At 34.2% G+C, this 70099-nt stretch overlaps 9 protein-coding genes across 9 annotated transcripts; 6 read left to right on the top strand and 3 right to left on the bottom strand.

Moving 5' to 3' along the window:
- The first annotated feature begins 9463 nt into the window (after positions 1 to 9463).
- Positions 9464 to 13609, top strand: LOC130973329 (uncharacterized). Its single transcript, XM_057897807.1, has 6 exons — positions 9464 to 9985; positions 10316 to 10352; positions 11018 to 11254; positions 11345 to 11392; positions 12575 to 13017; positions 13115 to 13609. The coding sequence occupies exons 1-6, from the start codon at positions 9684 to 9686 to the stop codon at positions 13185 to 13187; spliced, it is 1140 nt and encodes a 379-aa protein (XP_057753790.1). The 5' UTR covers positions 9464 to 9683; the 3' UTR covers positions 13188 to 13609.
- A 10573-nt stretch (positions 13610 to 24182) lies between these two features.
- LOC130973808 (DNA-directed RNA polymerase 2B, chloroplastic/mitochondrial-like) lies at positions 24183 to 33325 on the top strand. Its single transcript, XM_057898474.1, has 19 exons — positions 24183 to 25354; positions 25806 to 26024; positions 26121 to 26254; positions 26352 to 26418; positions 27493 to 27551; positions 27928 to 28045; positions 28197 to 28310; positions 28413 to 28544; positions 28632 to 29048; positions 29489 to 29539; positions 29661 to 29731; positions 30516 to 30600; positions 30804 to 30956; positions 31047 to 31121; positions 31241 to 31330; positions 31552 to 31599; positions 31876 to 31990; positions 32078 to 32181; positions 32567 to 33325. The coding sequence occupies exons 1-19, from the start codon at positions 24455 to 24457 to the stop codon at positions 32675 to 32677; spliced, it is 3063 nt and encodes a 1020-aa protein (XP_057754457.1). The 5' UTR covers positions 24183 to 24454; the 3' UTR covers positions 32678 to 33325.
- Positions 33309 to 38953, bottom strand: LOC130973809 (uncharacterized). Its single transcript, XM_057898475.1, has 12 exons — positions 38501 to 38953; positions 38171 to 38256; positions 37465 to 37544; positions 37311 to 37366; positions 36745 to 36793; positions 36383 to 36529; positions 36134 to 36229; positions 35864 to 35977; positions 35560 to 35690; positions 35062 to 35306; positions 34011 to 34844; positions 33309 to 33922 (listed from the first exon to the last, which is right to left on the bottom strand). The coding sequence occupies exons 1-12, from the start codon at positions 38893 to 38895 to the stop codon at positions 33873 to 33875; spliced, it is 2283 nt and encodes a 760-aa protein (XP_057754458.1). The 5' UTR covers positions 38896 to 38953; the 3' UTR covers positions 33309 to 33872.
- A 2246-nt stretch (positions 38954 to 41199) lies between these two features.
- LOC130974339 (pentatricopeptide repeat-containing protein GUN1, chloroplastic) lies at positions 41200 to 44883 on the top strand. Its single transcript, XM_057899182.1, has 4 exons — positions 41200 to 43553; positions 43647 to 43863; positions 44003 to 44187; positions 44287 to 44883. The coding sequence occupies exons 1-4, from the start codon at positions 41506 to 41508 to the stop codon at positions 44543 to 44545; spliced, it is 2709 nt and encodes a 902-aa protein (XP_057755165.1). The 5' UTR covers positions 41200 to 41505; the 3' UTR covers positions 44546 to 44883.
- A 238-nt stretch (positions 44884 to 45121) lies between these two features.
- LOC130973544 (pentatricopeptide repeat-containing protein At3g29290-like) lies at positions 45122 to 48884 on the bottom strand. The gene is made up of 5 exons (XM_057898127.1): positions 48832 to 48884; positions 46827 to 48486; positions 46377 to 46625; positions 45993 to 46197; positions 45122 to 45521 (listed from the first exon to the last, which is right to left on the bottom strand). Exons 2-3 carry the CDS (start codon positions 48453 to 48455, stop codon positions 46464 to 46466), a joined length of 1791 nt encoding a protein of 596 aa, XP_057754110.1. The 5' UTR covers positions 48456 to 48486; positions 48832 to 48884; the 3' UTR covers positions 45122 to 45521; positions 45993 to 46197; positions 46377 to 46463.
- Positions 48885 to 49522: 638 nt separating this feature from the next.
- On the top strand, positions 49523 to 51193 carry LOC130975870 (putative UPF0481 protein At3g02645). The gene has a single exon (XM_057900591.1). The coding sequence runs from the start codon at positions 49523 to 49525 to the stop codon at positions 51191 to 51193; it is 1671 nt and encodes a 556-aa protein (XP_057756574.1).
- A 1613-nt stretch (positions 51194 to 52806) lies between these two features.
- On the top strand, positions 52807 to 56281 carry LOC130976605 (ATP sulfurylase 2-like). Its single transcript, XM_057901513.1, has 5 exons — positions 52807 to 53447; positions 53738 to 54143; positions 54424 to 54684; positions 54785 to 54871; positions 55941 to 56281. Exons 1-5 carry the CDS (start codon positions 52894 to 52896, stop codon positions 56076 to 56078), a joined length of 1446 nt encoding a protein of 481 aa, XP_057757496.1. The 5' UTR covers positions 52807 to 52893; the 3' UTR covers positions 56079 to 56281.
- Positions 56282 to 59301: 3020 nt separating this feature from the next.
- Positions 59302 to 63211, top strand: LOC130977127 (WPP domain-interacting tail-anchored protein 1). The gene is made up of 5 exons (XM_057902148.1): positions 59302 to 59449; positions 59617 to 60131; positions 60539 to 61602; positions 62246 to 62350; positions 62852 to 63211. The coding sequence occupies exons 2-5, from the start codon at positions 59663 to 59665 to the stop codon at positions 63050 to 63052; spliced, it is 1839 nt and encodes a 612-aa protein (XP_057758131.1). The 5' UTR covers positions 59302 to 59449; positions 59617 to 59662; the 3' UTR covers positions 63053 to 63211.
- Positions 63212 to 63573: 362 nt separating this feature from the next.
- Positions 63574 to 64784, bottom strand: LOC130975871 (F-box protein At5g49610-like). The gene is made up of 2 exons (XM_057900592.1): positions 63902 to 64784; positions 63574 to 63657 (listed from the first exon to the last, which is right to left on the bottom strand). Exons 1-2 carry the CDS (start codon positions 64634 to 64636, stop codon positions 63574 to 63576), a joined length of 819 nt encoding a protein of 272 aa, XP_057756575.1. The 5' UTR covers positions 64637 to 64784.
- Positions 64785 to 70099: the final 5315 nt, after the last annotated feature.

The raw sequence follows: 70099 nt of genomic DNA on the forward strand, positions 1-70099 counted from the left end.
CTTGGTAAATCTCCTCTTCTTGCGCTTCAGCAAAAATGATACAATCATCCGCGAATAATAGGTGAGTTAAGACCGGTGCAGTTGGGGCTAATTTAATTCCTGAAATGAGGTTATTAGTCAACGCCTTTTCCATCAGTATGGTAAAGCTTTCCGCTGCTAGGATAAATAGATAGGGCGATAAAGGATCTCCTTGTCTGAGTCCCCTTTGAGGGTGGATCTTAGCTGTCAATTTTCCATTGATTTTGAATCTATAAGTGGCACTCTTAACGCAACTCATCATCAGTCTCACCCATTCTCTGCTGAAGCCAAACTTTTCCAAAACCCTTTGCAAGAAATTCCATTCCAGTCTGTCATAAGCCTTGTTCATGTCCAATTTGATGGCTATGTCATTGCTTCCATTATTTCCTTTTCTGTTCAATTTGTGGAAAACTTCCTGCACAACTACTATATTATCTTGTATTAGTCTGCCTTTTATAAATGCGCTCTGCACTGGAGATATGATGACATCAAGAATTCTCCTTAACCTTCCAACCAAAACCTTAGTTACAACCTTATATATGAAATTACAGCAGCTTATGGGTCTTAGATGGTTCAAGCTTTCCGGTTGCTTAACTTTGGGAATCAAAACCACAATTGTTTCTCCTATGTCCTCTGGTAACCTGCCTTTTTCAAAGATTTCCCTCACGACTCCACACACTTCCTTACCCAAAATGTCCCAATGTTTTTGGAAAAAAAGTCCGTTTAACCCGTCTGGTCCCGGGGCCTTTAATCTTCCCATGCTAAAAACTGCGTTCTTGATCTCCTCATCTTTTATCTCTCCCATCAGTTCATCGTTCATCTCATTTGTAACCCTTGTAGGAATTTCTCTTATGCAATCTTCTATGTTCCTATCCCCTTCTGAAGTGAACAATTTGGTGAAGTGTGTTTCTACTAGGCTCATTATGTCTCTGTCTCCCTGAATCCAATGTCCAGCCTCATTTTTTAATTTGTCTATTCTATTCCTCATTCTTCTTTGTATGGTTGTTGCATGAAAGAAAGCCGTGTTTTTGTCTCCCCATTTTAGCCATTTCAACCTTGATCTTTGCCCCCAATATTTCTCTTCTTGTTTCCAAAGCTCAGTTATCTGGTTCTTCAATTCCTTTTCTTTTTTCTGATCTCTGTCTGTCATATTACCCTCCTGCAGTTGATGTAGCTCTTCTTTCTTTTTTTCTAACTCTTTATCTGCTCTTTTGAACTTTCTCCTGCTCCACTCTATCAATTCCCTTATGCATTTGCTCCTGTTTCTGTTAAACTGACTCCACCAGTTTCTGTTTTCTACTTGATGCTCCCAACTTCTTCTAATTACCTCTTCACACTCCTCATGCTCAGCCCAAAAGGCCTCAAACTTGAATTCTTTTTTTATCCAATCTCTCGGTTGTGTTTCCAAAATAAGGGCGCAGTGGTCCGAACTTATGGCCGGAGCGGCTTTTAGAGTAGCATTCTGATGTATATTCAACCATTTCCAATTCACTAACACCCTATCTAGCCTTTCCCTAGTGACAAAGTTATTTCTTGGGTTACTATACCAAGTGTACCTACTCCCTTTAAGATCAATATCCATTAAAAGATTCTCATCTACAAACCTTTTAAAAGTATTCAAATAAATTCTTGGTTGTGGATGGAGACCTACCTTTTCATCTTGATTTAGAATATCATTAAAGTCCCCCAAAAACGCTTGAGGTTCTTCCCTGCTCCCATTATTAACCGTTAACTCCTGCCATAGTCTTCTTCGCTTCTTGAAAACTGGATTTCCATACACAAATACTCCCTGCCAATTCATGCCATTATTGATGTTAATACTAGCTTTAATATAGTTATCACACCACTCATAAACATTGATATTAGTATTAGACTTCCATAACAAACATAGCCCACCGGACAAGCCCCGGGGTTCTACGCAAAATAACTTATCAAAATTCAGCCTTCTTCTTATCCTATTCATTCTTTCTTGATTGGCTCTAGTTTCCATTAAAAACACTATATGCGGCTTTACTTTTTTACACAGATTAAGTAACTCAGAGACTGTCGGGGCAGCCGCTATTCCCCGACAGTTCCAGCTAATGATACTCATGGCTGAGGTTGGGGCATGCTTAGGCCCGCCTCCTCAGCCATTTGTGTTCCTATAATCTGGTCAGAACCATGTTTGACTAATTGATACTCCCCTGTAGCCTTGGTGTTGAAGTTGTTTTTTGTCTTCTTGGGTTCTCTGTCTTCTTGATCCTCCTGCTCCTCCCTATAAGTTAGCATTGGAATCTTCTCATTTTCTCGTTTCCTCTTCAAATTCAGCTTGAGCTTCAACTTTTTTGCTAGTGCTGTTTCCCAATCTGTCTGTGCTTCCTCTCCTTTCTCTTCATCTTCATCACTTGCTAGCTCAACATAATAGATGTTCTCCCCTGGCTTGACTTGTTGATCCACTTCTTTTTGTTTTGCATTCTGTGTTTCCTCAGCTGGACTTCTTAATGCATTCTTCTCTGCTTCCTCTCTGTTGGTTTCACACGCTTGTTTGGTCCACTTTCCTGCTAGCATAAGCCTTTTTAATTCTTGGCCAATGGTTTCTTTTTCTTTGTTTCCCTGGCCCATATGCCATTCTCCTATCTTATAGCTGTTCACTTCTTCCCCTTCAGTTGTATTCAGCCCAATTCCATCACCTTTCCTTGCTTGCTGGTATAAGGCCCTTGTTTTAGGCCCAATTTCCCCTGTATATTCATTTGCATCTGTTTCCTTGGCTTCTTTCCTCCTTTCTTCCTTCTGGGCCTTTTGGATGTTGGCCCATTCATTCTTCCTCTCCCTTATTTCTTTAATTAGGTTGTTTATTTTATAGGCAGCACCTAGGTCTGGTTGCATATCTCCCTCCTCCTGCAAATCAGGGATTCTAGGAGCTTCTTCTACCTGCTCTTCTGCGTCTGCCATTTCTTCCTCTCTCCTCATTTGATTTTCCCATACGCTTTCCTCCCGGATTTTCTGCTGTGAGACTCTCTGTGTCATAAACCTACTCTCCTCAGAGCTTCTTTCTTCGCTACTCTCTCTCTCAGGGTTCCTTTGCTCACGCGCCTTTTCTTCCCCATTCTGCCTCCATCCTCCTTGTTCTGAGGTGCTTCCTCCCATGATTGGACCTGTTCGACTCTGGCTTACTCCCAGTCCCGGAGCATATTTCTTCTTGGTTGGATCCCAGCATGCCATGGTTGTCGGATTCTTGCATGTTTTCTTCTCATGCCCAAGTATGCCGCAGTTGAAGCAATAGCTGTCCGACAGTCTCTCATACTTGAAGTAAACCCACAACGGTGGCATGTTATCTCTTTCTAACCAGAATCCTGTAGGTAAAGCCTTAGTAATGTCAATGCTCACCCTGATTCTCAGATAAGCTCTCCTCAAGACTCCATCTGTCTTCGGTTCTTCCACTTCTGCTAAAACTCCTAACATCTCTCCGATGAGAATACCTGTTTCTTTCTCCATGAAGTTATGTGGAATGCCATGCACCTGAACCCAGAATTCCATGTAATCATGGTCAACTTCAAAAACTGACTCGCCCTCCCTCCATAGCCTAAGATTTACCATATTTCCTTTGACATTCCATGGTCCATTCTGCATGATTTGCAGTCCTTTCTTCCTGTCTTTGAAGCTGATTAACATCTTCTTCCATCCAATGTCTATAACTGCCACTCCTTGAGGGTTTCCCCACATTCCCAGCAAGGCATTCTTGTATGTGTTGAACTTTATCTCCTTGTCACTTATTACCTTGCCCACTACATTTAAGCAATCTTTTTTATATCCCAGCTCTCCAGGCTTATTAAGCTTTATGACTTTACCTTCGATGTTGTTCATGTTGCAAGAAAAATAAGGATTTGAATTTTGTGTGTTTCAGGTTTGGGTGATTATGATGGTTCAAGAGGAGAAAGTGTTATGTGAGAAGGAGAATCTGGTGGTGGATTCAAAGTTAAAGTTAACTCCCTTTATTTGGAGAAGAACCCGAAGTTCTCAGAAGTCTCTCCTGTTGATTTGGGTTGACTTAGCTAGTGAAGGCCCATTACTCTATACATATATGTATTACTTGTTAATTTGGACAAGACGCAATACCAACAAAATATGTTAATTTGGACAAGACGAAAAAAAAATAAAGAGAACTGTTAATTCGGGAAGTGTAGTAGTTGAATGGTAACTAATTAGTAATTATCGAATTAATGAGTATGCTGAAAAGATTACACGCCCATCAAAAAAGACTTGTACATGCATATATACACAGTTTTGACAAAGTACGTGTTTCTGTTCTTTCAAAAATTTAATTTACTGATTAGAAATTAATTAGAACCTTCAACCGCAAATTAAATTAACAATGGCATCTATCTTTATCTAATAATAAGTGTAGTTTTATAAACTACATTCCAAATATACCTAGTTTAATTTAACATGTTTCATGCGTGATACGACCTCGTCGTTTCTTTATGAAAATTCGTTTTAATGCAATTGGCTCAACCCAATTCAATTCTAATAACTTCTGTACATATAATGAGACTAAATAAGTTATTCACAGAATTTAGGTGTTTTAAATCAACATAAATTTTTGTGGGTGAGGCTTTAATTAAAAGCACTACTGCAGTATATTCCGGTAATAAGGGTCATATTCTGGTGGGACTCTTAATAATCAAGGCACATGTTATGATAAAAAATTTTGTCTATACCCATGTTTAATGTTTTTTTTAAATATTATATACACATTAAAAATTAGTCACCAAATTAGTTATCATATAATTTTATATAAATACATATTTTATTTAATTATTTTGAGTACAAATTTTATATTAATTTATATATATATATATATATATATTTATACAGATGATTAAATTTTAGTGTATACTGTATATAATTTGATTTTTTTTAATGTATTTATGAAATTTAAATTGATTTAATTTCAAAATTAAATTATATGTTTATAATGGATAAAAAATAGGAATTGAATTGTAAATTTCATAAATTAACATTATAACTAATAAACTCAAACTTTTTTTTTATAGAATTTAGTGTGTTAAAAATATATAAAATTAGTTTTACCTCTAAATATTAATATAAAATAGAAGGATTCAAAGAGGTGGTAGAGGTCCGACAATGGTCGACAGAAGTCAGGAGGTGGTTGACAGTGATCTGGTGGCGATCAGAGGTAGTCTAATAGCAATGGTGGTCCAACAGTGATTACTGATGATAATAAAATATTGTGTACTAATCATTAATAAAAGCTAAAAATGTAATTAAAATCAAATATTTATGTATTAATTTTAAATTAAACTAATTTCTGTTTTACTTAGTTAATTCAAAATATAATAATGACACAACAGTAGGTAAGAAGGATATAGCAAAATAGTTGTGAACATTATATTATTAAATCTCTCTATATAATCTCAAAAAAGATTAAATAAGATCCGAGATTATGAAAATTGGTTTGAACCGACCTGTTTGAACCGATCAAATTGTTAACCGAAACAAAAAACGAATTGGTTAAATGTCAAAATTAGAAAAATTAGAAATCATTTTTAGACCGTTGAATCGGTTAGAAACTGGTCGGCCGAATCGAACCACAATTCGACTGGTTTTTTGAAAATTTATCTAGACGACGTTGTTTGGTTTGTGTTCAGACTCAGATTGGAACCCACAAACCCTAAGTTCCTAATGCGCAACAGCCAAAGCCATTTTTCAGTCTTTACTCTCGTCACTTAGCCTTAGCCACTCTCCTTGTCCTTCTCCGTCCAGCCACTGCCTTGCTATCGCTGTCGTCGCAACTTTGAAGCCGTTGTCACAACCTCAAAGCCACCGTCGCAACTTCCTTCCCCTCCATTGCGCAGCCATCATTCGAACTTTGAAGCCACTATACTGAACTTCGTCGCAACCTCCTATCTTCGTCGTGCAGCCACTGTCCCGCCGGCACTAGCTCCCTGAACTTCGTCGCAACCTCTTCCGCGGCTGTTATGAGATTCTGCTGCCTTTATATCATCGCCTTGCTTCTGTCGCAGTGTTCCCTCTTCGTCGCTTATTCAAGCTTGCTTCAAGTCCTCGTTTCTGCTCCAGCCTGCTGTTATCGTCACGCTTCGACCTCTGTTTTGGTTGAGCTTTCGCTGCTGTTCAACCTTTCATCTGAGCTTCCTCTCCCTCATTTGAAATCCTATATCTCTATTTTGTTCATTGTTTTTTTTATAACTAATTTCTTGCTTATATCTGTTTTGAGTTTTCTTAGGTTTCTTGAATCAATATAATTTAGTTTGTTCATTCATGATTAATGATTTAATTGCATACTAATTTTTATTACTGATGATGAGTAATGAATATTATTGAACATTATTGAGTTGTTCTTGTTATGAGTAATGATTTTCTTAAGTTTTTCTGTTATCAGTAATTTAAATTATTTTATTTTAAAACAATTATGGAACTATTCTTGTTGTTAAGATGTATTTTTTATTTAGTTGTTCAGTATTGTGTTTATTGTTGTTGCTGATTATTACTATTTGTTCTTGATGGTTTTGATTGTTGATGTTTGTTCACTGGTGTGTTTGTTCTTATTGTTTTTTATTGTTGATTTTTTTTATAGTGCTGTTTGTTTGTTGTGTTGCTATTTTTTATATTGTTTTTGTATTCTTATGTTGTGTGTAGCTTAATTTTTTGTATTCTTTATATTGTACTTTGATTATTTAATTGAAGAATTGTTCCTAACAAAATTAAAAGAGATGTTTAAGAGTAACGAAAAAATTACTATTTAAGAATGTGTGATCCAACCAAGTAGTTGAAGGTTTTTTACTATGGCTTTTGTCTTTTGATTTTGATGATTAATAACAAATTTTAATATTTGCCTTTAATATTTGAATATTTAACATTTGGATATTTATTTAGTTTGTTCTTGGATAAGATTATAATAATTTGAGTGATGTAATACTTTTAATTTGGATAATATATTTTAAAGTTTGTGTTAGAATATAATTCTATTTTAGTATATTTATTTATATTTTATTTATTATTTTATTATAAAATAATTATTTTAGTTAAACTATTATTAGACCGATTAGACCTATAAACTAATAAACAGTAACTAAAGTAATTTACTGATCGGTTTAATTTTCAGAACCTTAATAAAATTACAAAATATACATATATATATATTTTAGAAACTAACTAAAATTGTAAAAAAGTCAAACACCAAGTTAAATTATAGTTACATTCTAAAGCATGAATTACCCGTTTAGTAAACGGGACAACAAACTCAATATGAGAAATAAGAATAGAGTGTACTAAGCTGGAAAATTGGACCATATTTTGAAGCAATTCTGGCAGGTAATTAGGCAGCCATGTATGTAATTGTAACCATTGCAGTGTAGTGGGGGCAAAGTATATCATTAAAGCAATTTATTGGGGATGTTCAAAGTTTAAACTCATCAGATGGACCACAATAATTGATTAGGCTGGCCTAAAATAATTGCTTTTGTTGAGAAAAGATTAAGTAATGTGGTATCAACTATCCAGAGTGTTTTTTTTTTTTTTAAATGTAAAGTTTGGATCCCAAAAAGGTCCTACAAAAGTACTGGTTAACAATATTAAATTAGGGTTCAGTAAATTTCAAAGTGGGAAGCTTCGTTTTCTTTGTTTTATGCATTTTTTTAACTTTAGTGTTTTATAATTCGAAAAATTTAAAATTAATTCATTACGAATCTAAATTTTAATTAAAAATTTATTGTTATTATTTATTGAATTGTTATATATATCAAATAAAATTTAAATTTTTAATATTTATTTAAATAGACAAATGAATTAATAATAACTCGTGCAGTCTAATCCAAGTTGCATTTTGTTTGATGCATTTGGAGGAGATAATAACTATGCAGATTTCACGTGACAAATAAAATAATTGGGAAGCATGTTCACTTAATTGTGTGTCATGTCGGCTTAGAAGGGAATTGCTAACAAAACTGTACAAAGAAATAATATGAGAAATATTAGTATAATAGTATATGTGTATATTAAATACTGAAATATAAGTGTTCTAGATATACTTATTTATACAGGGAAATATTAAAGCAAATATTTTTAATGAAAAATAGAAAATTGGTTCAATAGAATTTAAAAAGTTTATATATATTTTGGTAATTACCATTGGTTTATTTTATAAAATACTATCATAACAAATTAAAATATTTATGTAGCAAAATATATCACATCAACCTCTATAACTCTTTTAAGTGGTTTCATTATCAAGTATGGCTAACCCTAAACCTAAACTGAGTAAGCAAAACTTTCTTCTTGCTGAAACTTTTGATTAGAAAAAAATAGTTTGGTTAGAAAAGTGATTTTTTTAACAAATGATCAATTAATTAAATAGTAGATCAACAACAATTAAAAATTTAGCCGGAGTAAGTGTTTGTTTGGGCGCCATGATAAAAAAAAAATTTAATAAAAAAGATCTTTTTTTATTTTTTTAGTGTGTTTGAAAAATTTTTAATAGTAAAAATAAAAGTATTAGAAAAATAAAATAAAATATTTTTTACGTAATAAACAAAAAAAAGTATTTTTATATTGTTATATCCAAACATAATTGATAAATAAAAGGATCTTTTTATATGAAAAATTCAAACATAAAATTACTTTTACTTTTTCATAAGATCTTTTAGAAAAAGATAATTCGAAAAAAATCTTTTTTTAAAAACTCATTCAAACAAACTCTAAAAGTAAGATAAAAAATAGAAAATTATTGATTTTTTTCAAAAAAAATCCTCATAAAAACAATATTAGCATTTAATGAATAAATATTTATTAGATTGAGCTAAATATTTTCATAAAAACATTATTTAATAAAAGTATAAAAGAGAAAAACCTCAGACTAAAATGTTATTTTTTTCAATATATTAAATGTGTAAACAATATTTATTTTGCATTTTTATTAAATTTTTCATTTATAACACCCTTAACAAAAAAAATTTAATTTTAATATATTAATAATGTAAAATATTTTATATAATTATATAATTATATTTATTTTTTTAAATAAATATTTATATAATTAATATAAAAAATAATTATTTTAATTGTCATGATATTATATATTAAATTTTTACTATAAAAACACAAAATAATTAATCTTTTCAAAAAAAATACAAACTTTCATTTATTTGTATCAATTTACCTTTTTTTTATCAAAAATAAAAAAATTCGAATCTACGATTTTTTAGAGGTGAATATAAAAAACTATACCATTTGATTGGTATAGGGATCAAATTATGAATAGAATGATGGATGTTGATGAAATTGACTAATCCACAACATTGAAATTTGAGATCAGCAAAAGAAAAAGGTCCAAAACAACCCCTATAGGGACACGTGTCAACCAATAAGCAAGGTAAGTATCTTCCAAAAACTCTCACTTGAGAGCCATGATCACCACCACTCTCTCTCTCTCTCTCTCACACACGTGCTGCCTCCTTTTCCACGCCGCTCCTAACTCTCTTCACAGTTGGCCCCAACACACACTCACACCAAACCTCAGATATCCAAATTTCAAATACTATCAAATTCCCAAATTCGCCAAACCCTAACAAATCTAACATAACATAACATCACATCACAATCATCACGCACCAAAGCGCTTCACTGTAATTAGCTACCTACTTTCGTAAATGGGGGCGGTCACGTCATCGATGGCGGCCAAGTTCGCGTTCTTTCCGCCGAATCCGCCGTCGTATGAGGTGGTGGTGGAGGAGTCGACGGGCAAGGCGACGATGAGCGGGGTGTCGGCCAGGGAAAACGTCGATGTTTTGAAGCTCATGACGCGGAGAGGGAACAGCATCGTCGCCGTTTACATAAGGAACCCTTCCGCCGCACTTACGCTCCTTTACTCTCACGGCAACGCCGCCGATCTCGGCCAGATGTACGACCTCTTTTGCGAGCTCAGCCTCCACCTCCGGGTTAACCTCTTGGGGTATGTGTATGCTCTTCTCTTCTCTTCCTCCACGTGCCCTTCACGTGATCCTCCAATTATTATGCATCGTGAATTCGTGATGTGATGGGAATTTGAATTATTGTTGTTGTTATTGTTGTGGTTGTTTATGAAATTGTTTTGGATTTTTGTTTGATTTTTTAAAAAAAGTTTCATTTTTATGTTTCTGCTTGCCATGTGAAGTTGTTTGATGTAGTGTGCTTATTTGATGTGATGTGATGCGAATTGAATGCTTGTTGCTTGAATTGGAATTATTATTATTATTATGGCCAATTCATGATTTGTTTTTTCTTTTCCTTTTTGTGGTTGTAGTTATGATTATTCTGGATATGGCCAGTCATCTGGGAAGGTATGCTGTTATTGTTGCTGTCGTTGTTGTTGATGTTGTTGTTATTATAATATTAATAATATTATTATTATTTATGTTGTTGTTTTTTTGTTGGATTAGCTCCTTGTTTATATCTTAGCTGGATGTATTTTTTCTATTTTTGGGATTGACTTGGTTTTAATTAACCATTCTATTTAATGACGTGAGGTTATTGTGTATTTGGAAATTTTGACCCTTGAGGCTCGAAGTACTTCCTCTTAGTTGACTGGAATTTCAAATATGTTAGCTAAATTGGATGGAGAAATTATTTACTTTTATTTTACGTTACCCTCTTTTTTTTAGTTTACTTTTCTTAAAGGAAGAAATAATGGGAAAATTACAGAGTGATTCCTCCCCCCCCCCCCCCCCAACCCCCCCGGCTCTTTTTTTTCATAAGCATCCTCTATTTAGAAACCAAAATTATTAAATTATAGAAGAAAGAAAAAGAGGATTCCTTCTTACAATCCTAACTTGATGGATTATTGGACATTATGTATATATATATATATTTCCGAAGTTGAAAGTAATAACAATGGAAAAAAGAAACAGGTGGATTAATCAGTGATCATTATGTGTAGTATAATAGCTTGATATTTGTTTTATGTGAATGGGAGAGTCAGTTCAACAATGTGCTATTTTCTGGACAGCCCAGTGAGCAGAACACTTATGCAGATATAGAAGCTGCTTATAAGTGCCTGATTGAGAACTATGGAGCAAAAGAGGAAGATATTATCCTGTATGGGCAATCTGTTGGTAGCGGACCTACCACCGATTTGGCTACCCGTCTACCAAACCTTAGGGCTGTTATTCTCCACAGTCCAATATTATCTGGCCTTCGAGTCATGTATCCTGTGAAGCGGACATACTGGTTTGACATTTATAAGGTTTTATCTCTATCAATGCTGAATTGATTATTCACAATGTTCAATCAAGTTTGCAACTTAGTTTTAATGATGTTTGGATGTTTGGTGCAGAACATTGACAAAATTCCCTTGGTAAATTGTCCAGTTTTGGTCATTCATGTGAGTATACTTGTTTTCCTAATTAAAAATTTAGTTGTGTTGTTGTGTTGCATTGTTATATTGTACACATGAACTTACTATTATGTAGTAATTTTTCAAATGGTAATATTGATCTTTACGTTTAACCTTCTTTTGGTGACTCATGCTTTATGAGAATCTTTCCTTCTGCTATCTAAGTTGTAGGCCCTCCCCTTTTCGACTAACAAACTTTATGAGATTCTTTTCTTTTGCAATATGAGTTGTGGGCCCTCTCTGATTAAAACTAATATAAATTGTGTAACTTTTTTGTACATACTTTCATCTTTTTTGATAATCAATTGCTTGAACCAAATCCAGCTGTATGGCTTTGTTCGTTAATATATTCCTGGTAGCCATGCTGATTACAAAGTTCATTTACCATGTTGTGGATGTCCATTACTCCATTTGAGCTTTGTATTAATATTTCTCAATCATTATTAATGTAGTTACGGCAGTTGTGCTATATTTCTTTGATAGGACTTGAAAGTGGAACACTATTATAATTTAAGAAATCTAAGTTATTTCTGCTGCTGAATAGTGCTCATATCAATGTGTTATCTGTATCAGTCCATCGGTTTAGTACTTAGTACAAAATACTAATGACTGATACTTGTAACATAAATGGAAAATGACAAAATCACTGCAGTATTGCATAATCAATCTCCAGGGGAAAATCTGCTTTCATCGCTTTCCTCCGTTCCTAATCCTCACCTAAAACCTTCTTATTTTTCCTTCCTAATTCTCCTTCTTATCTCATCACCAACAGAATCAGATTCCTGCTTGCCTGCCATATTCTTTGTTTCAAAATATACTACCCTAATTGATTCCTACCCTATTAATGTCCCATCAACATGGTAATATGCTTAGTTGAGGTTCTATTACACATTGGCACGTAGATGCACATTTTGGAATGTACTTGTAGCCAACCTGGGCAAGTTTGGTACCAGTAAAACATGTTTTTCCTTCCATTCCTTATTAATAAGTCATGAAAATTTTCTTAATGTATCTGAAGTGAAAATGACTTTGTCAATATAGAATTAATGTAGTAATGAATTAGAACACTCGTGTCATTGGTCAGCTGTTTTTAAATGTCTCTACTATTTGGATAACGCTATCAGTGTTTCAAGAATGTATATATATTAAGATGTACTGTTTATCTTTCAGGGAACTGCTGATGATGTAGTGGATTGCTCCCATGGGAAGCAACTTTGGGAACATTGTAAACAAAAATATGAACCCTTGTGGGTTAAGGGAGGAAACCATTGTGACCTGGAACTTTACCCTCAATACATAAAGCATCTCAAGAAATTCATTGCAGCTATTGAGAAGTCATCGCGACAAAACTCTGGATTGGGATCTATATCGGATCAACTAGATAAACCTCGGACCAGCACAGATTTTAGGGAGAAACCTAGATCCAGCATGGATCAAAGAGAGAATTCTAGACGCAGTGTTGACTTCAAAGAAAAGCCTAGGGCAAGCACAGACCATAAAGAGAGGTCAAGAACTGCAGATAAGAGAGATAAATCAAGAAAGAGTGTAGACCGTCCTGATAGGCCGTGTAATGGAGCCGAGTTGCCTGAGAAAGCTAGGAATAGCATTGACCGGTGAGTTTTGAATTATGTTTATATTCAATGTTGCGAAGTCATTTTCTTTGCCGTTATTCTGTTTTTGACACTGTTTTCTCTGAGTTATGGTTTGCAGTTTCGGAGAGATGGTGAGATCAGTTGGATTGTGCAATATTGATTGTTTCAGGCCCACGGCAACTCATGCATAAAAGATGGTGATAAAGCTTACACATTGAGGTTGTAATTTTCTCATTAATTATTTTATTGGTTGAAGGGTATGTATTGGTGATGGGAAAATGTTCCATAATGTCCAATTTATTTTTCTAATGAAATAGATCAGAAAAGAAAAGGAAAAAAAAAAAGGTAACTTAGCCAAGTAGATATTGTGCCACTAAGTCTTCCTTCTAGTTCATAATCTAACACCTCTGTTTTTGGCTTTCTACCATGGACCTAAACGTAGGGAATTGTATTCTTTGGTGTTGATGAATGATGAAGCTATATAGAACAACGCTTCCCTCGTACAAAAGTGTAATTTTTTTAAATAATATTTGCTTGTTCGGCTTTTGCATATAATCAGAGTTATATCAACATTTTTCCTCATGTAAAACACATTGAAATCTGAAAACAACGCTTCACGCAATCATTTTCTGTGTATCCAAAAGTATTGTTTAATATAGTAGTATTTTCTATGAGCTTGTTAGCTGATAGGTGTCAATATAACTTATAGCTAATTGTATAGCAATTTATCAATTGTGACTCTGTTCATTTTCTGTCTTTTTTTTCGGTTATATGTTCATTTTTTGTTTAAACGATGCTAACAAGATAACCTTGAACAAAATATATTAACGTGCAAAGTGCAAAGGCTAATCTTAATGTTGTATTCACCCAACATTAATTCTTGTACATTTTATGAAAAATAAAACAAAATAAAATGGCTTGCAATTGTTTGTGATCTAAAATTTAATGTATAGTTTTTATCTGAAAAAAGGAATAAAGAGGGAATTTAAGGTGAAGATTTACATGTAATTGTTTTTATGTGAAGTTAATAGTTGAGAATTGTTAAACAATTTAATATATTTAACTAAATTATCATCTAACGGTCTTTAACTATTAACTTCAAATGAAGAAAACAATAGATGAGAACAAATATAATACTAAATATTACTTGTTTTTACTTGATAACCATTGTTTTGGGGATAAATTACTCGAGAACATTTAAGTATTTAACAATGATGGTATATATGATTCCAAGATTAACATTTAACATTTCTCAATTAACAATTATAACTCAGAAAATATATAATTCTAGTAGGGAGCTTATAGGGGTGCACATGGCTCGACCCGACCCGAAGACCCGACCCGAAATATTTTAGAGGCTAATTTGGTGTGATTTCATTGGGTTTAGGGCCGGGTAAGGGTCTCAAAAATAGACTCAATCATTATTTCGGGTCGGGTCCGGGTCATAGCTCGGGTCATCCGAAGTCGGCCTAGTGGCCCGGTCATCATACACAATTAATATTTTGTGTTAATAGTAATGGATAACGACTATTCTTATGTGGAATTTAAGTATTGTAAACCTTAATATTTTGTGTTATTAGTCATTATAAGATTATAAGTTAATGTTTTATGTTTAGAATGCATAAGACTTTAGACTAATACATAATATTGTGTTATTTGTATTGATTTAAATATTTGGTGTTATTAGACAATATTAGTATTGATTGTGGTTATGCTTTAATTTTGAAGAAGGGTTAATTCTTGTTATAGTTTTCTAAGTGAATTTTACCATGTCAAATAATGGTTGGAGTCTTGGAAATTTAGATATTTTTACATGCTAGCTTATAAGAAGGTATTAACGTAATGTAATGTTAACGGCTCGGTTTTCACCCGGTATAATTGTGGCCCGAAAGTGTGTTTGTTTCATTAGGTTTAGGGTCGGGTTCGAGTCTAATAAGTAGACCTGGTATATATTTCGAGTCGAGTCTGGATCACATCAAACCCGACTTCACCTGATCCATGTGCACCTTAGGGGCCTATGCCCTCATGCACCATAACTTTGGTCCTTCTATGGTTGGACCTTGTTTGAATTTCATTCAATAATATTCAATACAAATACACAATATTGTGTATTCTCATGGATTATGATTGAACACAGTATTTCATATAAAATGAGTACAAATACCTTTTTTATTTCTCTACAGGGATCCCATAAACTTTCTAGTTAATTGAGAATTGGACCAAAAAACAAATGCATAAGGAGCATATATGAACCAACCTATAACATATATAATGAAGTTATTGCCTTGGAAAACCATGCAAAGGAAGAGAGTGCTTCGATCAACAATTTATAGAAAGCAATATATAAAAGTACGTCTTAACAAATTGTTGTTTCTTCTTTTTTTTTTTTCGGTAAGTTACACCCTTACACACACATGACACATACTCTATTACTCTCCTTCCCTTCTCCATGAGTTCCATATATCAACTTTCTAATTATGGCTAGTATTTAAATTCGGTGCACCTTTTAGCAACGCAAACATAGTTGCCACTTGCCACTAAACTAAACCTTGCCGTGCACAAATTGTTGTTTCTATATTAGTATTATCATGAGTTAAATCTCAATTTGGCTCCTGAAATTTGGCCTGATGCTCAGAATGACCCCCACAATTTTGTTGGCCCCAATTAAAACCCCCAAATTTACAATTGTGGCTCCAGCTTGCCCCTGTGATCATCTCCGTCACCGGAATGCTGATCTAGCGCAATTGCATGACATGTTGGACACTAATTAAACGACGGCGCATTAGTTTCGCACGCAAAACCTTTGGAAACCACGTAGTGTAAGGGTTTTCTTGATGTTTGGCAACTTATGATTGTCATAGTGGAAAGAAAGAAAGTTTTAACCCACAAAAAACTGAAACGGTGTGGTTTTCAAAGGACTTCGGCACAAAACCAATGCGCCGTCGTTTAAGTAGTGTCCACCGTGTCATGCAATTGCATCAAATTAGCATTTTGGTGACGGAGATGATGGCAGGGACAAGTTGGAGCCACAATTGCAAATTTGGGGTTCTAATTGGGGCCAACGAAATTGTGAGGGTCATTCTGAGTATCGGGCTAAATTTCAGGGATCAAATTGAAATTTAACTCGTATTATCATTGATAAAGAGGCAAAACGAACAAGAAGAAGTTGGAGTATTAATGATAATGTGTGTGTCTTTTTTATGTTTTTGGGGTCTAGTAACTGTCAATGATAATGATTAGAAAAAACTAAAACTCCTCTTAAAAGTCAGCTTACCACTTTATGCCCAATGATTGTTTTTGCACTGGTTTGGGCTACTTGCTTGATCCAATCGATTCTTTTGCTCAAAGTGACTCGCACAAAAATACAATTTATAAACTAAACTTAATTATTAAAATCATTTTTTAATCCAATTTTTTTAATCAAAATCAGCTATCAATTGGTTTGGTAGTTAGTTTACTAGTTCGTTTAAATAAATGTCGAAAATTTAAATTCTACTTTGTGCATGTAGCAAGCCATTAGCCAACAGCAAACACTTAAATAGAGTTCGTCCTTTGGCTCTCAGACTGAGAGATACCCTAAAAAGGAGTAAAACCCCTCTCCGGTCCCTAACCATTTCTCCTTGACCATTAAAAAATAACAAGGTGATCCTTATCCATTCTCTTTGTGTGATCGAAAGGACCCTGTAATAGTTCTTCCGTAAAATGTAACCGAGAAATTCTACGTGTAACGATAACTCTCTGACGTGGATTCAAACGATTTGATGAGACAACTAGGTCCTTGTACAATCATAAAAAATGTTGCAGTTTTGATGCACGATGGAATCAGATTCTAACATACATTCCTCATTCTCTCCCTGACATATCACACACTTTCACTCTTTGCCCTCATCTCACACATAGAATTATCGTAAACCCTAGAGATTGTCAGACTTTTTGCCAGAAACGACGACAAAGGAGAGCTGACGATGACGAGGTAACTACGCAGTAACGTGGCGTTTGCTGATGGAGGTGGTGACGTATTGTTGACAGAGCCGCACTTCCGTTCTTGGAGGTTAGTTTCTTCAACCGTTTGTAAACTACATCATTGTGGTCCTTCATTTGTTTATTTAAAGCAAGTATTCTTTCCATGGACCACTATAAAGTATGATATATGTATTGTTTTACATTTGTGAAGAACAGTCACTTTCACCAGGGCTGGATTATTACTTCAAGTAAAGCTTTTTTATCTGTTTTGGGTATATTAATGTCTGTTAATTATAATTTATTTGTGGCTTACTGAGTAAAGTTTATATATTGCAAATGTCTGTTGAGATTATACCAGTATTTCACCATGAGGGGTAGTTTGAAAGAGACAAAAATGGAATGCTCTACTACCTTGATGGTAAGGTGGAGAGATTCCCCAAGTTGGACATTGACTTTGTTAATTTTAAGGATTTAGAGGAGATGTTCAAAGGTTTTCGATATATATAGTACAAGACTATGTATTGGCAAGACCCCACTGCCCCTTACCTAGAGGCTGACCTCCACATTTTGAAAGGTGACAAAGAAATTAACCAGATGTGTGATAACAAGATGGCAAATTTGAAAACTGATGAGTTGCATGTATATTTTGATCATCCTGTGAACTAGCCAATTGTGAATGAAGCAGGAGATGTTCCTGTAGAGTTGAGTGATTCCTCCACTGATGATGGCTATGAGAGCGCTGAAGATGAGGTTTGTAAGCCTCCCCTACTTGGTTATGAGACACTAAGCAACAGTAGTAGTGAGGAGTTAAGGTCAAGGAACAGGCCCAGGAATAAGAGTAAGAAGGACACACCCAAAAATAAGACAATGACACCTAAAAAGATGAGAGCAACACCTAAGAAGAATACTATGACACCTATGAAGGTAAGAGTTAATGATGATGATGGCCTATCTCTTAAACCAAGAAGACAAAAAATAAGAGATATGGGGGAGGATAAAAAGGCATATCTTGGATAGGGATGAGGCCGTGAATGGGCCAAGGCAAGGGCAACATGCTGGAGACAAGGGTCCAAATTGTAATGACACTATGGGTGAAGATGAAAGCCTAAATGAAGTGCATAGAGTAGGGGGCTAATGATGAACCCATTGTGGAGGAGGTAGATTTTGATATTGACAAGCCATATCAGTATGAGTCAGAAGAATTAAACTCTCTAATTTCTTCTGATGATGAAGGCAGAAAGCCTAAATTTTATGAATTTGATGATGACACTAGTTATGTAAGGTGAATTTCGAAGTTGGAAAAATGTTTGACACTATGGCACAATTCAAGCAAGCATTAAAGGACATATTTGTTTTTTAAGGAAAAGAGTTAGAGTATATAAAAAATGAAAAGCATAGAGTGAGAACAAAGTGTGCGGAAGAGGGCTGTCCTTGGCTAATCCTAACTTCCTGGAACAGTCGAGAACTGTGTTTTCAAGTCAAAACATATGTTAAGGAGCACACTTGTGGTAGAAATCTTACAAACAACATGGCAAGTAGATCATGGGTTACAAACAAGCTAGTGAAGAGGTTGGTCACATAGTCACAACTATTACCTAAGGATGCTTTAAAGCACATGAAAGAGAACTATAATGTCCATATCCACTATAAAATGATCAGCAAAGCTTTAAAGGCAGCTAGAGAGGAGGTTGTAGAAAATGAAAAAGAGTAATTTGAGAAGGTTAGAGATTACTTGTGTGAGCTTCATAGGAGTAATCCAAGGTCAACAACTATAGTGGATGTCATCCCCCAACCTGAATCACTACCTGTGTTTGACAAGCTATACATATCATTGGATGCATGCAAGCGTGGATTCAAGGCAGGATGTCGTCCTTTAATTGGACTAGATGGCTATCACTTAAAGAGTTATTTTGGTAACCACCTCCTTTTAGTCGTGGCTTAAGATGCTAACAACCACTTCTTCGTAATTGCTTATGTTGTGGTTGACAGTAAATGTACTGAAACGTGAAGGTGGTTTCTAACTCTCCTGCAGGAGGACCTAGGCTCATGCACTGAATTTGGCTGGAATTTAATTTGTGATCAACAGAAGGCATGTTAATTATTTATGTGATAGTTACTTTTGTTGACACTGAATTTTATTTTATGTGTTGTTTTATTTGATACCTAATCTAAATTATTAATCCAATGATTGTGTGCCTATTGTGTGGAAGGTATTGGAGGTTTCTCTTCAAGAAGTTATGCCACGGGCGCACTATAAGACCCGTGTTTTTGAAAAAATTTTGTTAAGCAATGAAAAGACAAACTATCCAAGCAGGCACGGACCTACATGGAACCATTGGGGGGCACTTGCCCCCACTCTCATTTTATTTTTTTTAAACAAAAAAAATATACATATATAATATGTCCCATTTTAAATTTTAAATAACTCCACTACGAATAAACTAAGTCCAATTATTTAAAATCTTAAATCCATTTTATCTTTTTATTATTTTGATTATTAGTTAACCTAATTAAATTTAGTCTTCTCCCAGTCTCAAATCTCAACCGTCACTCATTTATTCTCTTAAACATTCTTCTTAATTTCATATTTTCAACCTTCTTTTTCTATTCTTTATCTAGTGGTCATCTTGTCTTCATCAAAAGATAAAATTTAAATTCTCTATTTTGTTTTATAGAGCTCTCTATGATTTTATATTTTTTTTAATTTTATTGTTTCTCTTTTTCATATTTCTGATTGCAAATTTTAATTCAAACAATTATAATTTAGGTATTGATCTATTTTTTTATTCTCTTCGTGAATTTATATATTTTATTTTATTTTTGATTTAGTAATCCTTATTATTTATTTGTTTATCTTTCATTCTATTCTATTATGTGTAATTATGTTGCATATAAATTTCTAAAGTAAATTGATCAATTTACTAATTTAGAATATATATTTGTTATTTTTAGAAATAATAATGAAAAAATATTTCAAAAAAAAAGCTACCACTAGAATCTGAAGTTATTTTATTAGTCTCTTCTAATAAAAAGAAGTTTTTATAATTCAATGTAAAAAGCCTTGTAGCTGATCCTGTATAACGACCCAAAATTTTAAATTATGATCTAAATGATAGAGATGAAGGTAGATGAGCTTATTTGCAAAAAGATCCTTGTCAACCAAGAGAACATAATTTTTTATAAACATATTTTGGGACTTTTTTCCATAAATTTAATGCTGATTGGTTTGATGAATTTGACAATTGGTTGGAATATAGTATTTCAAAAGATGTTGTTTTTTGTCTCTATTGTTATCTTATGAAATCTGATGGTGCGAGTAATGATGTTTTTGTAAAAGAGCTCTTTTTAAATTTAAATTAATATATTTTTTGATAACAATGTGTATTATTTTTGCCCCCTCAACATAAATTTTCTGGGTCCGTCACTGTATCCAAGGGTTTAGTGTGGCAATGTGCAAGGAATACAACAACTCCAGAGTTTCTTGCGAATATAGACAAGTTGAAATCGGTGAACCAGTGAGCTTGGGAGTATCTATCCAAATTTCGTGAATCTGCATGGACTAAAAGCCAATTCTCTCACTATCCGAAGGTTGATAACATCACTAACAATATGTGTGAGGTTTGGAATGCTAAGATTGTGGAGTATATGAGCAAGCTGATTTTGACAATGTGTGAGAATTTGAGGTGTTATATAATAAGAAAAATGGCTGGGTATAAGAAGAGGTTAAGTAATTATCATGAAAAATTGGCTCCTGTGCAACAACAAAGATTGGATGAATTCATTAAGCCCGAAAGTACTAAGTGGACAGCTGAGTGGACTGGAGCCGATGAAAGAGTTATCTTTGAGGTTCAAAGACGTCAAAGCAAGCTTGGAGTGAATCTAAAGCAAAGACATGCACTTGTAATTTATGGCAGTTTATTGGTAATTCTCTAGTAATAGTAATTTGTAGTTTCTATTATGTACACTTGTAATAAGATAATTTGTTGCAGGCATGCCTTGTAAACATGCAATTGCTGCAATCTCAAGGCTGCGGAAGCTTAACTTGAAACCTGAAGATTTTGTGCATGAATGGCTTACCATGGATGCCATGCGTACCACTTATGGTATAACAATTCAACATGTAAATAGTGAAGAATTTTGGGAGACATCAGATGCTCTTAGACCAGTGACATTTGCCATTAACAGACCCCCTAATCGTCCTAGGAAGAGAAAAACTGTTGATCCTGTGTCTGAGAGCCAACTAACAGGGAACAATGTGAAGAAGGCCTTCGAAGTGACATGTAGCAAGTACGGATAAAAAGATCACTATTATAAGACATGTAAAGGAACTCCAAGGAATCCCAATTGGCAACCAAAGAAGAAAAAGGCAAGACAATCAAAGGTACAATAATTAGGCTAGTATTAGGATTTACAATGATTTAAATGTCTTATAATGTGACTATTGAAGAGATTTATATGTCTTGCAAATGGTTTAATGAGGAGTTTATGTATCTTAGATATGGTTTAATGAGGGTTTATATGTCTCCTAAATGTCTTATTATTGTTTACAGGGTGATAACCCAGCTAATATTGCACCTAAATCTGGTGCTGCTCCGTCTGCAGTTCTAAATTCTGTGGTTAGTTCATGGCTAATTTATGTTATTAAATTATGATGTGAATTAAAATAGGATACCTAACATTGTGCAAAAATTATAGGCCAAAGTAAGGAACCATAAAAAGAAATTACCAAGAAATGTTACTCCAATGATGCTTCAGCAAACAGGAGAAAAATTTTCAGTATCCTAATCTATTCCTACGAATGAGATAATAGTAATAAAAAACATAATATTGTGACTAAGTTTTTACTGTTATGTTCAAATTCTAATTCACATTATTTTTCGTCAAAAAAATAGGCTCACAATATCAATGGACAAAGTAGTGAAAATGGCAATGGATCATAGACACCAAACACAGCCATACCTAACCTAACTGTCCCAGGCCCAACCACCACTATAAGCAACCATGTCTTGAAAAATATAATCAACGATCCATAGATTTCTGCTCCATTTGGGAAGAAGTGGCCAATTCGTAAGCCATCGACACCTCAAGTTTTTGGCCAGTTACTTCCACCCAATGTGCCCACAAACCAAGCCCCATTAACCCAACCAAGGATGGCTACAAGATCAATTAAGTCTATTGAAATTTCTTTCGAGACATAGGCGGTAACTAATGCTGGCACAATAGTTAGGATGTTCCAATTCATCTCAACACTAGGACTCGAATAAGAAATTAAGGGACCAAACTTCGGAGCACCACCAAACTTTAAGGAATTTGAAACTAATGCACCACCTTTCAAAACTCCACGAAAAAAATGAAGACTAGATAGTTATGGCTAATATTTAGGATAGTATTTTGTAACTCTGAAAGCAAACTATGCATAATATTAGTTAAGTATTTTGGATAGTATTAGTTAAGCATTTCGGAATTCTAATACTTGAATACTTTAGATTATCTGTTTTGTTTAGTTACTAGGGGATAGTATGTAATGGCATATAGGTGTTACTTTTGTGAGATGTTATTATACATCGTAAGTAGTTTGCAACTTTATATATATATATATATATATATATATATATATATATATATATATATATATATATATATATATTATAATATTTGTGTTTTAGGCTAAAGATTTTCATTGCTTATTGAATGTGGTTTATTCTTGATTTAATGAAATTGTATGAAAACATATTTCAAATAACAAAATACTGAGATTGTCACTTCAACTCATAACAATGAAAAATACTAAAAGATCATAAATCACATTCTCACTTGCAATGTAACTCACAATAAATTTTTCATCATCAAAATTCAACATTTTTTACATCTCAGTCACCATCCTTAATGTGCATCTAGCTTATAACATTAATATCTAACATAAGTTACAATTTGTTACATCCTATTAGGTTGAAGTGCAGTAAAAAAAAAAAAAAAAATCCAAGAGCAACGACAATGAAAAATGTCAAGATGATACATCCATTTTGTCTTCTGTAACTTTGTCCTTGAACTCCATCATATAGCTTAATCTCCATTTCTTTAATTTTATCCTCAAACTGCTTTAATCTACCATGAACTTTCATCTTCTGCATTTCCACCACTGTATGGTCAAACTCAGTTATGAGCTCATCCAGTCACTAAAAATATTTGCAATGTGTTAAAGGAGTCTACAATTATAAACAATTATTTTTTAATTAACCTAATTACAGAAAAGATTGTAAGATGGAGTGAATAGTAATGTACCTTGAAATAACTGCAACCAAAGAACAACCTATTTGAGTTATTTAATGTGGTCGATTCAAAAAGAATCGCATAAGCTCCACAGTTGCAGGTTGGATCTATGAACTTCTTATTCGTCATGCCAACATTGCCAGTGTTGTTGCTTAAAGAGCTCAACAACCTCTCTTTCCATGAACTACAGATTGAACCTGATGAATGCTCTTCCATGTTCATCACTAACGGTAGGATTTGGTATCTAGGGTTCACATTAACATTTGGGTTGCTCTTATTAAGAACTAGAATCAAAACTGCAGCATTTTTTATGACTGTGTACATAATTTTTGTCTTATCTACCATAGTCAGTCCACGTTTCATTGTAGCTAGTACACGTAGACTCTTTCAGTTACTTTTTACTCGAAAACTGATAAGAGGGTCCTTTCGGTCATACGAAGAGAATGAATAAGGATTACCTTGTTATTTTTCAATGGCAAGGGACGCTAGGTCCTTTTCATAAATGGTTAAGGATCGGGAATGGATTATACTAAAAAAAAATACCAATATATTTGTATATAATAGCATGTATTATTTAATTTATTTTTAATATATATATATATATATATATATATATTTTTTTTCATATTATTAGTTAATTTTTCTAGTTGATTTTAGGGGATACCTACTATCATTATAAAACTAATATATAGTTTAGTCGTAAATAATTATGTATAAATAAACTTTGTAGCTTAAAAATATTAAGTACAATTCTCTTATTTTAAAATGGTTTCAAAAGTTAATTCACACTATAAAATGTATAAATTAATATATAAATTACTTATAAGCATTTTTTAAAATTTTTTTTGAAGTATTTAAAGAATTTGAATTTTGAAGGGATGAATTTTTAAGTAAAATAATCTCCTAAAATAAAAACTCCGTGTGATTCTAAAACCCCAAAGCCACAAAGGGTTTTTCCCAAGCACTAAAGAAAAAAAAAATCAACGTCTTCCTCAAAATCTTCCGAACAGGACGAACTCAGAAACAAATAACGAAGAATCAAGCTTTTAACCTTTGAAGGCGGCGGCACTTTATATTCTCTCTATCATTTGATATCTCCTATGAATTTCGAACCTCCTTTATACTTGTTCCTTCGAACTTCACCTGTTTCATCAACCCCGTATTTTTCTCTTCACTTCAATTCCCATTCCCCTTCGCTTCTTCTATTCTTCTTCCCAGCAATTTGATGTGCAGCACCACCACAACTTCCCTCAACAAGGGTCTCGATTTTAAATACCCTTTTGAAAAACACGTTGTTTTCCAGCCTGCCCATTTGAGCATTTCGTCGAACATGTGGCGGAACGTCGCCAAGCACGCACTTTCCGCTACTTTCAGGGGGTTCCACCTTCGCTTCCACCCTCCCAATAGCCCTGTGAATTCAATCTTCCAAAAAAGGATGGGAATTTTGAGTTTTGCAAGGAAACCAAATGATGTTGGATATGGCAAGTTGTATAAAGGGTATGCTAGTGTTGCTGAGGCGGTTTCTTCTTCCACTGATGTGGAAGATGATGCTCCAGTTCCATTTGGTGTCAAAGAATATGGTAGTGTTGCCGAGACAGTATCTTCAACTTATGTTGAGGAAGATGCCAGTGTGGTGGATGAAATTCGAGAATTGTTGGAGGAGATGAAGAAGGAAGAGCAGAGACAGGTTGCTTCTTTTAGGTGGAAGGGTGATAATTCGAATAGGAGGGGCAGTATGACACAGTCCAAGTTACAGGAGTTGAGGAGGAGGCAGGTTAAGATTGAGACCGAAGTGTGGGAGGAGGCGGCAAAGGAGTATAGAGAGCTCTTGTTGGATATGTGTGAGCAGAAGCTTGCACCCAATTTGCCGTACATGAAGTCTCTGTTTCTTGGTTGGTTTGAGCCGTTGCGTGATGCCATTACCAAGGAGCAGGAATTGTGCAGGCAGGGGAAGAACAAGTCAGCTTTCGCTCCTTACTTTGGTCAGTTGCCGGCCGATAAGATGGCTGTTATCACAATGCATAAGTTGATGGGGTTATTGATGACTGGGAGTGAACGTGGAACCCTTGGCACTGCCAGGGTTGTGCAGGTTGTCTGCAGCATAGGTGATGCCATTGAACAAGAGGTAGGCGTATTGCCTTTCTCTTGCTAGTTGCATTGTCCTTTTATTTTGAACTGATTGCACAGATATCATGACCTATATAGTTTGAACTGTTTATTCATAATATTATGATTTCCTTTTAAAATGTTTGATAGTGTTGCTGTATGTTAGTTCAAAGATAGAAACTCAGGCCTTTTGTAACACCCTTAGAAACCTATGGTAGTGTGGAGGAGGTGCAAAAGGGGATTGATTTAGTATTTTTTGGGGTTGGGGTTGTTGAAGCACTTCTACCTTTGTCAGGTAACTGCTGGCTTTTTTATCTAATTGGAGAAGGATGTGGGGTTTGTAAGTAGTATAGAGTTTGGATGGTGTCTGAACGATTAACTTCCTTAGGCCTCTACTTCTATTTCTGAACAACTGTCTTCCTATGGCCTTTGAGTGTAACCTTATTCACTGCTTACTAATTCTGGTTCAGGTTAAAATACACAAGTTTTTGGAGAAAACCCAGAAGAAAAAAGGTCGTAAAGGGAAGAAAAATGAAGCAGATGATCAGTCTGCTGTTGACCACAAAGAAGGGGAAAAGCTGCGGAAAAAAGTCCTTGATTTGATGAAAAAGCAGAAGCTTATCGCAGTGAAGGGGATAGTGAAGAGCCAGGATGATGCAAAGCCATGGGGACCAATCATTAAGTCAAAGGTTTGAATAGCCTCACCTACATTCTCTAAATGTTCATTTTGCTCTTTTTTTCCCTTCTGTTTTTCACAAGGTGGTATCCACCCATCCACTTCACAGGTAGGAAGCCGTTTAGTTGAGCTTTTGGTGCAGACAGCCTATATACAACCACCATCAGATCAATTAGTGGATTGTCCACCTGATATCCGACCTGCATTTGTCCATTCATTTAAAACAATGACACATGAGTCAATGTGAGGTTTAATCTCTGCTTCACATGCTTAAATTTAAAATTTCCAGCAGTACTTTATATTGATGCCCTAACTGTTTTTTTAAAAATAATTTACATAGGAAAACAAGCAAAAAATATGGGGTTATTGAATGCGACCCTATAGTTCTTAAAGGTCTCGAAAGAACTGTAAGTATATTCATCATCTTCTGTTTGTTTGGAAATCTTGAACTGAATAGTTCACCACTAGCGATATATTTAGCAGCATTTTTGTTATTGTTATTTGGTAGGTTGTAGAGCCTTTAGTTTTTAAAGGAGAGTTTTGTCATTAGATTTCTTTTTTACTAATAATTTAGTTCCTGAATTGGACTTGGGCTAGAAAAACTTTAAACATGTAATAATGGCAATGCCGGACAGGAATAACCATAAGGTGCAGATGAAGATAGGTAAAGACATATTAGGGTAGTAGAACTGTAGAAGAATGGAGGATATAAGTGAGAATCCAGCTACAGAAAAATCTTTCCAATTCATTGATTTAATGCATGATAATTTCATAAATAATGTTATACAGATAAACTGAGATGCACATTCGATCCTCTTTGTAAGAAGGCTGTATAGCGAATTACCATGTTAGTACCTTAAATATCATCCTAAAATAAACTAAATCCCTGCTTCTGGAAAGATCCCAAACCTTTGGTTATCAAAAGTAATAGAGTAAGTGTGATGCTGATGAAAAGCTTTTATGGAGATTTGCAGCTTTTTCTGCCGTGTGGTTTTTTTGGTTTAATCATATGGCATATCTTTATCTTTTATGATAGGTCTTTATCTTTAACTCCACAAGTGTCATTCCTTGATTTGCCCACTAAGGGAGATCCCTCAAACATGATGGCTTTATGGCAAGCTTTGTGGTAGCCTCTTTGTGTTGGCACTTTGCTCAATGCACTTGGCATATCAGAAGTTTCTGTTTTAAGATATATTTTTCTTTATGTTTTGGCCCGTGGTTATGACCTATGATCCTTATTATATCCAGATGTGATTGGGTTTACTTCAGTGGAAAACTCACTTACTACTATACTACAGCTCTACTATATGTAGATTTTATTTCAACGAGTTCACAATAGTTTCTTGTGTTTTACATTGTGCTTATGCTTTTGTTTGAATAACGCATCCTCTCCCTTCCTTGGGTTTTACATTTTCTATTATTATTATTATTATTATTATTATTATTATTATTATTATTATTATTATTTGCTTTTTCAACAGGCAAAAAATATGGTCATTCCCTACATGCCTATGTTGGTTCCACCAATCAACTGGACAGGGTATGGTGACTTGCATCTTATTGTTGCCTTGCTTCCATTTTGTTTTTCAATTCTATGATTGGTATATGATTTTGAAACCTTTTCTTTAAGGTAATAAATTGGCACCAGAAGATGGTTCAACTCCAACCAATGTAAAAACAAAAATTAGCATGCTATTTGGTTTTCCTTTTGATGATTTTTTATGAGAAAATATAGCTCCATAAGCAACTGTCTTTTGCAGTTGGCTTCAAAATGCGGATCAAGATTTTTCCTTATGCATTATCAAGTTACAATTTCAATGTTCATAATAAGTAGGATTTACTGTTTTTCTTCCTTTGGCTGAAGGGCACACTTAGTTTTTGACACTTAGATTTTCCATTTTCTGTACTCTCAACAGTTATGACAAAGGTGGGTATTTGTTCTTACCCTCCTATGTCATGCGTACCCATGGAGTCAGGCAACAACGTGAGGCAGTTAGGAGGGCCCCTAGGAAGCAACTTGAGCCTGTATTTGAGGTCTGAATTATGTATACTACATCACCCCACCCAGCCACACCAGCACACACAAATGCACGTTTGCTCGCATGCACAGTTACTCTCTCACTTTCCTTTTGTCTTGGTATTGTAGTATCTCTTAATGGATTTCCATACAAAACATTTTGTTTAGGCTCTGGATACACTTGGGAATACAAAATGGAGAGTAAATAAGAGGGTACTGAGTGTTATAGACAGGATATGGGCTAGTGGAGGACGACTTGCTGATTTGGTGGACCGAAATGATGTAAGTTAATCTGGTTTCTTCTTTTTGCATTTGGACTTGTGCTAATAAAAGTGTGTGGAGGTTGACTACAGTTTGGGATGGTTTATCAACTTTCTTTTGTAGGTTCCTTTACCTGAGGAACCAGATACTGATGATGAAGCTACGATTAAGAAATGGAGATGGAAAGCCAAATCTGTGAGGAAAGAGAATAGGGAGAGATATTCACAACGCTGTGATGTTGAGCTTAAACTGGCCGTAAGCTTGGTTGAACTTTATGTACTGATCAATTATGAATCCCCATTTATTTTGTGGTAACACAGCCATTTATTCCCGTGAGTGCAGGTAGCACGGAAAATGAAGGATGAAGAAGGTTTTTACTACCCCCACAACGTTGATTTCAGAGGACGTGCATACCCCATGCACCCACACTTGAATCACCTAGGTTCAGATTTATGTCGTGGTATATTAGAATTTGCCGAGGGACGCCCTCTTGGAAAGTCTGGCCTCCACTGGCTGAAGATACACTTGGCAAATCTGTATGCTGGCGGTGTTGATAAACTATCTCATGAGGGTCGTATTGCATTCACTGAAAATCATTTGGATGACATATTTGATTCAGCTGACAAACCTCTTGAAGGTAGTCGGTGGTGGTTGAATGCAGAAGATCCATTGCAGTGTTTGGCTGCATGCATAACTTTAGCCGATGCTTTAAGAAGCTCTTCCCCAGAAACATTCATTTCACATACTCCAATACATCAGGTATTTTCTTTGTGTAAATATAAGTTTGGGATATTGAAACATACTAGGGATGTCATATCCCTGCTCAAACTGACCCCATTACTTAATTTTCCATTCTACAAACTCATGGTAAATAATTGTGATTCATGGATTGAGTTATGGTGTGGGAATTATCCTAACTATTACAAAAGCTATCTTGATTGGTTGCCCAGCTGTTGCGGGAGATAAGACAGGATGCTTTTATAATGCTAGAGTAGAATTTCATTTGCAGATTTAATTTGTTGACTGGTCCCCTTTATATGGGCGTACACTTAATTAGTTCATATAAAAATCATTATCTTTTTATGCTGATTCTTTGATGTTTGATATCCGTCACCATTTACACTGTAATGCTCACAGTTATCATTATATGTATAATTTATTATGATTATGATGTGTTATACCATGATTTTCTGTATTAGGATGGCTCTTGTAATGGCTTACAACATTATGCTGCCTTGGGAAGAGACAAGGTAATAGGGCTTTGTGGCTTTGGACTTCGTTTTTTTCGCTCTTCTAAGTTCTTTAGTCCCAAATATTTAATATCAAGTTGGAGATGTCTTCATTGTAATTTACAATTTTATCCCCTTCCAGTTAGGGGCTGCTGCTGTCAATCTAGTTGCTGGAGAGAAACCCGCAGATGTTTACTCTGGAATTGCCACTAGGTGAGTATTTCTGTGCAGTGTAATTGTAACTTACATGTAGATTCAAATTCAAAATGCTGAAGTGGGCATACATGTTTTTTGGATTGCGTTAGGGACTCGGGTATTATGGAGCCCCCAAAGTTCCAATTGAGTAGTACAATATGCTTGATGTTGTATTTAAGTGGAGTGGTTCTTCTTCCTTAACAGCTAGCTTTTAAGGTGCATTTATCCACTTTCCTTGGGTACTTAACAATGGTATTTAGTGCTTAGGTTGTCGGCAGCATGGAAAAGGCTACCTATAAGCTAGATTAAGATAAAATACCGAATACTGATAGCCGATAGCCACTTGGCTATGGGTCAGTGTGAAAAGAGTAAAGCCGCTGTGGATGTCGGGTCTCTAGGGCCGGTGAATTGTTAGGGACTTGTGTATTATGGGGTGTCCAATGTCCCACATCAAGTAGTATGGAATGTTTGATGTTGTATTTAAGGAGAGTGATTCTTTTCCTTAACAACTAGCCTTTTTAAGGTGCAGTTCCCCACTTTCCTTAGGTACTTAATATATTGTCATAATTTACCTCTCCTCATTACTCTCTTCCGATAGACAACCTCTACTCCACACTACATTTGTTATGCTTTTTCTTAATCTACATTTTATTTGTGTATATTGTTCATATTCTGATATTTGCAGAGCTTAAAAAGAACAAAAAAAGGTTAAATTAATTTAAGTTTCGGGCTTGAAATTCCTCAGGGAAGAGAGGAAATTCCTAATAAACAACTTAGTCTTACAAATGTCATTTTCATGCAGAGTATTGCACATTATGCAAAGGGATGCTCAGGAAGATCCTGCAATATTTCCCCATGCCCTACATGCAAGGAGACTAGTTAATCAGGTTCTATGTCATCCTTTTGGTGTTACTTGGTGCATAAATGCAATCTCGTGTTTTTTGAAAGAATAAGTTACAATTTCATCTGGAATCTTAGGTTCTTAAGGCATTTGAAAATAAATTTTCTAATTAGCAATTATGGTTCGTTTATTTATTGTTTTTTGTTCTCGTGTAGAAGCTGATTTTGATCTGATCTCGTATACTGTTAGGTGGATAGAAAATTGGTTAAGCAGACAGTGATGACATCAGTATATGGTGTCACTTACATTGGTGCGCGGGAGCAGATAAAGAGGAGGTTGAAAGAAAGAGAATCCGGTTTAGATGATGACGAACTCTTTGGCGCTTCTTGTTATGCTGCAAAGGTGAGAGGGTGAAAATAACACTGTATTATAGATATATATTATCCTTGTAGCATAACATGTATTGCTTGTTTAATCTCATTTCCTTCTCAGGTCACCTTAACTGCCTTGGAGGAGATGTTTCAAGGTGCACGGAATATTATGAAATGGCTTGGTGACTGTGCAAAAGTATGTTACAATCTTCCTTCTACCTACATGTGTGATGCACATATTCTGATTCTTGTTTCGTCCTTTTGTTGTCATCGTTGTATTAGTAACAGAATTGGTATGACAATGACCTTGAATAGGTAATTGCATCTGAAAATCAGCCAGTCCGCTGGACCACTCCTCTTGGACTTCCTGTTGTGCAACCTTACCGGAAACTTGGAAGGCATATCGTAAGTATAGTAGAATTTCCATGAAATATACTTCTCAGGATATGTTTGGATGGAGGATTATCGTTTTATTCTTTCAATTTTTAAAAAAGAACTTCAAAATATTGTTTACTTTAAACCTCAATTCGTCATCCCTTCCAAAATCCTCCATGCCAAATACACCCTCAAATTCTGAGTTTATGGCTTTATATAGGTTAATGCTATTATTATGTGATGGGTTACAGGTCAAAACTTCACTTCAGATGTTGACATTGCAACGAGAAACAGATAAGGTAAGCTTAACATCATGTATAGATATTTGGATCATTTACTTCGGAGGCAATTAGATTTTATCTATTAACTATTTTATCCTTTGCCCAAGGCGTCCCTATTGATTATAATTTATAAGAAGTTATGATAGGAAAATAACACCAAGATTCAAAACATAGGGAAGCTAAATAACATTGAAACTATTCAGAAATTTGTACTCCTTCAATGACCTAAATAACAGCTTAGGATTTAAATTTTTAACAATAATATGAAATTGTTTTGTTCTATAAATGTTCTAGGTCATGACAAAGAGGCAGAGGACAGCATTTCCCCCAAATTTTGTTCACTCACTTGATGGTACTCATATGATGATGACTGCGGTGGCCTGCAAAAAAGAAGGCTTGAATTTTGCAGGTTTTTGCTAGTTAGGTTCTTTTCATTCAGATTTGATTTATAATGATTAAAATGCTTACGAGGAATGATTTCTGTTCATACATTTAGGGGTTCATGACTCATATTGGACGCATGCATGTGATGTGGATAGAATGAACAGAATACTCAGAGAGAAGTTTGTTGAACTCTATGAGACCCCAGTACTGGAAAATGTATGGTTTAGATGTTAACGTCATTTACACGATATGCTATTATTTTTAATCTCTGGTATTCTTGGGAATATTTCAGGGGAAATTGATTTTATTATCTTTAGTTTCGTTGGTATTTTCATACTTGCTTGTGTAATTAAATAGTGGATACTTCTTTTGGTTTTGTGCTTTGTTTTCTGAAACCTGAAATCTGGTTTGAATTTCTCCAAAAAAAAAAAAATGACGGGAAAAACCATTCTATGTTTTTAGTAGATGGGGAAACTTATGTGACTAGATGCAAAGGTTGATATTAATGGTTAATTTATTTTATTTTATATTTGTATAAATAGCCTCTTTGTAATTTCTAGGTTACTGCTTGATCTGTTAACCTGTTTTTATTTGTGAGCAGTTACTGGAGAGCTTCCAGGGGTCTTTCTCAACATTAATGTTCCCCCCATTACCGGAACGGGGAGACTTCGACCTAAGGGAAGTTTTAGATTCACCATATTTCTTCAACTGATCTTTCTGCAGCCCTCTGTAGGGCATGGACTCTTTCTTTAGGGCTTATTAACTGCATTCTGAGTTATTTCGGCATGTGCATAGTAGCGACAACAGTTCTTCCGAATGTGCTCACGATACAGGCCGTTCCTCAGTGGCATTATATATCTTTGAAGGCATCCAGGGTCTTGAGGAGGACTCTTGTCTGGTATGATAATATAAAATCACCCGTAACACTGGAATTTTTGAGGGTATATACCTTAACACCAGATAAAAGCTTTCGTAGCTTTTGCAACAACCATGATGCTTTCAAGAAAAAAATAGCCAAGGGATAAAGCTTGGCATTGCTAGTTAGTGAGTGTAGTAGTGATTGATTTCAAGAATTTGGGAAGAGATCTGCGAATAAGTTCAGCTCACAAGTCTCCATGAAAACTATGCCAGGGATAGTTGCAAGACCATCTTTGATATCAAGAGAATAGCGAATGTCTACCTTAGATAAGGTTTTACATGTGTATTTTGTACCAGCTTTCTTTTGTAAATAACTAAATATAAAAGAAACATTCTTTTTTATTATTTTATAACATGTTTAAGATAATTTATTGTAGACATTATATGCACCAAAAATAGAAAAAGAATATATGAGCCCTTTTTAGCTAATGAAATTTCAGAGTCCAGATGAAATACTAATCTTTACTTCCTTAAATAAACATCTTCATGCATATGGGAAAACAATGAAGATTTTTCATAAGCATCTACATTTGCAAACCACCTTTAACATGATGAAATATTGAAATGTCATTTCCCTATCACAATGGAGCCCTCCATTAATCCTCTTAACACCACACACCTACTTCAAATAAACCTTTACAGTGGCAGCAACAAAATTGTTTTCCAAATGACTCCATTCTATACTTAAAAAAAAAAAAAAAAGAAAGTCACTTGTTAGTAGCATTCTGATATCCTGTGGCTGTACCAATGGTAAAGTGCATCTCAACTTGCCATGTCTGCTAAATACCATGTCTGCTAAATACACTACTGTTGTAACTTAAACACCAAGTAACCTCATCGTCATCCTTCCACTTCCAGTTGATAAAAGGACGCAGGTCAATGAGTTGTCCAACCAACTCTGCAGGTTCAATGACTCTTACCAGGTTCTTCCGAATCCTCCATCGATATCCATTATTTCTCGAAATCGGCAATGTTATGCACAAATCTGCTCAGTAGCCATATTTGTCATTCAAAGAAGTTCGTCCATCACCTGATTGTCCTGCACACACGATACAGGAAAATATGAACATTCTGAAAAAATGACAATCCAATCATATAGTAAGGACATTGAAACCAATTATGCTTACCTTCAGGGGGAACCCATGTGTCATCTGTCTGATCGTTCAAAAATGATGGTTTCTCAGGCCCAAGCACTCTTTTAGGCTTCCTCTTCTCCTCATCTTGGTTTTCCACATCATCAGTTGCATACAATCCCCTTTTGTGCTTTAATAATAAAGCCACAGCATCCTCAGCCATTTTTTCACCCACAGGAGCAGAAGTCGATTGCCGAGTGACATCATTACTATTTGCACCCGTCATCTCAACTTGTTTTCTTTTCCTTAAAATCAGACCAGGAGCAGCAGACTCAATATTAGATTCTCTAGTCTTTGCATCATCACCCGAACCTAAAATTTTGTTCCTGTCCTTGTAGTCAACGAACTGATTGGACTCGTCTGTATCATGCAAAGCGGCTATTGGTTGTTGGTTATCATCTGTAACCCTGTCCTCTACAGCCCCAAGCCACTGGGGCTTTGGAACCGTGTATACAACATTCTCACCCTCCACTTTGTCACTGCCAGGTTCTGACTTGTCCAAATCCATAGTTGCATCTCCAGGTTTCCCTTCTTGTATGGAGTTATCTGCCTTTGCACAAGTGTCACTGATTTTCTGAGTTTCCACAGGTGGTTTCTTGTTATCGACCTTAGTACAAGGTTCAGTGATTTTCTGGGTTTTTGCTTGTGGTTTCTTTATGTTAGAGGCAACTTCTTGAGATTTGTTTGATTTGGGTTCTTGTGCTTTCAACTCCCTTTTCTTGACAGCTTCGCCTGTTGGGTCAGCAATCTTCAATAAGTAGCAAATCCTATCCAACTCGGACTGAAGAGTTGACAATTCCTTCTCAAGCTGCACACTTTTGTCTTGAACTGACAGCAAAAAAGAAATCAGCAAGGATAAGCTAACGTGTGCTAATGAAATGTCCAATTTAAGACTTGTAATTGCACATAAAGTTAGAGTTTGAAGGAACGAGACAACTCATTTTCTAGTATTACTTCCACACACATCAAAGCACACAATTGCATACAATGAATATGTGCAAATATAAGCAAGCAACCAGAAAAAGCAAACAAATATAACTCTTACCAAGTTGGGATGAAAGTCCAGACATGTAAGCATCAAGGGAATCATCAACTTCATCTTGTTTGGCAGACTCTGATGACATTTTATTCTTTTCAACTATAAGCAACTCTTTCTTCTCATTCATCTCCTGGATAATGGCATCTTTTTTATCCAGAAGAGTATCAGCAGTCTCAATAGATTGGTTGTCACCAGGCTTCTGGCGAGAAGACGTTTTCTTTGTGCGGTCAAAAAATTCATCGTCACCGTCGCTATACAATGCAAGTAATAACCATAGTGCTTTTAGTTTTAGTGCATCACTTTATACATATGGTATACATAAACCAAAAAAATTGAACATAAAAGAGCAGCTTCTCAAAAAGGAGATAAAAGCATGTAAATAGCATTAAGCAGTTCAGATTATGAGTATATCCTCTGTCAAAATTTCAATGTCAAAATTTCAAAAATGAAATCCTCAATAAATCTCACTTTCCTGGGAATCTCCTTCTATTGGTGATATCATACCTGAGATATTCATCTTCATCTTCCACAACACCTTTCTTCTTTCCACGAGATATTTTTCCTGTACGAGCACCTATGCTTTCTCGTATACTGTCATTCAGTGTCTCTTCCAAGTTTTCAAGTTCTTCCAATACCTGTCAAAAAAAAAAAAAAAAAAAACAGCTTACAATTGACATGCTTAGACATTAGAATGTACCCAATTAACAAGAACGGTTGATGAGAACCAACATATAATTTTCAAAACTCAGGCAATCACAGAATATTTGTGAGATGGTTTCTTGTCTTATTTATTTTTCTACAACATTACCTGTGTTATTCTTTGCTCATTCCTAGCAATTTGAGTCTGTTGGCCTTGAGTCAGCCCACCCTGAGAAATGTCTTTAACTCGTATAGAGTTGATTTCTTTCTTCATGTTTGTAATCTGCACAGAGAAAATCGGCATGAATATAGGAGAAAGATTAAATCAGCATGGTTAATACAGAGCTGAATTATTCTGGCAAGGTAGCTGAGTTAAGCTCTTCATGAATTATATAATTCAAATGAAAGACATTGTAGTAACAAAATTAACTCTGATCACCTTTTCCATCCTTTTTAGTATCTTCTCACGTGTTTTTTCCTGTTTTTCTGTGAGCTGTCCTTTATATGACTGCCAAGTCACTTCATCCACATCGTCCTGAAAATTTGAATCAAGCCAAGGCATAAATAAACTTGTATTTTCAACAAAAAGCAGGTTCTCAATAAGTAACATATATGTTAGTTCAGAGGGAAAATTCCATTGATCATAATATCATATGCAGTATATTCATGGTTATAAGTTTCCACAAACCTCCTCTTCCTCAATAGCATCTTCACCCATTCCCCATGATACACCATCAGAGAGAGATGCTTCCAGCCTTGCTCGTTGGAGTGAAGCTTCCTTGTCTAGAATTACTTCACGCATTTTCATTTCTCGAATGATTTTTTTGTTGATTTCCTGTAAAATAAGAGCACATGAACCACTATAGCAATACACATTTCATCCTGTAAATTATTAACTCAATCATATAATTACTAGGAGTCTAGGAGACTTCTTTACTTGTTCTTTTTTCATTTTTCCTTTTCAAGATAGATAAGGAGACATATTTGCAAATAAGAAAAGGGGAATGACCACAAAAAGTAAAAAAAAAAAAAAAAGAATGCAGATCTTACTGGAGGCATCAACTCAGACGGCCCTTGAAAAATGAACAGGCGAGATGACCTGTAGAAGTGTAGATGTAATAAAAAGATGAACAAATAGATAAATCAAATTTAAGTATATGCATCATAACTCAATGTACTACATAATGTTTGCCAAAGGAAACTGGAACGTAAAACACCACATAAGTGTCATAAGCATACCACCTACAAATGTTTTAGAACTCAGAACTTCAGCACATGATACATAACATCTGATAGATATTGAGGGGAAAATAGTATGCAATTTAAATTGGACACTAAACATCCTAATTCAACTGAATTTGTTGCACATCACTTAAAGCAAAAGAGCTCCTCAACAAAGCTGCAATTCTTTATTTTTCTAATGGCTTCGTAACTAGGGCATAGGTCCTAATAGATAACTCATAACTAGCAGTCCAGCACACAATTCATTTTAGAGATTTAAACCAATAAATCTATTACAGCCTCAGACGTAATAAAAAAGAAACAGTAGAGACATAGGAGAAGGTGAAAGGGAAAAGCCTTATTCATTAGCAAGTGAAAAAGGAAAAAGTACTTACCGGCCAAATCGAATGACATCACCAACATGCAAGTCAACATATGTGTTTTTCTCCACCTAAGAAAATAGGTAAAGAAATGGATTTATGTCTGATGGGATTATACTTATACCTCTCTTGTATCAAAACGGGATTACAGATCCATTAACCCTATTACCTGATTCTTGTTCAAGAAAGTGCCGTGAGTACTCCCAAGATCATACAGATATGCATCACCACTTCTCTTGAATTGTAGAACTAAATCAAAACATAATGAAAACTTGGTAAGAATCATGGACAAACTTCTTTTAGTAAATATTATTACGCTATTCACGAGTCATGCTAACCCAGTTAAAGGTAATTTGTCACTTGATCCTAACTCACCTAGTGCCTTTTCCAATTCCTATTCATATTAAGCATAAAAGGCTTGAAGTCAGAAGGAAACTTTTGACCAACATAGCAGTTTATCATAATGAGCTCTATTCAATGAAAGGTGGTTTCACACAAATATTTCTTGAGTCACAAATCCATGACCTCTATCATGTTTGGAATCGTATTATTTCAGGGGAAAATAATTCTTTTTATTTATCATATCCTAAACCAAACACACATACACACCTTGTCTTCAGATTGGTCTACACTCTACCATAGCTAGATAGCTAATGTTTCATAATAATAATAATTCACAATATACAAGCCAAATTACTAGCCACACATATAAACTACCAATACAAATAAACAAACAAAAGTAGTAACCAATTTTCCAGTCTCCAACTTTACCAAACCTTCAAGCCAACACACTAGTCATTCCACTCCTAGTCTTAAAGTTGATAAAATCACTAAAATTTTCACTGAAAGGGCTAGCTAGTTAAGCTGCACCATACCTGCATGAAACCGCGAAATGGTGGGATGCTCCAGTATAAAATCACAGAGGTCCAATCTCCCAAACATATACGCCCCCTTCTCATGCCTGTGTGGTAACACCATAGCCAAAACAATAAGCTCAAATCTTCCACAAGCTTAAAGGAAAAAAAAAAGTCAAATGCAATAAACACAAATTCAATTCAGTTCGATCCCATTCAGCTTATCAGCTAGAAAAATATTTAAGAAAAAATAAACTTCTAGAAGCAATCTTTTCTTTCAGCTGTTAACTCCAAAATACAGTAACTAACTTCCCTCACTAGAGAGAGAGAGAGAGAGAGAGAGAGACTAACACGTCGTATTTGTCAATGATGGCGCCATCTTTGAGGACCTCGAGGCAGAACTCGTGGCAGGGAGCAGAGCTCCATGGAGGGATCTTGTAGGGAATCGGTATGCCCTGAGAAGAAGAAGAAGAAGAAGAAGAAGAAGAAGACGATGGCTTTGGCGGCTGAGGCGGTTGTTGTGGTGGTCGAGGTTCAGCTGAATCGTCTGAATTGGAAGAAGAAGGTGGTTCTGGAATTCGAGGAGGAGGCATGGCTGCTGAATCGGTTGAAGTAGTAGTAGTAGTTGGTGGCGGTTCTGATATTGCGGTTTCTGGCACGCTCTTCTCATCAGAAGAAGAAGAAGAAGAAGAAGAGGGATTAGGGATTCTGGGAGGTGGGGGAGGCATAGCCATGTTGTTCGTCATTGCAGAGAGAGAAAGTGGCTACCACCAAAAAAAAGCACTTCGTCACTGTCTTCTCTCACTGCTTTCGGTTTATGCACAAAACACAGATACAACTATAACAATAATAATTAGAATAGCAAAAGAAGTTTTATTTTTTTTTTTAAATACAAAATTGAAGGTAAGAACAAGACTATTGAGTATTGACTATGAAAGTAAAAAAATTGGCTCTCAGGTTATTTTATATTAATTATTTATATGTTAATGAATAATAACATAAATTAAAAACTGAAATAAATTTTTTATAGGTTTTCAATATGCTTTACAATTAGAGTAAATACTCAATCCGATATTTGTCTATTTTCATGAAGGATAAAGCGATTTTTGTCTAAAAAAAGGAGATACTTCAACCTTCAACCTTTTTATTTTGGAACACTATGATTTCTCTGTTAAAAAATTTATTTAAATAATAATAAAAATTAGTTTTGTGAGAATTTTATTTATATTTTTGTGGGGAGTTTTAAATATTCACAAAATTATTTTCAATAATATAGCTAATTACTATCACTACATTTTTCATCATCATTATTATCGTTCCTACTTCTATTATTTTTATTGATTTATCATCATCATTATCTCCTCTACCGTCATCATTACTAGGGCTGAAAGTGAGTCAAGTCAACTCATGAGCCAGCTCGAACTCGGCTCATTAATAGCTCGATAAGCTAAGCTCGTGAGCTGGTGAGCCAAGCTTGAGCCTGGAATTGAGCTCATAAATTAAATAAGCCGAGCTTGAGCTTGGATAAGCTCAGCTCATTAGTTCGTGAGCTGGCTCGATTATATATATATATATATAGACATATCCTATATGCATTTAGTCTATACTTTTAATATTATATATATACATATGAAATAGTAATATATAATTATATATATTAATGATCTTAATTATTTAAAATTTTATATATTTATTTATTACATATAATTTTGATGTAGGATATAAATAAAAAGTTTTATATTTATTGATAGATAAACAATATATAAAATTATTCTTTTTAAATATTTTTGAAAATATATAAGTTATAATTTATTGATATAAAATTATAGATTTTGTGTTTATGTTTCTATTATTTGAGCCAGCTCGTGAGCTTTCGGTGAGCCGAGCTTGAGTTTAAGAAATAGGCTCGATTGTTAATGAGCCAAGCCGTGAGCCAAGTTCAATTTTGGTGAGCCGAGCTTAAGTTTGGTCTAGCTCGACTCAACTCGACTCACTTCCAACTCTAATCATTACTAATATCAATATTATCAGCATTAAAGTTCTTTTTTTTTCATTTCTTATTTGATGTTATTTTTTTTCTTTTAAAAAATATTTGTACTACAATTATTACTTTTTTATGGCATCATTTTTATTGATAGTTTTTCTTCACTTAATCACCATTGGTGAAGGAATTTTTCAAAAACAAACTTATTAATAGTTTGCGGAGGTTTAAAACCCCTCACAAAATACAAATAAAATCCCCCCACAAAAATCAATTTTTATTATTATTTAAATAAATTTTTAAACAGAGGGATCATATTGTCCCAAAATAAAAAAATTGAAGGTCGAATTGTCTCTCTTTTCAAACAGAAATTGCTTTGTCCTTTGTGAAAATGAACAAGATCTGGATTGGATGGTTACTTTTACAATTATGTATAACTAGTTAAAATTAAATAATATCTTTATAAATTTGTAACATACTAACATATATTATATTAAACAATTATAATTTTCACTTAAATATTAATAAAATAGAGATAATTCTTAATTTAGTATTTAACTTGCATTCAAATTTTAATTTAGCTTTTAAAATTTTTATTATTTTTATTTAATTTTTAAATTTTATGAATGTAATTTATATTAGTCTCTAAGATAACTTTCAATATACAAACATTAAACAAATACTGTCTGTCGAATATCATACTGTATTCTGTAAAAATATTGTTGTAGTTCTGACACTAAAATAATCCAAAAAAAAGCTCTTAAACAATATTTATTAAAATTTTTTCTCTTAAAAAAAGTAAATACGTCGTTATTTTTGGATTATTTGAATTTTAAAATTATCTATATCAAAATTTTATTGATGCTTGTATGTAAAAAATTATCCAAAAAACTAATAAAAATTACGAGACTCGCATACAAATTTAAAAAATAAATTGAATATTAACTCGTCAAATTATCTTCGCCTAACTAGCCATTAAAAAAATTGACTAAAAATTGGAAAGGGAGAAAAAAATATGCGTTTCTTTAATAACAATATAACAAGAGAGAAAAAGTCTCCAAAGGGTTTCTTCTACACCCATCACATTATCCTATTTCTTCAAACTCTCAGAAGCTGGAACAACAGTGCTGTGTGTGAGTGGGGGCAGGTAGTGTTGTTCATCCAAAAAGAAAAAATCTTGTATTGATTAAAAGGGAAGAACTTCAAATCCAAGCCAGAGTCACCTGAATGAAACCACTGTCTCCTTCACTTCAAATCCATTCCAGCACACAGTCACTCTTGTACAATCCAAAACCCCCAAAAGTTTCAATCTTTCCCTTTGATTCCGATACCCTTTTGCATTCTTTCTTCTTCTTCTTCCTCCTCTCTTTGACCTATGGCTTCTGCTCCTCCCACACCACCACCACACTGTTCCTCTGTCCCTTCTAGGCCTAATGTTAACAGGAGCACCCATAACCATAGGCATAGCAGCCACCACAACAACCACAACCGTCATAACCACCAAAATAGCCGACTGAGGAGGCAAGAACAGTCAAGGTGGAACCATAATGGTTATGGTTCTTTTGCAAATAACTCACCTTTGCCTTATGCTAATGCCACAGGTTCAGGTTCTGGTGCTGGTGTTGCTTCAGCTTCTGCCGTTGCTGCAGCTGTAGCTGCTGCTGCTGCTGCTGCTGGTGACAATGCACCTGCTGCATTTTCATCAGCATTGGGGATGCTCGGTGGCCGGAGGTCCACTCTCGGCCTGGAGTTTTCAGGCAGAAGGACCACACGGTTCGCGGCAAGGATGCGCTCAGGGAGGCTGAGGTACAACAATAACAAGACAAAGCATTCTCTTATTGCTGAAGAGGTGCAGCAGTGCCTTGAAAAGTCTGGTAATGATGTTGCATCTGTTGACAATGTTTTGCTTAGCTATGAGAGTAAGATGTATGATCCTGAGGATTATATTTACCTTATTAGGGAATGTGGCAATAAGGACCTGTACTTGCAGGTATCTAAGACCTATGATTTTGCTATGGGGAGGAAGCATTATAACTGGTTTTACAAGGGGAAGTTGACTAGTACTGTGATTAGTCAACTTGGTAAAATGAAGAAAATTGAGCATGCTTGTAGGGTGTTTGATGTGGCCAGGAGCCAAGGGTTCGGTAACACCGTTTATTCCTATTCCTCTATGATCAATGCTTATGGGCATAATGGGCGTTTTAACGATGCCGTGCGCTTGTATAGGTCAATGAGGCCATTGGGAATGGAACCAAATTTGATTACCTATAATGCCCTGATTGATGCAGGAGCTAAGGGGCATGTAGACTTTAGTATAGTTGCGAAGTTTGTTGATGAGATGGTGGCGAATGGGATCATGCCTGATCGGATTACCTATAATTCGCTTCTTAGTGTTTGTGTCCCAGGGGGTGCTTGGGAGATCGCCAGGGATTTGTTTGCTGAGATGAGGAATAAAGGGCATGAGCAGGATGTGTATACTTATAATACGTATTTGGATGTCTTATGTAAGGGTGGTCAGCTGGATTTTGCCAGAAGCATTTTCGCAGATATGTCTGCCAATAATGTTTTTCCAAATGCAGTAACATATAGTATTTTGATGGATGGCTATTCGAAAGCTGGCCAATCTGAAGAGGCTCTTGCTTTATATGATGAAATGAAGCGTCTAGATATTCCTGCTGATAAGGTTTCTTATAATACACTGATTGCAGTCTATGGAAGGCTTGGTTTGTTTGAGGACGCACTATTCGCCAGCGAAGAGATGGAGATCTGTGGTTACAAAAAGGATATTGTAACTTACAATGCTCTTTTGGGTGGATATGGGAAGCATGGAATGTATGATGAAGTTAAGAGAATATTTACTGAGATGAAAAGAAAGCATATTTATCCAAACACATTAACTTACTCTACGTTGATTAATGTCTATACTAAAGGAGGAATGTACATGGAAGCAATGGAAGTTTACAAAGAGTTCAAGGAGAATGACCTGGAGGTTGATGTTGTCTTTTATAGTCAACTTATTGATACTCTCTGTAAAAATGGGCTAGTGGAATCTGCTATGGTGTTGCTTGATGTGATGACCAGGAATGGAATCACTCCTAATGTGGTCACCTATAACTCCATGATTGATGCCTTTGGTGATGTTTCAGCTCTCGGGTTTAAAACTTCTTTTCGGGCCAATGACGATCAGACTGAATCTTCAGCTTCTATGCTTATTGCAGCGTCATCCCAGAATCAGACTGGATCTGACAAAGAAGACCGAATCTCAAAGATGTTCGAGCAACTTGCTGTGGAGAAAGCAGGACATGGGAAGAAGGATTTGAGGACCAAACAAGATTTCAGCATATTGTGGCTCTTAAGAAAAATGTATGAGCTGGAAATTAAACCAAATGTTGTCACATTTTCAGCGATTCTGAATGCCTGCAGGTAAATTGTTAGCCAAGATTTCTCATTCTTTTTTATTCTTATGTGAATAGGTCATTGATTAAGACATACATTAATGTGGTCCCTTGGATACAGCCGTTGCAATTCGTTTGAAGATGCTTCAAGGCTGTTGGATGAGCTCCGCCTGTTCAATGACCAGGTGTATGGTGTAGCCCATGGACTGCTCATGGGTTCAAGGGAAAACATATGGATCCATGCTCAAGCTGTCTTTGATGACATGAAGCGCATGGATAATTTGACAGCATCTGCCTTTTATAATGCTCTAACTGACATGCTGTGGAACTTTGGTCAGGTAAATTTGCGCAACTAGAAAGTTGCTACTTGCTACATGTCTCATCAGTTTGATGGTTAAGGTTAGAAGTTCATACTGATGCAGCTTTCAACTGTGTTGATCTATCACTCTCATTTTTCTCAATTAATTTTGACCATAGAAACGTGGAGCGCAGCTGGTTGTGCTTGAAGGGCGAAACCGAAATGTGTGGACTGGCGACTGGTCCATTGAGTGCTTGGATCTACACCTGATGTCTTGTGGAGCTGCATGCGCGATGGTTCACAATTGGTTGCTAAACATTCGATCAATTGTTTTTGAAGGATCTGAACTGCCAAAGCTGTTAAGGTATGCACCTTCCCACCCTAAGATTCATTGTTATTATATCCTTGCATTGGATTACTGACGTGACTAATGTGTGTGTTTTATGATATCCTTTATATACAGTATTTTAACTGGTTGGGGAAAGCATAGCAAAGTGCTAGGCGATGGAGCTTTGAAGAGAAAAATCGAAGCTCTTCTGAATGGGATCGGAGCACCTTTCAAGATTGCTGAGTCTAACATTGGAAGGTTCACATCCCCTGGATATCTGGTTGCTGCATGGCTCAAGAAATCAAGCACCCTGAATGTGCTTGTTCTGCATGATCGCATTACTGCTTCTGAACCTACTGCTTCTGGTCTAGTATATAGCTTGCAGGCCCCTTGAAAAGAAAAGGGTTGTAGAAGCCGGGGACAGATCCTCAAAATTGCAGAATACAATTGAGAGGATCACATGTTGGATCTTGTGACCCAATACAGGAAAACACAACACTTGATTCTCTCAATTGAATTCTGCAATTGAGAGAATCAATTCCCCTTGTAAGCATAAAGTAGCAGTCTTTTGTAATATATATATATATATTAGGCCTACCTACAGGTTAAATGTCGCTGACCTTCCCCTATTTTGTTTACTGTGGGGAAGGTTCTTGTGAAAATATTTGTTAGAGACAGTTTAAAATAACGAATGATCATTCTATACTCTATATATCCTTCATTTTAGTCCAATGGATCCGTAAGTCTATTAGCAAGTGATTACATAAGGAAAGTTTGGCACCAAATGGTTTGTCCCTTAATTTTATTCCAAATGGTCATAGTTATATATAATATTCCTGTATATTCAAAACATTGATATGCTGCTTATTACAATCTAGATGCGTTTTTCTAATCACAATTTGACAGCATATTATTTACATCGATTTGTGAATATATGAAAGATATTATGCAGATCTACTTTCAACTGCATGATGTATTTTCTGATAACTTCAGAATATAAGGAGTCAACATCTTAAATTGTATGTCGTTACACCCAAAAATATTACAGAAGTCATAAGTCACAAAACCTTTTCCAAATACATGTACACCCCCAAATACTACTACACACTTTCAAGTTAAACTTGATGCACAATCTCATAAATATTTTTACATAATTTTACCATTAATTAACAGTGGAGAATTATACATGATCAGGTCACAAGTTTCGTGTTGGAAGATCCATTTGAGTAATGCACATATGTTCTTGAGTTATCCGAGGTTGGATCTGTCATCTGTGGTGGTTCCATGGCTAATGCCCCTAGGATTAGGTTCTGAAGAATCACAGGTTTCACAATGTAGTAGTCACCTAATTAGTAACTGCCATCTATGACCTGTAGTAGCATGAACAATTCCAAAAATGAAAAAAAAATAAAATAAAAAGTCATATGCTCTCTTCATGTTCATTGTTCAGCACAGCACCACAGAAATGCAATGATCAATGTGAATCTGTTTGAACAGAGATTTCAACTACATTAAATAACCATCAGGAGTATAATATACATTCCTCAGCTGATGTAATACAAAAGATTAGGTTTTTATGCACATAAAGGAAAAGCCTTGACGAAGAACAAGCAAGGTGGAACAAGTGTTTAAAATTTAAATTACGAAAACACACAATTTTTCTCATAGTTATACTTGAAATCATTTACTCTACTGATCTGAAGTCGAAACTAGAAGTATGCTGCATCCCAATTCCCAAATCCTTGACTTTACACTCACAACTAAGAGAAGAAAATTTTATTGAATATACCAGCATAGTCTAACAGGAATAAGTAAAACAAAAAGGTATTAAGTGAAATTACCATGTCGGAACGAAGCAGGCCAATGCCAACCTCCAAGTTGGATCTGGTATTCAAGGGATTTCTTCTGCTCAGCTGAAAAGCTTATAGTCTATTTTGAATACCAGAAGAGCCATTGCTGCAGTTAAACCAAGAGGAGCTTGAGTGTAGGACTTCGAGGATATATGAGTGGATTTGGCATAACAAGCTGAATTTGAGATTTAAGAACCTTGCAAGAGATAACACTAAGAATATTTCAGAAACTAGTTGCAAGGGGCAAAAAATGTTCCCTGGAGTAGGCTAGAACTATTTAATATGCCATTAATATAAAGTTCACTTTACATCCTTCGGCCTCAAAGAAAAGATGAAAGTATGCAGATGATAATTTGGATGCTATACCATACTTACAGAAACATTATGTTGTGCCGTTCTCTACCGCATTTGTCATTGTTTCTAAACTCTATACTGTAGCTATAGCAACTAACAGTCTACTAGCTACTTCCTTAACATAGAGTGCATCAGTACTTGTGTTCTGATGTCAGGTTGAAGATTTTTCTCTAGCATTTTTGCATAAACCTTGTTTGCCAAATTAACCTTGCCACGTAAACACATCCCTTGCACAGCAGCATTATAAAGAGTGGCATTTGGCATAGTCCGCTGCAAAATGAACAGATATTGGGGAGGTTAAGTGCTTATATCAGATCGGAAAAGGAGGTAGCTCAGTTATACTCAATTTAATTAACATTCATAATTATTTGTGTGCCAAAAAAGACAAAATGGATATGTTCATAGCATTAACATAACAATTTTATATGCTAGTACAATGTAACTAAAAGTTAAAAAATGCTTTTTACTCGCCTTTAATATTTCCTCTAACTCTTCCCAGAGATCTCCACGAACACAACATCGAACCAGGGACAGATAAGTTAATGTGTTCGGAATGCAATTCTGGTCAACCATATGCTGATACACTTGCAGAGCAATTGTTGGCTTCCTTGCAAGCTCACAGGTCCTGATAACAAGATTATATGACATTGTCAAATCAGACATTTCAGAAGCTTCCATCTGCCACAGAATTTCTAGAGCTTTATCCCATAACCGAAGCTTCGAGCAGGACATCAAAACAGTATTGTATAAACGTACATTGAACTGAGATGCTTCCGTTTTTTTAACCATCTCAAAAAGCTGCAGAGCTTCATGATGCCTATTAGCCTTGTTAAGAGAACTAAGTAGTGCACTGAATGTATATGCATCTGGTTTATGGCCCAACAATTTCATTGTATTATAGACCTGATATGCTTGTTTGAGTTCTCCAGCCCTTCCAAGCGAGTTAATCAATGCATTGCATGCAATAATGTTTGGCCTAAGTTCACTATTTAACATTTTCTGAAAGACATTTGATGCAGCATCCCATTTTCCCTCCTTCGCATATACACTAACTATGGCGTTCAATGTGTTGCTTTCTGGTTCAAATCCATTCTGAATCATCTCATGGTAAGCATAAAGGGCAAGCTCACTCTGACCGTGTCGTGCAAAACTAGTGACCAATAATTGATATGTAACTTCGGTTCCTACACATCCATTTGCCTTCATATCACTCCACACCCTCTCTATCTCACTCCAATTGCCAACCCTTCTGCAAATTGATATCATAGTGTTGTAAACAATTGCGTCAAAATCCTTTCTCACATGGCATTCACTTTCTAGTTCTCTAAAGAAATTTATAGCCGAGTCACAACCTTGAGCTTTTACCTGTGCCATAAGAATCAAGCTATAAGTTTGCCCAGTAGTAATCTTCCGTGTTCTCGTGAACCTGAACACCTTTAAGCAATCGTCAAGCCACCCATGTCTCATAAGGCTAGACATAAGAGAATTACAAGCATGGATACTCGGACAAAGGCCTGATAATTCCATAGACCTAAAATATTCCATTGCACTTCTAATCTTGTTAGTTCTACTAAGCACCAAAATCCTATTAGAAAGAACATTCTCATCCGTTTCCTCCAAATAAAGAGCTCTTCGCTCATTCACAAGTCCCTTCTCTTTCGAAGCTGACCGAGTAACATCGACAATTCGAGAATGCCAGTGCCTAGAACCTTCCACTTCTCCCCAGGGTGGTAAATCCTTCTTGCCTACAAAAGATGCATCAATTCCTTCTCTTCCTTTAACATCATCTTCATCCTCATCTTCATCTTCATCTTCATCATCATCATCATCATTATTGAGCACAAAAGATTCATCAGCTTCTCTCCCTCCATCATCAATATCATCATCATTTTTGTCTTCTTCTTCTTCTACTACTTTTACTTCTACTTCTCCCCATGGAGGCAAATGATTCTTTGAAACAAAGGAACTATAATTTTTTTCTCCTTCTTCAAGATATTCCTCTTCATAACCATTAACATATTCTTCTTCATCATCATTATCATCAACATATTGTTCTTCCTCCTCTTCTTCAGAAGGACCAAATTCAAAACTATTAGCCATGTCCTTAGACAATTGTGGGGACCCAGTTGACCTAATTGAAAGCACACAAATCTTTTGTTGTGACATCATGGAACCAATGTTGCTAATAAGGTTGTTGTGTGTTCTTGTTAAGTAAGGAATTGTTTGAAATTGGGCATTATTAACAAGAAAGGGTTTGTGAATACAACAAGTAAGAGGCTTTTGACACTGAAATAACAAACTCAACATAATAATAACAATGGTTACTACAAATATTACATTAAACAAATGTAATTAGTGAAGTATAACAAACCAAAACGAAAGGATGAAGTTAAAAGAGGTAGCTTTAGGAACGAAACAATAGAACTGAACAGAATAGAGTATACAACATTCAGAAAGCAGAGGAACGAAACCCAACCAGAATGAAAACGCTGCGTTTTGGTGTGAAGAAGAAGAAGATTGAGGCTGAAGCTGAAGCTGAAGTCCAATGCCTACTAAAGCATAGATATTTTAATATGAAGGGGAAATTAAACAATTTCTTATAAATTTAATTGCACATTTAAATTAATTTCTTATATTTTTTTTGCACAATATCATTTAAAATTTTACCTTATATAATCAATTTATTAAAATATTTCAATCTTGTGTTAATATTTTATTGGTTAATATATAGATAATGAATATTATTTTACAAAAGAAAATTATGCACTAACCTTTCTTATATTCCTGTTATATATGATATAGAAATATAAATTATATAAATTTAATTTTTATACACTGAAAAAAAATTTTTACACAAATATGAAATACCTAATCATATATTGTCACATCATAAAAAATGGTATATCAAAATCACATGAAAAGCATGCATAGTCTTCAAAATTTATAACTTCAAATAAACAGTTAGAAACTAACTATGCCCTGAAGAATAACTTAACATATAACTCATAAACATTGAATCATAGGAAATGCGTTTATTCTTACTCCTAAAGGCCATTAATTAATGATAACCAAACCATAAATATTAACAGTTTACACACTCTTCACAATTACTGAATAATGTAAAAAGCAACCTTATTATCCCAACTGTACTTAATTTCTCCAAAAACATGTCACATTATTTTAAGCCTTCAATGATGCCAAAAGATGAGTCAACATCCAACTTTGATGAACTTAGGTGGGTGATTAAAATCCGTGAAATCCTTGATGAAGATCTAGATTATGGTGATGAGTTATCTGTATCAATCTTTAATGTTCCTAAGACCCTTATGGCCATTCATCAAGATTCATATATTCCTCAACAAGTTGCAATTGGACCTTACCACTATTGGCGCCAAGAGCTATATGAAATGGAGAGGTACAAGCTTGCGGCCGCGAAACGGTTCCAAAATCAGCTGCAAAGCCTTAAATTGGAGCACATTGTTGTCCAATTGATAAGGTTTGAACATAGGATTCGCGGGTGCTACCATAAGTACTTGAATGTTAATGGCGAAACGTTGGCGTGGATGATGGTAGTTGATGCTGCATTCTTGTTAGAGTTTCTTCAAATTTTTGCTAACCATGATGGAACAATGACAATAGGAGTTTCTTCAAGAATGTCTCACTTGTTGGATTATGCAGGTAGAAAATTAGCTCACAATGCAATCTTGAAGGATATTGTGATGCTTGAAAATCAAATCCCATTATTTGTATTGAGAAAGATGTTGGAGTTCAAATTCTCATCACTAGAGTTAGCAGATGACATGCTATTTTCCATGTTCATAGGATTGTTTAAAGATCTTTCGCCTTTTTCGCCCATGGAGGAGGAGGACTATCCCCAAATCCTTGTCTCAGAATGTGCACATCTTCTAGATTTTTTGTATGAGATGATTGTGCCTAAATTGGAAGAACAATCCGATCCAGCAGAATCAGAGGATCGACATAAAGATGGCGAGCACCACGAAAATTCGTTAGTGAACTATGCTAAGCAATTTCTATTTGGGGTTTGGAAAATGGTTTCAACATTGGTTGAAGCATCAATAAGTTGTATCAAAATGTTCCTAACATGTAGAACCATGAAAGTGATCTTTAGGGTGCCTTGGACAATCATTTCTAACCTACCCGGATTCGGAATCATAAAGCAACCAGTTGAGTACTTGTTCTTTAATCAAGACAAAGAACCAACAAAAAAAGAAGAAAATGGTAATTTAAGTTCAAATAATATCACCAACAAGTCACCCTTAATGGAAGAAATCACAATTCCATCGGTCACAGAACTCGCGAAATCCGGGGTTAGTTTCATTGCTGCTAATGGAAACATATCAACCATTAGATTTGATGTTAAAACAAAAACACTCTATCTTCCAAAAGTTGGTTTGGACATAAACACTGAAGTGTTGTTAAGAAACTTGGTTGCTTATGAGGCATCAAATTCATCAGGGCCATTGATTTTTACACGTTACACTGAATTGATGAATGGGATCATAGACACTGAGGAAGATGTAAAGATCCTTAGAGAAAAAGGGGTGATTTTGAATCACTTAAAGAGTGATGAAGAGGTGGCAAACTTGTGGAATGGGATGAGTAAGTCCATTAAGTTGACAAGGGTGCCATTATTGGATAAGGCCATTGAAGATGTTAATCAGTATTATAATGGTAGAGTTAGTATTAAGGTTTGGAAATTTGTGAAGGTCTATGTGTTTGGTTCATGGCAGTTTCTTACATTCCTTGCAGCAATATTCCTCTTGTTCTTGATCTCCTTGCAAGTCTTTTTCACTTTCTATAAATTCATAAAAGCATGAACATTTTTATTAGATCAAGTTTTAAGCATATCTTGTATCTTCCTAAGATAACCAATAACATGTAAGTGAAATGAGAATTCACATATTCTAATTTCTACAAATAGTGCCTTGATAAATAGAAATGTTACATTTAAAAAATTATCCTGAGAAAAGGAAAGAAGAAAAAGCACTAAGTTCTGAAAAGAAAGGGAATCTGCACTTTATAGGGGATGATGATGAAGCCAAAATTTTCAGCATCAAGTCATGACTGCAGCCCCAGTTGGCATGGGAATCTGCAACCTGATCTTTCCAATATGTGATCTAAAGAAAAACAGAATCTGCTTTTCTTTTTGGTTTATACAGAATCTCCTCTTTCATATATTATCTGCAAAATTGAATATAAGTCTTCTAAAATGAACCATATGTGATTAGTGATTCAATCTTAACCAAAGGTCATGATGACCAATATGTTATCTTTGCCCTTATTTGGTAGTAATTAACTTTGTTTATCAGTTAGTTTTGTGTTAATTAAGTTATTTAGTGAGTGATCTTGAGAGTTCAACTTCACTATTAACTGATTCAAATCAAGTCCTGTAGTAGTTGACTAATAGTACCAGAAAAGCATGCAACTTTTTCGGTTAAAATAAATGGTTATGTTCATTTCATTCATTTCTAGAATAACTATTCTGCTTAAACAAGTGTCAGGATTCGAATCCTGGCTTATGCATGCAGAAATCTATTGGACAGCGACAAACCTTTAAATGGAGCTCAGATCCGCGATGGATTAGTCCTTAGCCTGTCAAGTTGGGATATACAATAGAGCGTAGAAAACCAAAGAATACATATTAAATATTATTTATATCTCTGACATTAGTATTGGGATTCTATTATCAAGAATTCTATTATATCTCTCAATACAAATTTTTCGTTCCCATAACTCAAATTATAGAAATTTTAAGAATTTTTTCCCTTTTAGAGCAGTGCAAAATATAGTAAAGAAGATAAGGGAATGAGTGGTTGAGGTTTTCGCTAGTGTCAAATTTGCTTGGCACACCATGCCAATTGCCACAAGTGCACAGAAATCATTTTGCCTAAATTAGTACAGACATTAATTCAGCTAAGATAATGCCTAAGAATCTGTCATTTTTGCCTCAAATTAAGCTTGTACATTTTTCAAATTTGGATGCATGTTTTTGTCTTTTTCAATCTTAGCCAACATACCAGCTGTTTGCACTTTCTCAAAATTATGTGTGTTGAATGATGAACAATTGAACATTGAATAGTGTTCCCTAAAATGTTAGTTCCATGAATAATCTGTTAATAATTAATAATTGTAAATTATTTATATATGTTGATGTGCATAATAGTCTCCCTAATATGGTTTGAAACAACATTTCTCTTTATCAAGGATGGTTAATTAATAAGTTGAAATCTATTTTAACTCTTATATGCATCAAAAGACAAGATCTTTCTTCATTGTGCTCTTTCTTTTTTTTGGTAAGGGTCCCCAAAATTTTCAACTTGCTACTAGTTACATGGACTAGTACCTTTTTCTCCTCCACAAACACAAAAAAGGCACAAAGATACCAACTTGGGTGGCTCTAACATGTTTCCCAAATCTAGAGGTTCTTGTTCAACTCTGTTACACAACTACTTCTCTTGTTCTAACATAATATATTCTCTCTCTCTCTCTCTCACAGTAATCTCCAACACCAACAACAATGTCTCTCTCCATTAAGTTACACGTAACAACTTCCCATCTAAATTACCTCAACCACCATGCCAAAACCAACACCAACACTAGCACAAGTAACATTAGAACCAAACCAATTTACACTTCCAACCCATTGATCATAACAACTAGTAGGTCTAGAAAAATGAGCCTAGGCTCCTATGGTGCACCCTTTATTAAGAGCTCATTGATTGAGCCAGATGGGGGTGCATTGGTGGACCTTGTGGTGCCAGAGTCTCAAAGGGGTCCTAAGATTTTGGAAGCTGAGGCACTTCCAAAGGTAAAGCTCACAAAGATTGATATAGAGTGGGTGCATGTGATTAGTGAAGGTTGGGCTAGTCCCTTGAGAGGGTTCATGAGGGAAGATGAGTACTTGCAAAGCCTTCATTTCAATGCTTTGAGGTTGAAAGGAAATGGATCTTTGGTGAACATGTCACTACCAATTGTGTTGGCAATTGATGATCAGACCAAGGAGAAAATTGGGAATTCCTCCAATGTTGGGTTGCTTGGTCCCAGTGGAGATTGCATTGCTATTCTTAGAAGGTCACTCTCCAAATCTCACATTTTTCTTCTTGTCTTTTCATCATATTCTATCTTCTTAGTGTTCATTGATACCTAATTGTTGCTGTTTTCAATTCTTTGTGGCCATGATATAAGTTGTATATGTGTTTTGTCCATCACTTAATCAATATTATTGTTTTGAATCTAATATATATGCAGTCATTTTGAGAGTATGATTATTAAAAATTTTCACTGCCAAAAGGCTATGTCTTAATAAACTTATCTTTCATGGTGTTACTTGGTATTTCTTAACCACTCAACTCCTTTTGCAGCATTGAAATCTATAAGCACAACAAGGAAGAAAGAATAGCTAGAACATGGGGAACAATTGCTGTAGGGCTGCCATATGTAGAGGAGGCGATTACTCCGGCCGGTAACTGGCTTCTCGGAGGAGACTTGGAAGTGCTAAAGCCTATCAAGTACAATGATGGCCTTGATAACTACAGGCTATCTCCTAAACAACTCCGTGAGGAATTCGACCGGCGAGAAGCCGATGCAGTTTTTGCCTTTCAGTTAAGAAACCCTGTGCATAATGGTCATGCCTTGTTAATGAATGATACTAGAAAGCGCCTATTGGAAATGGGATACAAAAATCCAATTTTGTTGCTTCATCCTCTTGGTGGTTTCACAAAAGCTGATGATGTGCCTTTGAGTGTTAGAATGGAGCAACATAGCAAGGTGATTACCAATTTCACATTGCTGTTTTTCTTATCTGTGATGTTTAGTAGTATCCATCAGTTTTCTTTTATCTTTCACCATTATTTTATACTACATTATTAGATCATATTTATCTAAGAATGTATAGAAGATAACAGTGATAGATAAAAGAGAATTGAAGTATAAAATCAATGTGATTAAAAATTTAGCTGCTAATGTGACATAATTATTGACCCTTTGATCATGTCATTATATTCTTCTAAGCACTGTTCTTATGGTAAATATTTTTGTATCTTCTTAGGTCTTAGAAGATGGAGTTCTTGATCCTGAGACCACCATAGTGGCTATATTTCCTTCACCTATGCACTATGCAGGTCCAACCGAGGTGCAGTGGCATGCCAAGGCTAGGATCAATGCTGGTGCCAACTTCTATATTGTCGGTCGCGATCCAGCTGGCATGGGACACCCAACTGAGAAAAGGGATTTATATGATCCTGATCATGGTAAAAAGGTGTTAAGCATGGCACCTGGCCTAGAAAAGCTTAATATTTTGCCATTTAGGGTAAGTAACATTATATTTGGTATTCACATAGTTGAAGAGATCAATTTCATTTGTGTAAATAGTAACATCTTTTACACATTCTTTTTTTCTCAAATTGAAGGTAGCAGCATATGATACTAGTGAGAATAAGATGGCATTTTTCGATCCCTCTCGCGCCAAGGATTTTCTCTTCATATCCGGAACAAAGGTATTTCTTTCGATTCGAATCTGCAATTCTGCATCTGCCACAGCCATTGGTTCACTCTTCTTTCTTAGAACTGGTTACAGCTTAAGCAAAGTATCATATATGTTACATATTGGAACAACTAAGAGCATAGAGTGAAGAATAAACCTTCATAGTTTTACTAAAACTTGTTATGTTTCTCTGATTTTCACCAAGTTAAACACTACTGCATTATGCTAATTTAGTGATCACAATATGATTTTACATTTCACAATTTCTATTCAATTTATACCATGCATGCATGCACCAAATTAAACTTGGTGCATTGTATTAACTGAAATTTAAAAATGTGTTCTAAGTAATTTCTTTGAACACAAGAAATTGACATACTTCCAGCCATAGTCTGTCCAGTCATGTTCTTGATTCAATTCATACTTGTTCTTGTTCTTGATCAAATTTGGAACTTCCAATTCATCAACTACCAATCAAATGGAACCAGAATGTTTTTGATAGTCATAATTAAAGACCAAATTTTATGTCTTATATACATTCTCTCCATCAGAGAATAAAAAAATAATTAACTGTCATTAACTCCCAATGCAATTAACCAAAGGATAGCTACTTAATAATTAATAAATAACAATCAGTTTAATTACTCGGTTGGTCCTATAGTTTACCAAATTTTTAATTAAGTCTTTATATTTTTTTTTCTTTTCAATTGAGTCCCTACACTACTTTTAATTTTGTAATTAGATCCTTTCTAATGTCAAAAATATAATTAACTGAATATAAGATATCTATAATTAAGAACCTAATTAGATCTTTTATTACATATTTTTTGGGAGAAATATTTCGTTAATTTTAACATTTTTTACATAAAAATGACCTAATTACAAAATTAAAAGTAGAGTAGGGATCTAATTGAAAAGAAAAAAAAAAGTATATGGATCTGATTGCAAATTTGGTGAAACTATAGGAAGCAACAGAGTAATTAAACCATAATAATACCACTTGAACTAAGTTCTATATTAAGAAAATGGATCTCATATAGAGTATAAAATTGTAACATGTTTTGGTAATTTGTTTTGTTCAGATGAGGGCTTATGCAAAAAGTGGAGAGAATCCACCAGATGGTTTTATGTGTCCTAATGGATGGAAGGTTCTTCTTAAATACTATGAAAGTTTGCAAACTGAAGAGTCACCACAACAGCCTGCAGTGTTATCTGCATAGATTCACATAACTGTTATATTTTGCATTTTTGTTTTCATATATAAAGGAAGATTCTAGAAGCACAGTTTTAGGAGTGCCTTCATGATCAAGAAATCATATCATGAATGGGCAATCATATTTGAATTAATATGTGTATCATTTTGATCTTTGCAAAAGGAATTAGTACTATGCTTTTAAGAATTTTGTTTGTGGTAGCTTCTGTATAAAATGAGTTTGAATTTCAAATTAGTTTTGCATGAAACATGCTACAAAATAAATATTATTTGTAGAATTTAATTTTGATGTATGGTTAATAAACAATCTTACACATATATCTAATTATATAATATCATGTCAATAAAAATAGTAATTTTTTATATTAATCACATAAATAATTATTTAAAAAAATAGATATGATTGGACGATTATCTAAAATATTTTATATATTACATTAAAATTTATTTGTATTTATAATACTAAATTTCATGCTTTTGTCTTAAGGCCATTAAGCATTCTGTAAAAGGAACTTTTGGAAAATTATTTCTAAATTATTTTTTATTAATCAATACTCAACTCATTATTAAATAAACTTATTTGACCTTTTAAGTGTTCGTTACTTTGACTCTAGTTCACTTTAAACTTTATTAAGACGACACAATATAAATGATCAACAACTAACCTTCCTTGAGAAATATATTAATTAACTAACTAAAAATGTTCCATATATCAACATTAGTTTCAAATTTTATTGACACAAGAAACATTTTGTAAAACAAAAACTAGAAGAAAAAATAGAATCATCCACAAATTAAGGAAAGAAAATTCATATTTTAATGGTTTGTCCACACTTGTTAATCTATTCTTAATATATAAAAATAAGTACATAAGTTTACCCACATTATTTCTAAATTATTTCTCTTCTTCTACTAACGCTATGTCAGCACCATTGCTTACTTGATAAAATTTTAGAATCCACCACTCAAATCTTGTTAAATCAACTTTTATTTTCAAATAAAAAAAAAACACAAAAGTAACTAAAAAACACAATAAAAACCAACAACTTAACTTTTTCCAAATCAATCCTTATTTCTAAAACAATAAAAACACAAATTAACATTTACCCAAAAAAAACTCTGAAAACCAAAGAGCTTATTACCTTTCTCATACTTCTCGAAACCCTCTTCCTTTTGACATCTCTCCGTACCAAGATCCTATTTCTTCCATCCTCTTCCGATCCCATGAGCCATTACTTTTTCCTCAAAACAAATTGTCCATCACAATGTCCATCTCCAGCAGAATCGCATTGCATAAATTGCAGAAATTAGGGCAAACTCCATTCCTTCTGTTGCGGTTTTTCTGTCAGAGCTCGATTCTGGGTCTCAGACTAACGTCACCATTCGGCGCCGCCAACATAAGAAATTCGTCCCAGTTATCTTCCTAAAGATTTTCAACTTTATAGTTTACTCTTCTCATTCTGTTGTTCAATATCATTTTCAATAGCCCTATTTATTTGTTATAAATAATAACATTTTAATTATGAACTCATTACAAGTAGCACAAGTTTATGTATTTCTCTTTTTTAAACGGTTCTGTCCAACAGTCACAACCAAAATTAGGTTTACCCACATTACTTCTAAATTATTTCTCTTCTTCTACTAACTCCATGTCAGCATCATCGCTTACTTGGCAAAATTTTAGAATCCACCACTCAAATCTTGCCAAATCTATCTATCTATTTATAATATATAAAAGCTGATACTAACTTTCTCCACAATGAGTTTAAGCCATCTTTTCTTTCCTAATGATGCCACATTAACAATTTTAATGACTTGACAAAAGATGAAAATCAACCAATCACTATTTAGTAAAATGTTTTAAAAAAATTAAAACAAAAAACTCTTATCTATTATTATTCAATTGAAACATCAAGTACTAATTAAATGCAATAAACATACATTAAAAGTGTCATAATAATTATTATTATAAAAAATTTCAGTTACAAATATTCAAATTCTACAACTTATACATATTAAGACTCTTACTACTCTTCATTTCTTAATCTCTCATACTAATTGTCAAAAATTTCTTAAATTTAATTTAACATTTTTATATGTTTTTCATTCTCATTCATTCATTCTTTTAATTATTTACAAACAAAAAAAAAAAACACAAAAAAAGACAAAGGGTAGCAATTAATGCAAATCGAAAAATAAAAAAAAATGAAAATGCAGTTTTATATAACTCTAATATAAATAATCTATGCCTTTTTTAAAAAAAATAAATTCAAAATCTATTTATAATATATTCTCTAAAATATTTTTAATATAACATTTATTAAAATCTATTTATAATATAAGTAATCTACCTCTCCGCACATTGCGCGGATCTCACTCTAATCTATTTATAATATATAAAAACTGATACCAACTTTTTCCACAATGAATTTAAGCCTTCTTTTCTTTGTTAATGATGCCACATCAGCAATTCTAATGATTTGGCAAAAGATTAAAATCAACTAATCACTATTTTGTAAAATATTTTTAAAAAATTAAAACAAAATTTTTTTATCTATTATTATTCAATTGAAACATCAAGTACTAATTAAATATAATAAATATACATTAAAAGTGTCATAATAATGATAATTATAAAAAATTTCAGTTACAAATATTTAAATTCTACAATTTATACATATTAAGACTCTTACTACTCTTTATTTCTTAATCTCTTATATTAATTGTCAAAAATTTCTTAAATTTAATGTAACATTTTTATATGTTTTTTTTCATTTTCATTCATTCATTTTTTTTAATTATTTACAAAAAAAAACGCAAGAGGTAGAAAATTAGAATTCCAGGGTTAATGAAAATAATATTAATATATGCAAACATATAAATAGAATAGAAATAAATAAAAAAATAAAAAATATTTTTTTATAAACAAATTGATTATATAAAATAAAATATAATTGATGACAAGACATAGTATTTATATGACATGATTGTTGAAATAATAAATAAAAATGACATTATTTCATCGTAAAAATATGATTTTTTTTAAATTAATATGTATATATATACGATATCATATATCATTTGAACTATAATTCATTGGCAACAAAAAAAACCCTTGTAATTAATAATTATAGATTGACGTTTTTGTTGAACCATTTTTTTTTTTGAAAATGTATAGTATACTAAATTAAAGAGGAAAAAAAAACAAATTTTCAAAAGCAAAACGCTGCGTTTTAGAAGTGCAGTGTATTCGTGCTTCTGTCTTTGATTTTGCAGTTAGGGATTAACCGTACTGTGAATCTTCCAAATTCATGTTTTCGATCGAAATCCACTAACTTTCTATCTCCGATTCCCCCCGTTTCTTGCACCTTTCAATCGGTATAGTTCTACTCCATTCAATAGTCTCAGTTCTAAAAATTTGTCATTCAAATTTTTCTCCCAATTTGTTTATTTATTCTATTTTCGTCCCTTCCCGAATTCAACAAATTTTCACTATGTGGCTTCAAAATCTGACATTTTTATTGGGTTTTTGAGTTCGAACTCAGGTTCCGGGAGAAGAACAAGTTTTTGGAGTGTTCCTTGTTTAGAACCATGGATACTCAGAGTGGAGAAGATGAATATGATATAGATTTTATTGTTTCCACAATGCTGACGAGGCTGGAGCTGAATCTTGCATGTTTCTCAGAGAAAGTTACAAACTTGGGCATCTTTGTGATGAACTTGGAGACCCTTGAGTGTGAATTGGAGACAATGATTTTGGAAAAAAATGGCATTGATGGAATGGTAATGGACATGGAATGTGCTGAGAAGGGGCTTGAGTTTGATCTGTTGTGTGGAGTGTTGGATTCTGAGGTGAGCGAATTGGGTGTGTTCTTGGGGACCCTTCATGCTGAGATTGCTGAAGCTGAGCAGTTTGTGTCTTCTACCAACAGCATTTGGAGGAACCGGTTGGAAGTTTCTGAAGAAGGGTTCAAGCAATCTGAGGAGCAGCTCTCTGAGATTAAGAAGCAATCCACTGATTTTCAGAGGACTTTGTCTTCTTATAAGAGAGAAGAAAGTGGTAATGATAGAGAATCTTATTGATTGATTTTGTTTCTATTCTTCCTTATTGGTTGTTTACACATTTATTAATTGACTTATGTATTTATAGAAATTGTGGTTGTTTTTGAAGTGGTTAGGATTTTTTCCTTCATATTTTTGTCTCCTTCCTTATAAGGGGTCCACTTCAATTTCCATATGAAGTTGTTTGTACAATTTCAGAGGGAATTCCTCATGAATTAATTTGGTTGATTATTATTTTGTCAGAGGAAAAAAAAGAATTAAGAAGAAGCATTAAGACCATCGAACTGATTGGCTCAAACTTGCTACTTCTTCATGAATGTGTCAGTGACCAATAAGAATAATTTTTTTTTTATATAATATATCCGTTTCTGATGTATATTTTTTGTATTGATTTCCATGGAACAGGTAATGCTGAAGAGGGTGTGAAAATCCCAGAGGATGATCACTCTTCGGATGTCAAAACAGGAATGAATATGCAAACAATTGAGCAACAAAGACATATTCTGAGGATGTTGGAGAAATCTTTAGCAAATGAAATGGATCTTGAGAAGAATATCAATAAGTCAAGACAAATTGAAGAAACGCTAAAGCTTAGGATAGCTTCTTTAGAGCAAGAGCTAATTCATGCGGAGGAAGAAGCTGCTGATGTTTGTGAAAGATGGTTTGAGGCAGACAATTCACGTGAGATCTTGATGGGAATTTCAGTAGACCTGTTAGGCAAGCTCCAGATTTCTCAGTTCAATTTGAATGGTTTAAATCAGAGAGAATCTGAGCTCAGAGCTAGGCTTGAAAGCGGCAATTCAGATAAGGTGTCTTCACTTGAAAAGCAGCTAAAAGAATATGAATCTCAGCTCCTGAATACGAAGGCCTCTGCTGATGAATATCAGAAACAGTATACTGCGATGTGTTCCGAAATAAGAGACATGGAAAACCTTGTTTTTGAGCTGAAAGAAAAACTATCTAATGCAGAAAGTCGAGCTAAAGCTGCAGAATCTGGGCATTTGTTATCGTCGGAGAATAACTCTGAACTCAATCAAAAGCTGGCTCTTCCGAAAGATGGCGGTTGCACATCTAAGAATGTAGAACAACTTGGGAAGCAATTAAAGGAATATGATTTACGACTCCAGCAAGCAGTCGCATCTGTTGAAGCTAGTCAGGAGAAGCAAAGTATGTTATGTTCCACAATTAAAGATATGGAGCTTGTGATAGAGGATCTGAAGTCAAAGGTTTCTAAAGCTGAGATACGGGCTGACAGTGCAGAGGACAAGTGTGTCATAATATCCAAAACTAATGCAGAGTTGAATGAGGAGCTAAGCTTCTTGCGAAATAGATTGGAATGCTTGGAGGGATCATTGCACCTGGTGGAGGAAGCCAAAGTGGCAACTGCAAAGGACATCAGAAATCGGACAATGATTTTCCAGAATTTGATAACACAGATTGCTCTTGAAAGAGAACGTCTTAATAAGCAGGTAAAGCCATGCAACTAACTCATAAAACCATCATGACCTGTCATAGCAGGGCATATCGTACCCTGCTGGGTCTCTTGCCTGCGTGATATTTAATTTCATTATTCATAGCATCAATCAGCAGAAATGAGTAAGATTTTGAATGGTATTGGCTGTTCTGTGTAGCATCATAAGTGAACATTGCAGTTTGTGATGCTTTGTTTGTTGTCAGTTTGTGAGTAACAAGTGAATGAGGAAACTTTTTTCCCTCTCTCTTTGATTTTCTACTCTGTCTTAAGATTGACCCCCTTTTTTCCCCAAGAAAAATTAAACAAAAAAGAACTTATTTGGTCCATGGAGTTGTTCCATTAAATTTTGTTAAATAAAAATTCAGAGGAACAAAATTTAGTAGTAGTGTACTTGGCCCAAGGGATGTTTGAGTTGATAGAATATTTATTTGTTAAAACATTCAAGTTGTTTAATTGAAGAAGTAAAAAAGAAGAGTAGAAGACTATACCAAATCTGCTTGAATTTTTTTTGGATCAGCAAAGAAGATAGTTTGGTATTAAGAATTCAAGCTTAGTTAAAGGCAAACTAAATATATTAAGTTCTTAATGTACAGTTCCTTGCTTGTTTAAATATGAAAATATTTGCATTTTATCTGCAGCTTTCTTCCTTAGCAAGTGAGAACAAATTTTTGGCAGTAAAGCTAAAGCAGGCGGCAAATGGTATTTTTCCAGAATCTAATGCTTCGTCGGCGAATGACTATGAGGTGAGTACTTCAGACTTTTTTGAACTTGTTTCTTATTTGTTCATTACTTCTAAGGGGGATAGTCATATGTTGAATAACCTTTTATAATTACAAAGTGTCTTATATGTGAAATTTGATCAATATATTTTGAAGTGAAAATTGTTTCCTCTAGATATTGCCTCAAGTCATTTTCACTTGCCATAAAATATCATTCTAATGGAAAGAAAAACTCCTGAATATTTGATGCTGAATGTTACTAGGTCTACTTTTTCAGTCCCCTTTCAATGTTTCCAATTACTGTTATATACTATTGTTACTATATATATCGAATAAAAAACATAACATTGATCTTGTTATCATTATTGTGAACTCAATTTTTTATGTTCATAGCAGTTTAAGATGTGAGCATTGAGAATTTGAGCTAAAACAATTTAAAAATTTTCGAAGTACAATAATCTCAAGAACCTAGAAAAAGTTGAATTCAGCTACACTCTAATTATCGCTCCTATTTTAATTTCCCAGGCGGACAGGTGTTGGATGAATTTTTCTGCAAATGATAATCAAACCAAGGTTGGGGATTCTCTGCCGGATGCCGGGTCAGTGAGGAGAATAGATGCCGGAGTTCTTAGTTTTAAGTTCTTGTTCAAATCGTTTCTTGTTGTACTGGTTTCAGCTGTAGCTTTCCAGGTTTTCAAGGATGTGAATGTTGATTTCGGTCTATAAATGAGTTATCACTTATCAGAGGGGAATTGGGGAGGTGCCATTGGTAATGGTATTGTAAATTGTGATGCAAATCATTATGTAGTAATCAAATTTTGTTTTTTGATCTTGAACCAAAATTTTACTCCCACTAAGAGTATATGGATCCTTTCTCTTGATTCCTGACTTTTGACAACACATTTTTCTTTTCCAAACCATATGATAGGTATATCTTTTTTCAATCTAAAAACCTTTTGCATATTAGATGTTGCCAATAAACAAAATTGAAGCAAACATTGGAAAACTTAAGCACCAAAATGAAAATTTATAATATTTATTGTAAGGAGATAAACTTATTTAAAAATGAATAAACAGATCACATTCCAAATAATATATTGAAAAAATAGTTAGGGGCAGTAGTTAATTCCTCAGCTTGAATGATCTAATAGAATTTGATTTCAAATCCGTTCCTCTTAGACACCAAAGAAAAATATCCATTCCTCTTGAATTTTTGTCCCCTTTCAAAATTTTCTCATGAAGTTTTTCTACCACACATCTAAATCATTCAAAGTTGCAAACAAAGATGGTCCATATGCATTAGCTAACACAGCATTAATAACAACAGCAAACTGAAGAAAATAATATCATCATAATAAGCCATAACAATAAGTACAAAGAAATCTCCGCTTTCTTTTATGTACAAAAAAAATGCTAATACAAAACCAAAAGAAATGGGCGCATAATGGAACCAAGCTATGCATCATTCAATGGAACCAAGCTCATGGAATGAGAAAACACTGTTGCACCTGGGTCATAACGTTTCAAGCTGCACGCCCAAGTCATCTTTCTGTTCTTAAAATCATAGACAATTACTTGATCTTTACCACGAATTAGCAGCGGCAACACCCAGTCTTTGAAGGCTAGAGGAGTTACTGCCGATTTATCCACTAAAAATTTGGAAAAAGTACGTTCACATTGTTCTTTAAAATCCTCAAAAGACATCTTGTACTCAAGAGTCCATTCTCCAAAATAATGCTCAAGACTCCACACACAAAGACCTAATGTTTTTGTCAGTGAGACATAATGCAGTGTGCCATTAGACTCTCCGATGCATGATGACGACGAACAAGTATCTTTGGCAGCGCATGGCCTAAGAATCCACAAAGCTAACTCGGTCCGAACATCAAAAACCAGTATTCTTTTGCATTCGCCAAGCCAATATAAGACACCTCTTAAGTAAATTCCTTTATTCTTCAACAATATCCCGCCTTTGCAGGTTGCATTTGACATCTTCCAAGATCTTGTTTCTGATGAATAAATTTGAAATCTCAAGTCAGTAGAAATCATTGGTTGAGCATTAACAACTTTAACTAACTTGAACTTGGCAGAGTTGGTGGCACTGTCAATGGATCCTCCTTCATAGTCAAAAGCAATTCCAATGCTTATGTATCCGCCGCTAGATGGCGGCAACTTAAGACATTGTTTGTTTGCAGGGTTGCATACATATAAAGCTGGTTCTTGTGAAATGCTATAGAAACAGAGCAAGCCATTGCATGATGCCAAGATATAAACATCTTCAGGAAGACCACCTAGGAACATCTCCCACATATTGGTTCCACTTGTCTCCACGCGGATGTAGCTAGATTGGATCAGGTACATATGTGGCTGAAAGATGAAACCGGTTAATCTCAGCACACTATTTTGCACATAATTTTTCAGGAATAAAGGGCTCCCAAGGTTGTGTTGCCAATCTTTGCAAACACACTTGAAACGAGTCAATGACTTCACATCCAGCCGGAACAGAATGTTGAGTAATATGTCAGCATCCCACTCCCTTCTCTAAAACATAAAAAAATAAAGCCATAAACTGAGAGATACTGAGAGATGAAATAGTTTTGAGAGCGAATACTTTAGCTCCATAATTGATAATGTCATTTTTATACTGTGTTAATTCTAAATTATTCTCACAACAAAAAAGTTCTTCCATCACTTTGAGAAATAAAATAATGAACATACAAAAGAGGTGTTCTAATACCAAATTCGAAAATAACAATATCACTTTCCCATATACTATAATATAATTAACACCACAGATCAGCCAATATATTTGTGTATATCTACATGTGAGTTACATATTCTTTCATTTAATCAAATAATTAACCATTAAATAATTAAAATTTCCGCAGCAAAGTATTCAATCTTTTTTATAGTAAAATAATCAAAAGTTGTATGAATACAAGATAATCAAATTTTCAATACGTCAATTTACCATTTCTAGCTAAAAAAGATGAACAAAGAACAATTGTATGTTGCAAACACACAAACCACAAAAAAAAAAAAGTTTAAGAAACCAAAGCAAACACGTATGATATATCCAACAAACTTTTTCAGCTAGCATATAGTCTACCTTCAAGATCATATTTTTCACTTTTTTTTTTTTAAGCAGACATGCAAATGTTGGCTTAGTAATGTGGATCATTTCTAGGGTTCTTTGCATCGTATGTTAGTTGATACGCAATCTGAATTTATGATTGTGTGTCGATCACAAACCCTAATAGAAAACAATTGCGTGTTCGTTTGGTGTAAAAGGCGGAACTATAGGAACTCACCGGAACTTGAGGATTGGAGACGACGGAGCAGCGATGTGATTCCAAAAACCGCGAGGTGTCGGTGCGACCGTTGAGGTATGACTTGTCGGAGGAGAGATGGATGGGCTGAGTAGGTGCGGCGGTGAAGTGGCGGAGGCGCTTTGAAAGTGAGTACAGCTCCATGGACAACACTTGCGGCTGATTCTTGGGCGCCAAGTCTAACAAATAATATTTTTAATTTCCATGTTTTTATAGAATTATTTAAAAGTGAAAACTCGCATGCAATTGTTGTCTTAATGTAAAGTTAATATATTTGAGAGAATTTTGTAGAAGATTGGATAAATTTGACTAAATTATCATCTAATAATTCTTAATTATTAACTCTGCATGAAAATAACTGTATGCGTGAATTTTACCTTATTTAAAATTTAAATCCAATCTAACTTAAACAAAATCAATTTAAACCAAAAAGAATTAAAATGAGATATTTATTAAATATACTACGTAAACAATAAAATTAGTCATTAATTATTTTTATTTTAGAATGTTTGATTATTTTTATTAATAATTATTTAATTGACAATATATAAATTAATATGTACAAATAATATACATAAATATAAAATATCTACTAATTAATTTTATAACTTTTTTTTTGTAAAAATAACATGTGTTTTTATAGCAAGAATGCTAAAAGTTAGCAATTTCTTATGATATTAAATAAGATAAAATTAGATGAGAGTTGAATAATTTAAAATACATTAAATAGTTGAATAATTTAAAATACATTAAATTTTATTAAATTAGAATGACAGTATTAATTTTAAAGTGACATTATTTTTTTTGAAAAGGTGAATTTTTTTTTCATTCTTAAATTAATAATATGATTTTGAATTTGAGATATATTATTATCAAAGTATCAAGATAATATTTTTTTAAAAGAAAAATCACGTTAATTAAATTAAATTGTGTAAGTGTTCAGGGTAATAAATAAAAATAAATTCTCTCACTTTTTGTTAATTTAAAAAGGTTTAATTACTCTATTAGTCCCTATAATTTTGCGAAATTTTTAATAGGTCTCTATACTTTTTTTTCTTTTAATTGAGTCCCTATACGTTATTTTTTTTTCAATTTAGTCCCTACCGTGACAAAATCGTTTGATATAACGGAATATTCTGTTCAAAAATAAAATGTTCTCTTAATTAAATTAAAACAGCAAATTGAACCCACATCCACTTTTTCAAAATACCAAAATCACCCTTGACATTTTGTCCCAAAAGTAAAAACTCTAGCTGGCGATTGTTCTCTAAAGTCAGTGGCGATTTTCCTCCCTTTGTTGGTGTCGTCATCGTCGTCCTTGGTGGCGTGAGCGTCCGTCGTCGTCATTGTCCATCGTCCTTGGTCTATGCTGCACTGCTCTGCGCTGATCGTCCGTCTGCTCTGCTCAACGCTGATGGTGTGTCGCTTCCATCGCGTTCCCTCGCCGTGGATCGCTGCGCCATGCCTCGCGTCGCCGCACCACGCCTCGCCTTGTTGCCTGAGGTCCTCGATCGTAATTGGTCAGTTTCACCTTCAATTGCACTTTCCTTTTTAGCTTTTTGCCTCAGTTTGGTTATGCTCTTTTCATGTGGAACGGATTTTTTGTGGTAGCTTTAGGTTTTTAGAGGGAAGGAGAAGGAATCAAACATAAAAGGAGGGTTTAGAGAGGGAACTACTCTATTTTCCCATTACAATTGGGGTTAATAATATTTTAGAAAAAAAAAATATGAGGGGATTAGAATATCCATAATATTTGTAAGTAACAGCAAAAATTGATGAATATATAAGGCTCTGCCTCTGAGTCTAACCTTGATTGCAGCAATTGGGTTTATTGGTGTTCTTTAGAAGGAAATTAACATTACATGCTACTAACATTTAGCATTTAGGCAGGTTTTGATGGGTAAATAGTCTTAAAACTTTAGTGTATATATAAACTAGGATTGGAAGGTTTTGATTTTTGACTTCAGACTGGTAACTTATAATTGATACTGACTCTGGCCATGCATGAATGTTGCTATGAAAAATTGTGTTGACTCAATATATTATTGATATCTTGTTACTGTTTTGTGCTGGCTGTAAATAGTTGGAAATCTGGATGCTTTTGATATTGAAGGTGTCCAGATGGTTTATTTGCTATATGTATCATTCTATCATTCAAAGGCATGGCAAAGGTTCGGTAAATAGTTAAGTCTTTTAGGATAGGACCATTTCATTTTGAGGGTCCATAGTTTAATGAATTGTTAAGTCTTTTTATGGTTGATGCTGCATGCAATGCAAAGGACTTGGTTTATGATATGTTAGTATTAATACATGGGAGAGATTAAGAGAAATTTATTGAAAACTCTTGTTATGGATTCATAAAGTCTACTATGGGTGATGGTGTAAAGGATGACCAATTGTATTACCATGATGATACATATCCTTTAAATTTAAAGTAATCATGAACATGATAACAAAACAAACTATGTCTCTTTCTTGGTATATGTCTTTAGATTTAGAGGCATTTTGATTGATACAAAATCCTGAAACTTCTTTGTCTATAAACCATGAATAATTTTGAGTTCGATTTAAGATGAGATATTTGTTATTGAAAATGTGGTAATTCTTGATAGCTTTGTTCAAATAATGAATTCATTATAACTCTTTATGTTGATGTATTCTCATTGATCTTTTGGATCAGAATGAGTATTATTTTACTGCTTTTGGGAAGGAAAGGAAAGAAAAGAAAGCTAGACTGTGTTTTATAAGTTAACAAACTATATATGCTGACTTTGTAGCATGTATTGCTGAAAGCAGGCTACTAAAGCTTTTAGTGTAGATGACTATCTTGTTGGGACATCTACTGAACTCAAATATGCTCTTTCAGAATTCTTCTCGACTTGGAAACCAGCTGTTATCAATGTTATTATTGATTCCCATGCTGGTTCGAAGAGTGGGAGGCGGCAACACAAGAACTAATTTCTACATTATTTGTATTACACTAAAATTACGTTTTCTATTGTTTTCATTTTTAGATTTCAAATTTCAATAACACAAATTCCCTAGCTTTGTGATTTTCTATAGTGTACCATGATATGATAAAGACACAAACTATATTCCATGAATCCACACAAATATAAAATGTTACATTATCATAATGAATACTTGAATGATGGAAACTGAATTTTATATATACTTATTACTACTATTTCTGTTTTATTTTATCCATTCTTTTTTTTAGGTTCTTAAGATAAGGTATTTTTAAAGTCATAAAAAAAAGATATTTTTGGTACAATTTGTATATAAATAAGCAAAAGAATGATAGTGACAAAATAAAATGGATTATAAGAATATTTTTCATGTCTTAAAATCATTGAATAGGGATTATAGGAATATCTTTCATTGAATATTTATAGTTTTACCAAAATTTTCAATTAAGTCCCTATATTTTTTTTCTTTTCAATTAGGTCCCTAAGGGTATAAAAGTAATTTCATAATTCACTAACATTTTTTGACGTTTAACGTTAATAGGGACTAAATTGAAAAAAAAATTAATGTATAAGGACCCAATTAAAAGGAAAAAAAAGTATAGGGACCTAATTGAAAATTTTGCGAAACTATAAGGACTAACAGAGTAATTAAATCTTTTTAATATGAAGTTAACTTTTTTAAATTGTTATTAAGTATATTAAACGGTTTGATTTGTTGAGGAACAAAAAGTAATACGAAATTGAAGAGTCCGATTTCAGTAGAGATAATTTTTTTGGACACCATATAAATTGATGGATTTTATTTTCATGCAATTTTTTTTTTCAAATTTTTTAGTCAAATTTGTGAAAAATTTGAAAGTGAAAAAGATGGAATGTGAAAGTGATGAATAAAAAGATATTTTTGGAATATGTAAGAGAGAATATGTGGTAGCTTTAGTTAGCGCATACACGACACATGTATTGATGATACAAATATGATCGTCTAATTTTAATATTTAATTCTAATGATTCGATTTTTATAACCATAATCCTAACTATTTAATTTGTACTCAATTGTCTATATTTTGTATAATATTCGAGTATTTTGATTCTTGTCTATTTTAAATTAGGACAAAACTATTTCTATTAAAAAAAATATATCCATGTCAGTTTCTGTTCGTCTTAAAAGTGAACTATCGTAGGCCTTGCAACTTCTCTATCATATTTTCTGACCAAATTTGCTAGAAAAATCCTATGTGGCAGTCATCGGCGCTGATGTGATGAAGGTGGTGGTGTTGGATGTGCACTCCAACCAACTTAGAAGCCATTGAACTCTATTAGCTGCTTCTGGAAGCTTAAGGTCTTGAATGTTACCAAAGACTTCATGGAATATCTTTCCAAAACTATTGATAATTGCAGATCACTGGAAAAATTGAACAACAACTTCAACTGATACAGCTTCCAGAAAGCATTGGTTTGGAATTGAAAAAGTTGAA

The sequence above is a fragment of the Arachis stenosperma genome, chromosome 4, assembly GCF_014773155.1.
Source record: "Arachis stenosperma cultivar V10309 chromosome 4, arast.V10309.gnm1.PFL2, whole genome shotgun sequence".
Taxonomy (NCBI): domain Eukaryota; kingdom Viridiplantae; phylum Streptophyta; class Magnoliopsida; order Fabales; family Fabaceae; genus Arachis; species Arachis stenosperma.

Coding starts and splice junctions, on each gene's coding strand:
- LOC130973808 (XM_057898474.1), top strand. CDS start 24,455: ATGTGCAGCACCACCACAACTTCCCTCAACAAGGGTCTCGATTTTAAA. Junction 26,419..27,492: donor TTAAAGGTCTCGAAAGAACT/GTAAGTATATTC, acceptor CTTTTTCAACAG/GCAAAAAATATGGTCATTCC. Junction 29,732..30,515: donor TACTCTGGAATTGCCACTAG/GTGAGTATTTCT, acceptor ATTTTCATGCAG/AGTATTGCACATTATGCAAA.
- LOC130973809 (XM_057898475.1), bottom strand. CDS start 38,895: ATGACGAACAACATGGCTATGCCTCCCCCACCTCCCAGAATCCCTAAT. Junction 35,978..36,133: donor TACTAAAAAGGATGGAAAAG/GTGATCAGAGTT, acceptor TTCTCTGTGCAG/ATTACAAACATGAAGAAAGA. Junction 35,691..35,863: donor ATGAGCAAAGAATAACACAG/GTAATGTTGTAG, acceptor TTTTTTTGACAG/GTATTGGAAGAACTTGAAAA.
- LOC130974339 (XM_057899182.1), top strand. CDS start 41,506: ATGGCTTCTGCTCCTCCCACACCACCACCACACTGTTCCTCTGTCCCT. Junction 43,554..43,646: donor GCGATTCTGAATGCCTGCAG/GTAAATTGTTAG, acceptor CCTTGGATACAG/CCGTTGCAATTCGTTTGAAG. Junction 44,188..44,286: donor GAACTGCCAAAGCTGTTAAG/GTATGCACCTTC, acceptor CTTTATATACAG/TATTTTAACTGGTTGGGGAA.
- LOC130975870 (XM_057900591.1), top strand. CDS start 49,523: ATGTCACATTATTTTAAGCCTTCAATGATGCCAAAAGATGAGTCAACA.
- LOC130973544 (XM_057898127.1), bottom strand. CDS start 48,455: ATGGCTAATAGTTTTGAATTTGGTCCTTCTGAAGAAGAGGAGGAAGAA. Junction 46,626..46,826: donor AGTTAGAGGAAATATTAAAG/GCGAGTAAAAAG, acceptor TTCATTTTGCAG/CGGACTATGCCAAATGCCAC.
- LOC130976605 (XM_057901513.1), top strand. CDS start 52,894: ATGTCTCTCTCCATTAAGTTACACGTAACAACTTCCCATCTAAATTAC. Junction 54,144..54,423: donor GAATGGAGCAACATAGCAAG/GTGATTACCAAT, acceptor GTATCTTCTTAG/GTCTTAGAAGATGGAGTTCT. Junction 54,872..55,940: donor TCTTCATATCCGGAACAAAG/GTATTTCTTTCG, acceptor TGTTTTGTTCAG/ATGAGGGCTTATGCAAAAAG.
- LOC130973329 (XM_057897807.1), top strand. CDS start 9,684: ATGGGGGCGGTCACGTCATCGATGGCGGCCAAGTTCGCGTTCTTTCCG. Junction 9,986..10,315: donor CTCCGGGTTAACCTCTTGGG/GTATGTGTATGC, acceptor TTGTGGTTGTAG/TTATGATTATTCTGGATATG. Junction 11,255..11,344: donor ACTGGTTTGACATTTATAAG/GTTTTATCTCTA, acceptor TGTTTGGTGCAG/AACATTGACAAAATTCCCTT.
- LOC130977127 (XM_057902148.1), top strand. CDS start 59,663: ATGGATACTCAGAGTGGAGAAGATGAATATGATATAGATTTTATTGTT. Junction 60,132..60,538: donor TTATAAGAGAGAAGAAAGTG/GTAATGATAGAG, acceptor TCCATGGAACAG/GTAATGCTGAAGAGGGTGTG. Junction 62,351..62,851: donor CGTCGGCGAATGACTATGAG/GTGAGTACTTCA, acceptor TTAATTTCCCAG/GCGGACAGGTGTTGGATGAA.
- LOC130975871 (XM_057900592.1), bottom strand. CDS start 64,636: ATGTGGGAGATGTTCCTAGGTGGTCTTCCTGAAGATGTTTATATCTTG. Junction 63,658..63,901: donor TAATTCGTGGTAAAGATCAA/GTAATTGTCTAT, acceptor TATTTTCTTCAG/TTTGCTGTTGTTATTAATGC.